The sequence below is a fragment of the Podarcis liolepis genome, assembly GCF_965112155.1.
Source record: "Podarcis liolepis genome assembly, chromosome: 3".
Lineage (NCBI taxonomy): Eukaryota > Metazoa > Chordata > Lepidosauria > Squamata > Lacertidae > Podarcis > Podarcis liolepis.
Window position 1 is genome coordinate 34,219,224 of NC_139557.1, and position 62,461 is coordinate 34,281,684.

The window sequence follows — 62,461 nt, forward strand, 5'->3', positions numbered from 1 at the left end:
TTTTTAATATTTAATGCTGTATTGTTTTTAACACTCGATTGGAAGTCGCCCAGAGTGGCTGGGGTAACTCAGCCAGATGGGCGGGGTATAAATAAAAATTATTATTATTATTATTATTATTATTATTATTATTATTATTATTATTATTATGCTCCTGTGCGACATGGATGATGGAGAATGTGTGACCCTCTGCTCTGGGCAATAATTGTTGCTTGCACAGGTGAGGGAATTAATTAAACTGGTTCAGCCATCTAAAGAACTTAAAGAAGCTCTACTCCACTACCATTTTGTAAAAGCTCAATTAAATGGAATCTAATTAATACCTCACATGCTGGACCATGTCCAGAGCTCTATGGTGACTTTTGTTGTGGATTTCCATGCCAGCAGAGTTCCCCAATCAGTTCAATGGAAGGAACAGTGCCAAAGGATGCCTACAGAGAGATGTTACTTCCTTTGTGCATTGAGGAACTCAGAGCTGTATCCAATTCTTCTGGCAGTTCCCTCACTGAGAGAAGTGAGGTTACAGGGAATTAGGCAGATGGCCTTCTTGGTGGTGGCACCCGCCCTGTGGAACGCCCTCCCATCAGATGTCAAGGAAAGAAACAGCTATCTGAATTTTAGAAGACATCTGAAAGCAGCCCTGTTTAGGGAAGTTTTTAATGTTTGATGTTTTATCATGTTTTTAAAATTCTGTTGGGAGCCACCCAGAGTGCCTGGGGAAACCCAGCCAGATGGGTGGGGTATGTATGTATGTATGTATGTATGTATGATGTATGTATGTATGTATATGTATAATAAAGTTCCATTCAGAGTAGATTCATTGAAACTACTGGATATGAACAACTTAGATCCATTAATTTTAATAGGTCTTTCTTGAGCTGAACTCAGTTGGCTACCACCCTTGACATGCAGAAAGGGGCTGCTGGATCAGGTCGGTTTTCTTGTCTGCTATGGAAATTTAATAGTGATATTGAATATCACTTACTTTATGAATCATTTTCTATTATGCTTCAGGTGTCTGTTGTGGTCTAAACCACTGAGCCTCTTCAGCTTGCTGATTGAAAGGTCGGCGGTTCGAGTCCCCGCAACGGAGTGAGCTCCCATTGCTCTGTCGCAGCTCCTGCCAACCTAGCAGTTTGAAAGCACACCAGTGCAAGTAGATAAATAGGTATTGCTGCAACAGGAAGGTAAACAGGATTTCCATGTGCTCTGATTTCCGTCACGGTGTCCCGTTGTGCCAGAAGCGGTTTAGTCATGCTGGCCACATGACCCAGAAAGCTGTCTGTGGACAAACACCACCTCCCTCAGCCTGAAAGCGAGATGAACGCCGCAACCCCATAGTCGCCTTTGACTGGACTTAACCGTCCAGGGGTCCTTTACCTTTACCTTTTTACCTGAGAAGCTGCCACATGTGGCCAGAATGAAACAGAAACATTACATTGTATACAGTGGGGTTTTAAGGCCATTGTTTATGATACGTTTTCAGCATGACACTTGCTACCTACAGTTGTCACCCAAATAAAACCATATGCTTTGATGTTAAGATGATACTGTTGCACAACTTAATTAACTAAAACATCTTGTACTGTGCCAACAGGCTGCCAGCTAGCATCCGGTAATGATGATTCATTATTTTATTAGCTGCTTACTCATATCTGAAAACTCAGAAACCAAACGACAATATGGCATTCCTCCCCTCTCTGCCCGGCACTGATGCAAATTTTAACTGCGTATTTTACAAGCACGCTTTTGGTGATGAGTTGTTGACAAGCTAACAAGAGCCTGACAGCCAACTACATGAGCCTGGGAAATGCTCTGCCCCAATATTGCCTATACCGTACGGATTTTAAAATGGCTTCGGTTCAGTTCACTTTGCAGTCCAAGTGAAGAGGTTGCAGGAGACCTGTGGGGAGGGGGGGAGTAACCTAAGGTGTTAAAATGGGAGGTGATGTCACAAATCATATGCATAACATACAGCTTTGGGCAACTCAAGCCAATCAATACGACCCCAATAATAATAATAATAATAATAATAATAATAATAATAATAATAATAGAAATAATCAAGTCGTTGAAGTCTGGATCTAATAAACCTAGCTAATGAATGAATATCATCACCTGTTTCCACAAGAGAAAACCTCATCAGAGTGGGGAACTATGTGAATGTAAGCGACTGGATGCAGCACAGCCTGGATAGCTCAGTTGGCTAGAGCGTGGTGCTGACAACACCAAGCTTGCAGGTTCGATCCCTGTATGGGACAGCTGCATTGCAGGGGGTTGGACTAGATGATCCTCAGGGTCCCAACTCTACAATTATATGATTCTATGGATAAATCTGACAAATTGCCACTGTCTAAAGACCGTAATTCACAAAACTGTGAAACCCAGGTCTACTGAGCAGGCTCCCTTACACAGCGGAATGACTTTCAATGGCATCTCAAAATATGCAAATAGGCCAAGGAAAAGCCCTTGCTGCAAAAAAAAAAATCCTTGAGCAACGATGCCTGTTTTTCTGTGTGGTGCTCCTGTGGCAAGGAGGATCCTGTGTTTCTGTCTCTCTTCAACTGTGTCCTGCAGCCACAATGGACTGGTTCACAGCACCAGCTAAGGCAAAGCGTGGCATGGTGAGACTTGCAGATGCCTGGCTTCTCTATGGTCCTTTCTGCAGCTGTGAAGAACAGTTGCAGCTTAGCGTGTTGTTTGGCTAAGCTCTCTCCTCACTAACCAGAAGGTGGGGCTTAGCAAGAGGAAAGAGCTTAAGAAGAAGTCCAGGTTCAGATGACACACTAAGCCAGACTCTGGGGAAAGCAAAGTAACTGCAAACTCCTTTCTGGGAGTCATAGAATCACAGAATTGTAGAGATGGAATGGACCACAAGTGTCATCTAGTCCAACGCCTTGCAATGCAGGAAACGTTTGCCCAACCTGGGGCTTGAACCCATGAGCCTGAGATTAAGAGTCTTCTGCTCTACCGACTGAGCTATTCCCCTGTCTGTGTAATCTCACTAAGTGAAGGTCTGTCTGTAGGAATGATAGCATGGCAAAGCACTTCCTTTTCAAAAGAAGCTGTAGCACAGGCCCACATGACAAGAGTTTGCAAAAAATACTCTCATGGGCCGATCGATGGCTGTGGGCATGAATGCATACTGTATTTGACTTTAATGGTTCTCACATGGCAGGAAACTGACATTGTGAATAATCACCTTATCCACTCTGGGCTTTCCTGTGATTCTGAGTCTGTTTTGAGTCAAGGGTCTTTGGGCATTGTTCAAGCAGAATCTCTCCCACGTGACCCCGCAACCCATACCGGTTCTGTCATTTCTTATGGCATACTGCATTTCGATGCCTTTCCCTGCAAAATCAGTGTCCATCTGAACTGAGCAACCTAGCTGGTGCATAAGCTACCTAAATAACAAAATAAAGGAGCAGCTGGGGTCTGCAGAGCAGGTTTAGACTCAGTTCCAGTTGTGTTCTTCTTCTGAGTACATTCCTTTTGCATGAATGGAAGTCTGGAGCTCATCCCTTTTGGGGGGCGGTGGCGGTGAGGAGAGTAAAAATGTGTGTTTGAGGTCACCATTGTGAGAAGCACAAAGTATGCCATCCTTGACAGTGGGTGACCTGCACCCCGCTTGACACACCTTTGTCGTAATACCGTATTTTGCGCTCTATAAGATGCACCAGACCACAAGAGGCGCCTAGTTTTTGGAGAAGGAAAACAAGAAATCTCAGAAGCCAGAACAGCAAGAGGGATCGCTGCGCAGTGAAAGCAGCAATCCCTCTTGCTGTTCTGGCTTCTGGGATAGCTGCGCAGCCTACATTCGCTCCATAAGACGCACACACATTTCCCCTTACTTTTTAGGAGGGAAAAAGTGAGTCTTATAGAGCAAAAAATACAGTAATTAGCCTTTTGGATGCTTTGATTCAATGCTGGGAGGAATTCTGATTTTATTCACCTTGGTAGCATTTTGTTTTCTGTCAACGCAGGGGTACAAAGGCATTCATTTAGCCATTAGAAAAGGGAATGTTTTCTGCTGAACATTTAGAAATTTAATGTTTTTAATCACTGTTAAAGCTGAGAGATCCTGCTGCTGCTGTTGCCTCCACTCCTTCTTTCCAGCGCAGTTCAAGTTGTGTTCATCGCAACTTGAGAGCAGAGCCTGAGGGGGTCAAAGCCAGTGAGAAAATGCTTATGGATTGGTCCAATCCTGTGGAAGCCAATCAGAGTTCTCATGTGTTCCTGTGGCTTAATTGGTTCATCCTCTTTAACAGAGGATCCATTCAGGGCCTGGCATTGTAAGGCTGTTTTTCAGCTCCAGTTGAACAGCCTTGTTATTGACTGCATGCAAATTCATCTGAAACAAAAAGCCGCTCATACAGAAGATGTATTCCAGCTCTTTTGGAGCACATTCATTCTTTTAAAGTGTGCTGGATGGCTGTTCCTGTGAGACCCATAACAATTAATGGAGGAAACTGATCCAGCAGGCACAGATAATGTCCTTAAAATAATAGGTTTAATTGGTCCTTTTAGGGCTGTTACTGGGAAGCCCAGACGCATCTTAGCAGGTCTTTGCAGATCACATTAGATCAGATCTCCCCATTCCCACCTTGGTTTTATAACAACAACAAGAAGAGAGAGAGAGAGCAAGGAAATGATGTCTCAGCAGTCTGTTAACAGTCATTTAGTGAGGCTAAGGTCATCCGAGAAAGAAAGAAAGAAAGAAAGAAAGAAAGAAAGAAAGAAAGAAAGAAAGAAAGAAAGAAAGAAAGAAAGAGGAGCTAGAGAGAGTGCTATACCCAAAAAATTGTCCTCCAATTTCTTAAAAGTGTTCTTCCCTTCCAAAAGAAGCATCTCTCTTCTTTGCTCATCTGCTCCAACACCAGTCCACAGAAACAGAATAACAGAAAGCTAACTAGATATGGTACAGTGAGGCTCAAAGCAGGTGTGTTGTGAGGCCTCCGCAACTGGAATACCCTTGTTTTCTAAATTACGTAATTAGAAGCAGCAATGCCCGCCTCCAAATTTCAATCACAGTCCTGCTGTGGGTCTAACTCCTTGCCCCCATGCTATAGACCTCCCAATCCAAGTCCCACCCCGCAATAGCTACAGAAGGCTCCAGCCCAAATCTCTGCTGAAGCTATCGTGATTAGTAGTGGAGGGGGAAATGCCTCTCAATGACTAACTGCTTGGGGAGGGATAGGATTTGGATCAGGGCTGCGACACAGAGGAATTAGGTTAGAATCTCCCTCCTCTTTTGGCATTTTGGAACAGAAAAATGGTATTGGGAATTCCCGTCACAGAATGATGTTTCTGTCTCGTTTGTCCCTGCATGCCTGAAATCTGATAACCACAAAGGTTTACAAGGGAAAATAGTCGATCCCAGACAAATTTGGGACATGCCTCAAAACTCACTGGGAAAGTGTGTCCACTCACCTAAACAATGCATCTCTGAAACGCAGGGAACTAGAGATCTATTGTCAAGGCAGTCAGTTGCCTTTTGACTACAAGAAGCAGCCAAAAATTCCACTTTACCAGCTCCTTAGATCCCAGCCACCATCTTTTTTCCCGTACCTAAAACTCCTTCGTCTGAATCATCATATTCTTCAACATGTATCCAAGCTCTGAGAAATAAGGTCAGAGAAATTAAGATAATACTGATGAGCTTTGGCACATTGAACCGAAGAAAGTCTTTATCTCTCCGCTGAAAAGCACAGTAGATGCCATTTTGTTCCAGAGTACAGTGAGTGCTTTCAAAGAAGACAAAGAAAAGCAGAGGAATGCAACATTGTTCTTAGAAACACAAAGGTTTCAAACTGCAATTTATTTATTTATTTATTTAAAAAGCCAATCTCCCAAGCATAATGTCATGAATTGTTTTCTTGTTGTCGTTGAAGTCATTTGCATCTTATAAATGGCCGTAATCTCTCCCCACAGTAGGGTAAGTTATCGGTAGCACCCAGGAAAAAGGAAATCTCATTCCCAACTCCTTGTTTTATCATCTGTATTTTTTCTGACCTTGTCCAAGATACAGTGTGCTGGAAACCGAATGCCTGCAGCATCAACTCTTTCTCACGCATTGAATAAAATCATTTTCCCTACCAAGGAGACAAGGAGAAAAATGTGTCTTCTGTCCTTGTAATGTTTGTTGAGCTCATTGGGGTTTGGGCACAATTCAGCAAAAGCTCAGATCCAGTTCTTCTTTGCCTCATTTTTTGGGAGCAAGCCCATGGAGTAAACATGCACATGTTTAGACTGAAACCTTCAAGTCCCCTGGAAAGGCATGCAACGGCACATCCTAAGTTTTCTTGGTTGTCCTTCTGTTTTACATGGTAGCCTGTGGTACAGAGGTGTAGCTGTTGAATTCACTTCAAAGCCTATGTCTAGACCCTGACTGACGATAGGTCAAAAAAAGACTCAGAACCTTAATAATTTGTAAGGCGAACCAGATACTTTATATCCCTGCCCAATCGCTGAGATTTTCAGGGAAGTCAGTGTTAGGGGTCCTCTGTGGATCAGATGCATTGCATCTGTACCCACTAGGAGCCATGTACTCAGTACTGCGGGTCCAACTCTGTAGCTGTTCCTCCTGGTTCAGAACAGACAGATCCCTTTCTTTTTGAACTTCCAGTGTCTAGTGAATGAATACCTTTTTATTTCAATAGGCATTTTAAGTGAGTCCCCCCCCCCCCAATCAGATTTTGAAGGAATGATCGCTGGGCGTGGAGCACACTTCCACCTGCAGGCAAAGCCACAGCTGTCTGAACATCATGCCCTCTATCTAACCTTTGCTCTCTTAGTGGTCTGTCATGACCTTTGTCTCCTTCGTCATACATTGTTCAAGGGGAAAATGATGTGGTGGAAACAGGTGCCCAAATAACTTTGTACCACCCCACAATCTCGGGATTGGAAGATGCGTAAAGGTCACAGTCCAAAGTGTATCTGACTGGTTTTGCATATTGTGCTAATAAAAAGAGCTTCGGCAGAGCTAGCTGGCAGCTTGCTTGCTTGCTTGCCTGTGCACAGCTCACCTGCATTCAACCTCCCGCCGTCCTCCGTTATTCCTACAGCTTTTTCATAAAACAAGAAAATACACTAATCAAAATAAAAAGAGAAAGAGAAAAGAAAAGGCAGAGTCCTCTCTCAAATCTAGCTCCAAAGCCTTGTCTCCCACAGAAAGAGGTGAACCCTCTCAGCTCCATTTCGGATATTTCCTTTCTTCTCCCAGCCTCTCAACCTCAGAGATATTCCCATTCCTGTCTCTCGTTCAGGGTCTTTCACCAACTATGCATCACCTTCAAGTGTGTGTAACCCTTGGACCCCAATAATCACCCAGAGCAGAGCACACCAAGGAAAACAAAGGAGGTAGGGGGGAGGAAATAAGAAGAAGGAGGAGGAGGAGGAGGAGGAGGAGGAGGAGGAAATGAGAGATAAAAAGGACTTCTGATTTTCTATCCGTCAGTTACATAAAAGGAATGATTGAAAACATTTACTCTAGGATGACGCCCAACTGTTCTACTTTCTGTTGAGATTTTTAAAATGGTTACTAATAACTGATTTCATGATATATGCTACCGTATTTTTTGCTCTATAAGACTCACTAAAAAGTAAGGGGAAATGTGTGTGCGTCTTATGGAGCGAATGCAGGCTGCACAGCTATCCCAGAAGCCAGAACAGCAAGAGGGATTTCTGCTTTCACTGCGCAGCAATCCCTCTTGCTGTTCTGGCTTCTGAGATTCAGAATATGTTTTTTCTTGTTTTCCTCCTCCAAAACTGTGGTCTGGTGTGTCTTATAGAGCGAAAAATACGGTATATCTCTGCTGTATACTGCTTGGAAACAATATTAGTTTATTGCATCAAAGTATACAATAGTATAATAAAATGAGATAGATAAAGTGCACCACAGTCTGCCTTTAGAATAAAAGTGCAAAAGACATCCGTCATGCAGAGCGAATGATACCCAAATATAGGGGGTAATATACAAGCCCTTGAAGCAAAAGCAAAAATAAGCACCAGAACAGCCCAAATAACTTATCTTTGCACAAATTGTCATAAACTTGCTGTTGTTATAAACATGCCAGCTTATCATATCAACTTCCAGTTACATGCAAATGGTACACAAACATTTAGCAGCAAATCTTAACCCAATAGCAATTAAGATATTTGTTGAGGTCACTCACATATTAGCAACTTGATATACACCAGTAAGTCTATGTGATATCAATGATCAAAGAATCACATAAATGTTAGGAATAGCAAATCCCTGAGTCAACAGGATGAAACACACACACACACACACACACACACACACACACACCTGTTGCATGTGCATTTTAGGAGTGTTGGGTTCATTTCTTCTTGCCTTCCCCAAACAGGTGATCTGAGCTACACAAGGCAAACCACATGCAGTCCCATATCTGGCTTCAGCCTTTTGCAGTAATGAGAAATATGGATTTCACACCAATTTGAATGCATGGATCAGAGCTAATCTCTCAAAAGTTGCTGTCTCTGTCTTTGAAGCATTTACTTTTTTTTTATTTGACAAGTTACAACAGGACATTATCAGGCATCACACTAGGGGCTGTATAGTTTGAACGGTTCATGCCTCACTTACTTTAAAAGAATCCTCTTAGGGATTAACTTCTCCTCAACCCATAATACTGGAGGCTGGTGGTTTTTGAAACATTCCTAACTGAACTTTTCTTCTTCTTCCTAATTCCACCACTGCTATCTTTCTAAGACACTAAATAATAGAGAAAAGGAATGGATGGATATTCCCATGTAGATTCTGTCAGTTTCTCATTTTTCCAATCTTAAATTCAGTTCTCCACAGTTCTGCAGCAATTTGCTAATTGTTTTATTTTAAAAATCTCACAAAATTGCTCAGCATTTCAGTACAATTTTCTCCTAATATATTCATTTTTGTCTGCAGTTTTGACTAATGTACACATGCCCATTCACCATCCATATAGTCTCGCAGAACTATCTCCCTCTCACATAGCCAGACTGGGAATGTTTCCTGTCCAACACCCTAGAGTGCTGCAGCCAGTCAGTAATGGTCCATAGGGTCATGAAGAGTCAGATATGACTAAATGACTGAACAACAACAAGTAGTAGCCAATGTGGTGGCATCTATACATTGTGTACTGCATGGTGTACACAGTTGATAAGTAATTTTCCTAAGTTTAGTTTTGCATAAGTATTAAGGTAAAAAAAAGTAAAGGACCCCTGGACAGTTAAGTCCAGTCAAAGGCGACTATGAGGTTACGGCGCTCATCTCGCTTTGCAGGCCAAGGGAACTGGTGTTTGTCCATAGACATCTTTATCGGGTCATGTGGCCAGCATGACTAAACCACTTCTGGTGCAACAGAACACTGTGACGGAAATCAGGGCGCATGGAAACGCCGTTTACCCTCCCTCCGCAGCAGTACCGATTTATCTAATTGCACTCTTATGCTTTCGAACTGCTAAGTTGGCAGGAGCCAGGACAGAGCGACGGGAGCTCACCCCATCGCAGGGATTCAAACCACTGAACTTCTGATCAGCAAGCCCAAGAGGCTCAGTGGTTTAGACCACATATTTTGCCCCCATATTGTGTGCAGTTGTGTGCCAAAACATGTGCCAAAACAATCATTTCCCCACTTAACGACCAATGGATATGAATTCAAATAGGGAAACTTAAATTACGTGCACAATGTTAAGCCAATACTTGCCCTAACATGTTTCACTGTAATAGAGGGCCCACCCCATTAATCTTTTCCATTCATAGCTAAGTTCTGTGTACGCTTAGAAAACAAGACACTTTCTAAGCACGGTTGAAATAAGGAACAGTTGCGCTGCTTTTGGCTGACACCTCAAGGGCGTGAAATTCTGAAGGCTTGTGTTCATAGTTTTAAAGTCTGTGGTGTAGGGGTTGTCCCCTTCCCCCACTCCAAAAAACCCCAAGAAACTCTTGGTTGGCTGCTTTTCACACAGAAGAAGTACAGTGGTACCTCGGGTTACAGACACTTCAGGTTACAGACTCTGCTAACCCAGAAATAGTACCTCGGGTTAAGAACTTTGCTTCAGGATGAGAACAGAAATTGTGAAGCGGCGGTGGGAGGCCCCATTAGCTAGAGTGGTGCTTCAGGTTAAGAACAGTTTCAGGTTAAGAATGGACCTCCAGAACAAATTAAGTTCTCAACACAAGGTACCACTGTACAAACATTTCTGCACTTGGTTTCACAGCTCCCTAAAGTATTGAAGCTGAGGCTCCAATACTTTGGCCACCTCATGAGAAGAGAAGACTCCTTGGAAAAGACCCTGATGCTGGGAAAGATGGAGGGCACAAGGAGAAGGGGACAACAGAGGACTAGATGGTTGGACAGTGTTCTCAAAGCTACCAGCATGAGTTTGACCAAACTGCGGGAGGCAGTGGAAGACAGGACTGCCTGGCGTGCTTTGGGGCATGGGTTCACGAAGAGTCGGAAACGACTAAACAACAACAAAGTATTGGACAATCAGAAAGGAGAAGCAAAACACTACAAGGCCTTAGTCCATTCTAGTTCCAATTGTGATACAATGCAAGGCTCTCGTGTGGCAATCTTAAATACATTTCAGCCAAGCGCTTAGTTTCTAAAATGAGGTGCTTGGGAGTTCCTGCCTTCATGGGAAGTCCTTGATGGTGGGTCATCACCACCTCGTTTGGGTGTTCAACCCTTTGATCCCACATGTGTGAAGGGAAGAGGAGGGTTGTGCTTGCTGACCCTGCCAAACTGTGGGGGCCCCGTGCAGTGTGGGAGGGGTGAGGCGTAAAAGCCGGAAGCACGACAAGTCTCCTGCGCATTTTGGAATCCTTTGAGTTTAGGATTCTAAATTGCATGGCTCTTTAGAAGTGCAGCCTTGCTCTTTCCTCCATGCATTTGGAACAGTGTGAGGATCAAATGCTTGCACAGGGCTTTGAGCTTGCTGCTTTTCTTTATTTATCAGGTTTTATAGACCATTTAATCACCAAGCCTCAATAAATTATAATTTGCTGATAAAACCAGATGTTTTAAACAAGTTAAAAGTTTTGCAAAGCTCAGAAAAGGCAGCACCTACTCAGTAAAAGCTCCCTTTACACATTGTCCAATGACCAAACATTCATTTGATACATTCTAAAGAATGGAGGCTGACCTGGCAGACGTCCCCACCAGAGCACAAAAATATGTCCTGAGGCTACATACACACACACACTATAACTTTCTGAGTACATTTCAGCCCCCCTCCTCAAAGAATCCTGGGAACTGTAGTTTGTTAAGGGTAGCTAGGAATAGTAACTCTGTGACGGATAAATTACAGTGCCCATAATTCCTTGAGGGGAAGCTTTACACTTTAAAGGTACCGTAGAATCTGGCATATTAGGCGACTGGACGTATAAGATGACCCCCAACTTTTGCTATTCAATTTTAGAGTTTTAGAGTTATAGAGTTTGAGTGCTGCCAGGGGCAGAGCCCTCCGCTGCCTCTGTTGTCGCAGCAGCAGCAGCAGCCCGAGGCGAGGTGTTTGGTGGGCGGGCAGGTGAGCACTGCGGTTGGAACGACTTTCCGCGTTCCCTTCTGTGGGGAGGGAGGAGGAGCGACGGCAGAAGGGGCGCCTCTGCTCACCGGCTCCCTCTCCTCCTTCCCAACGCGTATACCCAGCGTATAAGACGACCCCCAACTTTTGGGGTGATTTTCCAGGGATAAAAAGTCATTTTGTACGCCAGAACATACGGTATATTTTATGTTCCTTCGCTCTGGAATCACCAGATTTTAGGCTTTTAGAGCAAAAGCCTCATGATTTTGGGTGGTGTAATAAAACTTCAGGCTTTAATTTTAAAACGTTTCTCATCTGAAAGTTTGGGGGGAAATGAACTCACTGTGAAAATTAAGAGACAATGGCAGGTGAGAATAATTTCCACAGGAACCTTCGCACACAAAATTACAACTGTTGCCCTTGGTCATCATTTTGAAAAAAAGGTTTTGCATTGGCCCATCACCTTCACAGGATAGAGGGTATCCCACTACATTATGTTAAGAAAAGCACTGCTGCCACCAGCTGGATATTCCAGGTATCATAAGGCCTAGCTGTGAATTTGGGGGGGGGGGTGAGCAGCAGCAGCAGCAAGCCCAAATAAAATAATAAAGAGAATTTGATACTCAGTCATTGACATAATTGATTTCAAGAGTTTGTCCCATTAAGTGCCCTTTGGGTTTAATCTCATGGCTCATCGCAATGGCATATAGTGTTCAAGGAATTCTGTGCCAGCATATGCCCAACAACAAATAGTACTGTAGCTGCTCTACCCAGTTGGCTCAAGCCATTATACAGCAGGGGTGGAGAACCCCTTTTGGGGGACCTCTGCATCCAGGCCAGGGGACTCTGTCCAGGCCACAGGCCACATCTCTCACCAGCCCAGCTTTGCATCCTTCCCGAGGACTTTTACTTGGTTGGATTGTGTCTCTGAACTGCGATGATGCCCCTTGCTTGGCTGGATGGAAAGATGTGCGAGGCCTTGTGCGCATAGAAATCTCTTGACTTCAGCATGGCCGGAATGTAGCCCACTGAACAAAAGGGAAGGGTCAGACTCCCCCTGGTAGCTTGTCATCATTTCTTCTGGCTCATCGTATCTGCACAGGAAATTGAACTATTTTCATTCCTAGCGCAGTATTTCAGCTGACCGCTACACACTGCGTAGATCAGCTGAAGATTGACAACACGTTCCGCTGCGAGAAGCACAAAAGGCAGATAGTGGTAAGGGTTGCGAGAAGAGCATGAGGGGTGGCCAATTCCTCCTTTGCAGATACGAGGCACTGCAGGGATTAGAGGGATGTAGGCGACTCCTTGCGGGGAAATGAAACGATCCTGATGTAAAAGGTAAAGGACCCCAGGGTGTAGGGAGGAGTAGGAGCAGTACAGTTGCCTACGTGCTGAAGGAACTCTCTTGCTTTGAAACAGTGTTTCCCAAACGTGGGTCTCCAGCTGTTTTTGGACTACAAGTCCCATCATTCCTAGCTGGCAGGAATGATGGGAATTGTAGTCCAAAAACAGCTGGCGACTCAACGTTTGGGAAAGACTGGTTTACAGAATTGGATTTCAGCTGGTGGGTTGGGACCCACTACCAGGTCATGGCCTGATCCAAGATGGTAATGGCTACTGTTGCAAACCCACCTTATTAACCTTATTTTTTTACCGTTAAGAAGTGGGTCTTCACATGCATATGTGGTTAAAAGTCCCAGGTCCATAAAATTTGAAGACTACTGCCTGAAAGAAATCAGAAAAGTCCATTCCACTTTTAACACTGAGAGACTACCTGCTGCTTCCACGGGGTGGCAATTATTTGCTACCAGTAGAATTAACCATATATTACTATTTCTCTATCACCATTCCCTCTTTTAGCGAGACATGTACCTTCTGAACCTTCTCTGCTAGTTGAGAGCCTCAGCAAGCCACACCTAGATGCCAGCCGATTTGATGCACCTCAAGGCAGTTGCTATCTGCTAAAATCTTCAGTGTGTGTGTGTGTTTAAATCAACCAGTCTTGCCCTTCCCCTTCAGGCAATCAAACAAGTAGCCATGCTGATGTCAAGTGCCTCAACATTTGTACTAGGGCAAGTTTAGGAATGTTTGAAACATGCCATGCTGTTATACCCTGAGCTCTTCACAATTCAGGTGAAAGGTATGTTGGAATCATGACAAAACATGGATGTCGAAACATTTCACAGCGCTTGCCCTTTCTCTCACATCAAATGCAACGCGGAACAGCTCTCCTCTGGATTCTCTTATTATATATCCTCCCCTGACCCAGCTCTCTAGCTCACAATTGCCATGCCGCTTCAACTCTTTGCCCAAGTAATTTCTCCCACAGCCATTCACCCTACTACAGTACTGCTTCCTCATTCCTGCCATATATATATTCATTTCATTTCTATACTGCCTTTATCTTCCAAAGATCTCAAGGTGCTCTGGGTTGTCCTCCTTCTCCCCATTACATCCTCACAACAACCCTGTCAGCTAAGTTAGGTGCCCAGAGATGGCGACTGGCCCAAAGTCACTCATGTGAGCTTCGTGGCTGTATGGGGATTCGAACCCTGCCCTCCCAGGTCCTAGTCCAACACTGTAACTGTTATGCCACAGTGCAATCCTCCTATCCCTAGAGTATGACTGGGAGTGGTCGCCAAAACCACATGACACTGGTCCTGAAAGACCTACATTGGATCCCAGTACGTTTCTGAGCACAATTCAAAGTGTTGATGCTGACCTTTAAAGCTCAGTCCAGTATACCTGAAGGAGTGTCTCCATCGCCATCATTCTGCACAGGTCTGAGGTCCAGGGCCAAGGGCTTTCTGGTGGTTCCCTTCCTGCGAGGAATGAGGTTGCAGGGAAGCAAGCAGAGGGCTTTCTTGGTAGTGGCACCCACCCTGTGAAACGCCCTCCCGTCAGATAACTATCTGACTTTTAGAAGACATCTGAACTGTTTAGGGAAGTTTTTAATGTTTGATGTTTTATCGTGTTAATATTCTGTTGGGAGACACCCAGCGTGGCTGGGGAAACCCAGCCAGATGGGCAGGGTAGAAACAAACAAAACAAACATAATAGTAGTAATAAATAATAATAATATTAATAATAATAATAATAATAATAATAATGACATTTCAAGTTTCCCTTCCACATGGATGCTCAAAGAAGCTGAACTGTAACTTCGTATAGGAGCAGCTCACTTTTCCTCAGCAGTGGTGGCAGCGCAGCTGCTAAGCCAACAGCAGAAGGGTACGCGAAGGAAACAGGCAACACGATTGAGGTTCTTTTAAAAAAACTTTATTTGCTTTCAACTTCTGTGGAAAATATGTCTATGAATTAGATTTACACTCAGACATCCACCATATATTGAAAATTTCTGTTCATTCCACAGGTGAGTGAGCCTTTGCCCCCTCAGCTGCAACCTGATACAAGCACTTCCTAATGCACACTTATGAACACCAAATGAGTTCTAATCTCTCAGCAGGCATATGGTTATCAACGCAGTTTTACTGCAGTTTTTCCCCACGGGCTCTTTGTAAGTCACTACACCTTAGGATATTTATATACGCTTGTCATTAAGTATTTCATAACCTATCATACAGTAAAAGTGACTTACTGTAGTCTTACTTTAAGCAGCTAATATTAAAGCCTCTTCTTTCCCTCTAAATCTCAGGTTATTCTTATGTACAAATCACAGCCATTGTCTTTAGTTTTAAATTCTATACAATTCCTTTATGTTTCAGAGGTTCCTGACTCACAGATATATTAGTGCATTTCATGATTCTTCTTGAAATCATTAGTTATATACTAAAGAGGATGCAGGTTATAAGAAATGTCGGGCACGTTTAACTGCGTCACAAAGAGAGAGAAAACCTTATCTTGCAATCTGTTTGCTGCAATTTAATATCCTCTTATTTTTTTTGCCGCATCCAAGTCTAGACTTTAAGACAGAACTGAAGCTCTTGTTTTCCTTTCAAGCTTTTAAGAGAGCGAATAAATGTGTGATTGGGGTCTCTCCAGGTATGCAGTGAGCTGCTTGCAAGTATAGTGGAGCTGAAGAATGGGGTAAGGTACTTGCCTGATTCTCCATCATGGCTCCAGATCTTATGCCCTGGGAAGATACATGAGGTGGAAAGACTGCAGCAGCAAAATGGAGGTGCACAACTGTTGATTCCCTCCCCCTTTGCCCTGTAGCGCCCCATCCCCCAGAATCTGCTGAAGGGACCTTCTGGAACAATGGGGTGGGGGGTGGGGAGAGAGAAATCACCAAAAATTGCTTCTTTCCCCAGTCTGCTGATTGAGTCTGACCATCAGGTTAAAAGCCACCACTGCATGAACTGAGCCAGAAAATAGCGAAGTAAGAACATATTGGAGTTATGGTAACTTCCGTTATCCTAACTAGGGTCATGTTACCTTCAACCACAGAGGCTCGTGCCAATTACTAATTACTCCTCTGCAACAAGTGATTTTGAAGGAACTTAAAAGATTCTCTATTAGGAAGCAACACATCAGTGACACGTTCCCATTTAACTGAAGGTGTCAAGAGTTTTGCAAAAAGGGCAAAAGTACTCTTAGTATAGGAACATATCGATTTATACCCAAACTGAATAAAGGAGGGAGAATTTTAGATTCGCCATATTCCATTTACAATAGTAGGACGAATATCTACTGATTCCACCTTCCGTGGCAGAAGGATCGGCACTGCTATTATCTCTTCTCTTGGCAGAACGGGAAGATATATCTATGTGAATCGGATTCTGATTTCTTTTCTTTAAAGTACAGTAGATTCAGTGCATCCCAGGTAACAAAAGTCAGAGTAAACAATCAAGGTCTGGAATGCTGATAATATACAAGTACCCATACAGTACCTTTGCAAAGCTGTTTGAGAACATGAACTTTTTCTTTTTCTTCCAGAATAAGCATATAAAAAGTTACAAGCTGGTTCACAATGACTTTCAGTATAATGTTATTAAAATACATTGATGTTAAATCAAAAAAATATTTTACTATTTACATGTACACAGTATAAACCTTAAATATAAGAATACACCTATCGTAGGAAGTTTTAAGAGAATATTAGGCAGATTGGCCCATCTTAATAGTGCAGTAGAACCATTTTTGGTCTTTACACTATGAAACTGCAGGTATTCACACCAGTAAATATAGCTAGTGCTTTAGCAGAGAATGCCCCCCCCCCAATGGATTAAAACCTTTCATCAAAAAGTGCTGGTTTTATTTCCGCTGTATTTTACTTTGTTACCAAGCAGTTCAGGGCATTCAACTTGCTCTTCGGCGATTTGGTAGCATTTCCAAATCAGGCTGTAATTAATCTCTTCGGTAATCACACTGTCGTGTTTGTATGCTGGGTGGTTCGCAACGAACTCTCGCATCCATCGAGCAGCTGTCATTAATTCTCCTGGGGGAGAAGGAAACATCGCACAAATTCACATTTTCTTATCTACTGTGAGAATATATACCCATCCCTTTGCTTTCTGTTTTAAGAGGTAACTTACTTTGCAAGGCCATTTTATAACTGAATACAAGCTCCAAGGTGCTGTCTCAAACCATCTGCATATCCAACGCAAGGAATACAGGTAAAGCACTCTTTGGGTTTCAATAGTAAAACACCACTTTCAGATACAGTCGCACCTCGGAAGTCGAACGGAATCCATTCCGGAAGTCCATTCGACTTCCAAAACATTCAGAAACCAAGGCGCAGCTTCTGATTGACTGCAGGAAGCTCCTGCAGCCAATCAGAAGCTACAGAACCCGTGCCAGACGTTCAGGTTCCAAAGAACGTTCGCAAACCGGAACACTCACATCCGGGTTTGTGGCGCTCGAGAGCCAAAACGTTCGACTCACAAGGCGTTTGACTTCCAATATACGACTGTACATCACAAACAACTTGTAAAACAAGTTCCACCAAGTTTCCCTATCATCATTCCCTATCACCATCCACAAAAACATTTTTTTGCATTCCTGTTTTTCTACAGAGTTTTTAAATTTCTGAAGGTTTTACTTCTATGGGGGGGGGGACTATTTAGCAAAAACAATTGGATAAAATGGAAAGGTGATTTGCAGTCAGAGTTGTAGTTAACTTTTAGGCCGCTGCAAATAAATAGACATGCATGTGATAAAAGGAGTTGGCAAAAGAGAAGGTCATATAAAGTAAATTTAAATTAAAACCAAAGCAGGCTGCATCATGTACTATTCTACTTAGGACATTAAAAGCTTTCCGATTCAAATCCTTCCAAAAACCTGTATCACTGGTGATGCCAAGAGCGTTGCCTTACCTGATGCTCTCTTTTTAATGAGTTTCAGGTAGTTTAGAATGCTGCACCTTGTATCTACGTCCACTTCCATATTTTCAAGGTAAGAGTTCAAAATTGGAATTAATCCAGGAAATACTCCTTCCTGCAAGAGGCAGATCATAATTGAAATAAAAAGTTTTCCCCTTTAGTCGAATACTTAAAATCCACAGTTTCCTCTTCCAAGGGACTCTCAACCTGTCTTAACAGTCTAAGAAAATTTTGTTCGAGACCCCATAAACTTGACCTGTCGTGGCCTTCCAGCTCCCTTCTGTCCCAGCAGACATGGCCAATGGAATAATGGGAGTTGTAGTCCAATGACATCTTAGAGGGCAAGAGGCCAAGACAAAACGAAAGACAGGCAACTCAGCCAATTAAGATCTGGGTGACCTTGGGCCAGTCACTGTCTCAACCTAACCTGCCTCTCAGGGTTGTTTCTAGTGATAAAATGGGGAGTTCCCATGTATGCCACCATGAGATTCTCAGCAGAAAGGTGGGATATAAATTTCAAAACGAATTAACAAAACTACACTGCCATATCCCGAAGGTATTTGGTTGGTCGCTGTGTAAACAGAATGCTGAACTAGATGGGGCTTTGCCCAATCTTCATATGTCTGTTAAGCAGCATCCTTAGTCTTCTATCCTCAGGAGTCCCAAATCCGAGACGCCTGCCTGAATGCTTTAGGCCCACAACATTACTGAAGCCTACCCCTGCCCAATCCAGAGACAGTTAAGGCCCTAAATCCCATCCCTGTTCATACACCAAGATTGAAAACACCCTGAGGGTGGGTACTGGGCTGACTGGAAGTTGCTGGACCAAGGAGCAGAGCATCAAAGGTATACACTAGGAGAGACAAGAGAAAGCTTCTACACTTCCCTGCAGTCTGTTTATGGATCTTAATATGAAGCTTCCGCCATGTTTAAAATCTAGAAGCCGTCCTCACCTTTCCATTGATTATTGTATCTATGCTCATTAAGGTATACTCTTCAGAATCTGTCTCTGTACCATTTTGAGCTGGCCCACATCCGTCCACTACAGCATTGCCACCTTTTCAGAGGAAGACACGTTTTGGGGGGGGGGGAGGAAAGAGAACACAGAACAGCTAGAGAAAACTGTTAGATTCATGGTCATTGTATATACTTCATTTTTCCCCCAAATTTTTTTTATTGATTTCCAAAAATTTTAAACAAACAAACATACCTCTTAATTGTACTTAATCCAATCTTAGTAACATTGTTAAGTGACTTCCTCAAATCCCCCTGGCTGAATTTCAGTGTAACAGTTTTCCAAAACTAATTTTCTCATAGAATTAACTTAATCACTGGTCATCGTATATACTTCAGGTGTCTAGTAAAGCCGACCAGCAAACAAACAAACAAACAAACAAACAGACAGACAGAGTCAGACAGACAGGAGCCTACCTTTAGAAATGTCTTTTCTGAAATAAAACATGCCTTGCCGAACAGCATCCCGTTTCTGAGCTACTTTCATGTTCTCATCCACCTAGTGAAAGGAGACATGGGGTGGGGGGAAAGGTTATATACTAGATTGTGGTAGCAAGGGAAATGTTCAGTCTAGGTCTGAGAGTCTTGGAAATTGCATTTCATAGGGTTGGCTTACACATCTGGCTTCCTAAACACGATCATTTGCACAAGTGGCACTTGGGAAAACTTCAGGGTGAATCAGCAAGCCATCTACTTGGTCACAACTGCAGTTCCTCCGACAGCAACTACGATGAAAAATGGTTGCCACCTCACAAGCTATTCTGGGCACACATTTGTTTATTCATGTACACAACCATAGGGAGGAATTTAGCAATTTGAGACGACTTTGAGCTGTTCACTTACTAGTTTAAATATATAGAAAGCAACTAGACATCACACACAGAGAGACATTTCCCCCCTTTCACAGCTTAACATTCACATTCACACAGAACCAGAGTGCTCAGTTTGAAAGTCTGATTTCTTGCGGGAAGTTCAATGCAAAATGGGTTGGCATGCTTTGTTAGCACCAGGTTCAGTTCGCAGCATCTCCTGTTAAAAGGATAAAGACTTCTGCTTGGGATCTTGCCAGTGAGTGCAGACAATACTGGACTAGATAGAGAAACGTTCCACCTGGTCGTAACGTGGCTTCCTACGTTCCCAGTGCTCACCCTGTCAAGCGAGGTTTGCAAAACTATTACAGGAAACTACAGATTCCGGGAAGTATTAGGCATCTTTCCAGGCCAAGTGCACATCCTACAACACAGCCTAGAATTTTCTGCAAGACATGGGGGTTTTTTTAGCAAAGAAGTTGATTTGAGCAAGGGTCTCCGAAAACCACAAAATCAGAATATTAGGAAAGCTAACAGAACTATACTTTGGAGTGGAACCCTACTTCTGCAACTGTAGTCGCAGAACTGGAGAGAGGACCACTGTGCCAACAGAGTGCCTCCACACACATTTAGGCAATTCCCTATTCTCAAGGGATCCCTCTTCAAGCACAGCCTATGCCATTTGCAAGGCACCATTTGCAAGGCACACTCCAGAGAAGCCTTTTGAGAATGGAGAAAATTCAGTTGTGTGAGCTGCCTTCCGTTCACGTAACCTTGGATTCCAAACCATGAACAGAATTTTTTAAAAACTAACAAAAGCAATTTTTTTAAAAAAATTACAGAAAGTTGTAATACATACAAAAGGGAGCATGTGTATTTTAAGTCAATTCTCACCTTAGGTGAGAATAGGAAATGTTTTCACGGTTTGAATACATTAGACCGAGGAAGAAAATGCTCCTCTTACCTTGGACAAAGGAATGAGAAAATCCAGTTTGTAGGAGAGAATGACTCGAGTCAGCAACACTACAAACACAACGTAGGCAGAATTTTCAAAGTCTGTTAACTGGACCTAGGGATTGAGAAATCACCGAATATAAGATGGACAAGTGTGCCAGAAGAACCACTAACATGGTTGAGCAATCTGAAATCATTTTTGCTCTGTTGCTCTGAAACTCACACAACAGTGAGGAGACTGGGAATGGCCTTTGGGCTTGTGCCCTCTTCCACAATGGAGCAGAAACAGTAGACACCCCATACTTTCTCGGGCACAGAATATCCCTGAGCCTGCAAGGATTCAACCCATTAGATTAAGTGGATTCTACCTTGCAGGGTGGGGGGGGGGGAATCTTGCATTCAAGCAAACGTGGGGCCTCTGCCCCAGAGTGAAGGAAATTCCAGTTAGAAGCTGGAAAGTGATGTATAGATCAGAGCTTCCCCTCACCACACAATTTCTTTCCAGGACTGCTAACAGTCTCCATTACTGTAGCGTTAGCAAAGTAGTGACACACGCACTCACTTTTATTTTCTATACCCAGAAGCTAACATTTGTGGATTATATTCGGGGGGGGGGGGGGAATTAAAATAAAAGCAGTTGTCCTTCGTGATTTTAAGATGTCCATACCTATTACTTGTGTTTGGACAGAGACTGGGTGCAACACACCAGGCAGTGAAATCAAGTGGCAAGAATCACCACTGATCTGAGTGAAGCTGAACTGCACACCTTATCAAAACCGTTGATGTTTCTTTAAAAAGACATACATGACAGATGTGAATAGACAGCTACAACCCCTTCAACTCTATGCTTTGGACTGTAAAGTTTTCATTTGCAGGGACCTGTGATTGTTAGGTCCAGTCGTGGACGACTCTGGGGTTGCGGCGCTCATCTCACTTTACTGGCCGAGGGAACCAGTGTTTGTCCGCAGAAAGTTTTTCCGGATCATGTGGCCAGCATGACTAAGCTGCTTCTGGCGAACCAGAGCAGTGCACGGAAACGCCGTTTACCTTCCCATCGGAAGGTTTATCTACCTGTACTTCGTGCTTTCGAACTGCTAGGTTGGCAGGAGCAGGGACCGAGCAACAGGAACTCACCCCGTCGCGGGCATTCGAACCGCCGACCTTCTGATCGGCAAGCCCTAGGCTTTGTGGTTTAACAGTAAAGTGGTGCCCCGCAAGCCGAATGCCTCGCAAGACGGAAAACCCGCTAGACGAAAGGGTTTTCCGTTTTGGAGGTGCTTCGCAAAACGAATTTCCTATGGGCTTGCTTCGCAAGACGACAATGCCTTGCGAGTTCCTGCGGGTTTTTCCCCCTCCCCCCCTTTTTCTAAGCCGCTAAGATGCTTATCAGCTGATCTGATCAGCAGATAAGCCGCTAAGTGCTAATAGCGCTAATCCGTCAATGGGCTTGCTTCGCAAGACGAAAAAACCACTAGACGAAGAGAATCACAGAACAGATTCTTTTCGTCTTGCGAGGCACCACTGTACTATCTATGAAACATGCTTCTTACTTACCTCCATTGGTCTGAACTCAACCCTCCATCCAATGTCTGAATTCGGAGGTGGTGGTTTGAATCTCATTGTCTGCCAGTTTGTTGACTGAATATTCTGCAAGAGACAATAAATACACATTAAGGCTATGACCTCTAACAGCTTCAAGAGTGGTAAACTATTATTAAACTGTTTTTGCCACACAGTGGGTGTCATGATTTGAACGCAGGCCTCCCCGGTTCTAGTCTAAAATTCTAACTAGCACACCATGCTGGCTTTTATTCTACCCCAATAAAAGAGCAATGATTTGAGGCTAAGATTGCAGGCACATTTCTGTCGTTTTAAACTATTGATTCTTCACTAGAGTTTGATGCAGCTCTTCAGACAGGATGCTGGTTCCAGTGAGAGCACACTTTGTCTGTCCTTTCACTTGCTTTTTGCCCTGTGCCAGATGAGTTATAGGAGTATCTCCAAGTCAATACTGACTTTTGCTCTGAATGCATACCCGTACGTTTAGATATTTTTGGTTCACTCTGCACTTCTGCTGATATCTGATTATTTAAATTTAGACAATGGGCAATGAAGTCTCCAACATTGGGAACACTTGTAATTTAAGAAATGCTGATGGACCGCAGACTACTGCAAAGGATCACTTGGCTTATCTGAATGCAGTTGCATGTTGCATGCTCTACAGCAGTCCATAGTACACTAAGCAGAAAAATACAGCTTTTACTATTAGGACACTAGTGTAAGATACAACCTCAAAGTGGTCAGATTCATTTGCATCATCCAGATGTATTTTCTCTTCAAACAGAGTCAAAGGATCACGGATAAATAAATGAGCAATGTGTTGGGCCAACAGATGGTCAATGCCTATAAAAATCAAGAAATTGGGACACTTTTCAATATTAAGAAGAAAACTGGCCTGTCAAATATGATAACTAGGTGAATTCATATTTGCCTGCAGTTGCTTCACTAAGAATTATTTGAGAAGTGGAATAATCACCATAAACCTATGAGCTTTTGCGAGCATAAAGGGAATCATGGTTTGTGGCTTGTAGTGTTGCTATTTGTTGCTAATCCATTGTTTCCTATTACTTAAGAACAAAATCTTTTTTCTAGATGAGGTGTGCTCTTCAGAAAATTACTTAATAAATATCCTACTTTATGCGCCATGGTATTTCAAGCACAGCTACTGCAAAATTAATCACAAGAAGCCCTTCTTAAAGATTACGTATTGTTAAGACAGAAATCAACAGAAACGTCACTATCACGCCGTTTCAAATAAACTTACCTTCCTTTACTAACTGCTCGTAGATTTCTTTATCTACCGTCAAATCAATGTCATTGTATTTTTCACCACATTCAGAGAGATAACTGTCTATAGAATCATATCTGGATTTATTGATTCTGTAGCGGTTGTTCTTCAACGGCTGTGTAATTTAAGAAGAAGGGGGGGAATCTAGTGAAAGTAACCATATCTAGTAATTATAAACGTTACCTGGCAATAGATACCAAAAGCAGACCCAGTTCATGCCACACTAAACAGCAAACAATGATTTCCCCTGAACAAGCACTGAGTTGGTGTATGCCATTTAAAAATCCCCCCTCTTCCCTGCTGCACCACAAAGAGGAAACAGCCCCCAGTCTGGCATGTTCTGTTGTCTGAACCAATGCTCATGGTGTTTCTACCAAGCAACCCACAAGCCATAAGCCAAGAACAAACCTTGGTTACTGCTTGTGATCTGGACCTTTGTCAATTGATGATTTTTATCAAGACAACAGGAGCGCAACCCTGTTAATTCTGCTTGATCTCTCATCGGCTCTTGATACCATCAACAACAGCATTATCCTGAACCGTGGTTTGGTTTCAAGGGGGTGGTTTCAGAGCGTAGAAAATGGCTGCACTACTTTGTTACAAACCCTATTTAGTATCTATGGAAAATTGTTGGGAGCAGTCATCAGCCAGCGTCGTAACAGGTCAGGGATGATGGGAGTTGTAGTCCAACAGGGTCTGCAGGTCCACAAGCTCCCCATTCCTGTGCCAAAATAGCTTTTTAACCCCCCCAAAAAAATACCACGTGAAACCTTTGTTAACTAGCCAACGCTGTATTAAATTTAAAACTTGATTTTAAAAGGATTTTTAAAAACAACAACTTTGTAACTAAGGCTAAATACTAGGAGTGCGCACTGACCATGCCATTTGGGTTGAATCCCAATTTGGTGCTTCATAAAGCAGCTAAATTGACTTGGAAGACTCAGTTCAAGGGGTCCAAGTCCGCTTCATTCCCTCCCCTTCACTAACAGAAAGCTAAAAAATGGCAATAGAGTGTTTTTTCTTGTTATGGGTTTTTTGCTAAAAGGGATTATATATGTATACACACACACATACAGTGGTACCTCAGGTTAAGAACTTAATTCGTTCTGGAGGTCTGTTTTTAACCTGAAACTATTCTTAACCTGAAGCACCACTTCAACTAATGGGGTCTCCCGCTGCACAATTTCTGTTCTCATCCTGAAGCAAAGTTCTTAACCCGAGGTACTATTTCTGGGTTAGCAGAGTCTGTAACCTGAAGCATCTGTAACTCAAGGAGCGTCTGGTGTACAGTGGTACCTCAGGTTACAGACACTTCAGGTTACAGACTCTGCTAACCCAGAAATAGTGCTTCAGGTTAAGAACTTTGCTTCAGGATGAGAACAGAAATCGTGCTCTGGTGGCGCGGTGGCAGCAGGAGGCCCCATTAGCTAAAGTGGTGCTTCAGGTTAAGAACAGTTTCAGGTTAAGTACGGACCTCCAGAACGAATTAAGTACTTAACTCGAGGTACCACTGTATACCCCAATCCAGAGTGGATTATGGTCATTTTTCCTGAGTGCCTGTAGTCCTTTTTTTAAAGTGTCTGGACAGCTAAGGCACCACAAAACACTTCAGAAGTCCCTGCTTTGACTCTTGCTCCTTTACAGAGATCTCCAGCAAGCCAAAAAAACTTCTCAGGCATCACGTTTTGCCCTGGCCTTTCTCCCAAGGTGACGCAAACTCTTAATACATACTGCAGAAGCATTTGCTACACAGGCTGTTGTTATGATTATCGCTCAGGTCCTTGTTTGCACTTACTTCCAATCCCCTCTCCTCCCTCGTTCTGTCGTCTACGGAGGCAGATATCACTCCCCAACGGCAATCGATATCTGTCACGTAGCCTCTGTAGAATGGAGCTGCCGCACTTAATGCCATCTAAAAGAAAAGCGTCAAGAAGTACAGAAAGCTGCTAATGTAGCGCCATTTAAATCTAAAGATGTTTAGTTCCGAAACACAAGGCACGTCCCCCCCCCCACAACTTGCCTTCAACAACAGCACATTTGGGCTAATAAAACACATACAATTTGGAGCTTCGGTTACCTTTCTCTAATATTGTCTCCCTCTTCCTAATCTAGCATGCACTCTCTCATTCAGTGTACTACAGCTGCAAATTTATGTTCCAGGAAGAAGCATCTACAGAGGGAGTTCTCCGAGGAATATCTCATTCCATTTTTAAAAAAATGACAACTGGGTTTCGTTCTGTGTTGCCCATCAGTTGGCAAAAAGACTCTTCACCTAGCAGTACAGGGCTTTTTATCCACAGGTAAGCAAGTTGTGCAATCATACCCAGTTCCAAAGTGAGCATTTTATTGTCATAATGTAACACATTGTGCACAGATTGCTTGCAAATCTCATTCAAGCATGATTGGACCACTTCTCTGAATCCCTGTGTGCTGAACCCCTCCTCCATCAGTTCTTGCAAAGTGACCCCAAGTTGGTAGTATTCAGAAAACCTGTGCAGAGCCCTGTGCATTTTAACACTGTAAGGTTAGGGTTGGATCTGATGGGGTACATAGGTATTTGCAACAAATATTCCGTTGCCCTGCCTCCCTCTCTGATTTTTTCCCTTCAATTTTTTTTTAATAAAATATACGAAATGCATTATAATACTTAGCACAGAACGTAAGATAAAGCATGATATACTAAAATAATAATTAATACATAATTTTGTTATTGACTACTGCCACTCACCACCAGTCTTCCCTTAAAGGTAAAGGGAACCCTGACCATTAGGTCCAGTCGTGGCCGACTCTGGGGTTGCGGCGCTCATCTCACTTTATTGGCCGAGGGAGCCAGCGTACAGCTTCCGGGTCATGTGGCCAGCATGACTAAGCCACTTCTGGAGAACCAGAGCAGCGCACGGAAACACCGTTTACCTTCCCGCCGGAGCGGTACCAATTTATCTACTTGCACTTTGACGTGCTTTCAAACTGCTAGGTTGGCAGGAGCAGGGACCGAGAAACAGGAGCTCACTCCGTCGCAGGGATTCGAACTGCCGACCTTCTGATCGGCAAGTTCTAGGCTCTGTGGTTTAACTCACAGCGCCACCAGCGTCCCTTAGTCTTCCCTTACCCCTTCCTAAAACAGCGCCACTTTCCTTATATCGTTCTGTTTCCACAGTGAGGAGGCACCAGAGAGTTCAACTTTAAGTGCCTGTTTCACAAAAGTTGTGAAAGTAAACTAGGATTTTTCAAACTCTTATTTTACCTGAACTTCTTTGGTAAGCGCAGCAGTGACACCACTTACACACTAGGTGGATGCCATTAACTTTTTGTAATATCTTGTTTGAAAACAAAAGTTATCCTTACTTATGACAAAAATCTAATTAAGAGATATGACTGTTAAGGCCAATGTAACCTGAAGCCCAAAGGTTGTTCTACTCAATAGAATGCGGGCACACACACACACATTTACACACGTTCAATATGTGTGTGACCGTGTATATGCGCATCGCGCCAAACCCTGAATTGACCCCACAAAGATATCACTGAAATGTCACTAAAAGGGCATTTGCAAGATTTTTCAATGGGTTTCAATTATACACAATTTCACTTGACCTGCACACACACACACTTGACCTGCTTTATGTTGATTTTCTTTATGAATTATATAATGTTTGGTGGAATAAAGTCTACCAATCACTCACCACGATGGGACAGATGGTCGCTAGTTGATCATAAAGGTATCTTGCTTCAGAGATGCTGCAAGCCTGGAATGTTACCTGTAGGATGATATCAAGCCAACCGCTATTAAACCAAAAGAAATAAAATATGCACGGTCACTTTAGTAAGCTGTAGAACCAACTTCCTCCTGACACCAAAGCTGCAAAAGCCCAGGCTCACTTGCACTATTTTAACCAACTGCACACCCCTTCATGCAGATATAAAGACGCAATTGTAATGGGAAATCCCAGTATGGTCTCCCAAGCAGTTCCTTGCTCATTTTCCTCCTAGGGATGGCTAGCCAGTAGGCTATACAATCACTTTACGTAAGCAGAAGCTGCAGACTTTAATATGGAAGTTAATATTGCTTAAAAGCACCAGTAAAAATATATATAAATGCTAAAGCATTTGTTTCTGCGAGTTTACCTGAAGGCAGCAGTTGCCCATTCCAAACCCCATGGCATCCATGTAGACGTGGTCAGGCTTGACTGCTCTTGCGCCTTCACCATCATCATTAGGGAATGTTTCTATGAACGGCGACGGAGTATTCTTGTCTTTAAATACTGCATTAGACAGGGTGACAAAAAGTTAAACCCGTCGCTAATGGTCCTACTTCCCTTTTCGAAAAGCAAATTATTTGCTCACTTACTTGGTACGTTTATCACTACTTTTTCTCCTCTTCTGTGTCGAATGTTTCTTGTTAAAGTACTAAAATGGAAAAGGAACCTGCTGAAATGCCATCTCAACAAAAAACAGCCTCACCCTTTTTAGTGATTAGCAGAATATTATTTTATTTTTTAAACTTAGGTGTAAACTTTTAATTTTTTTCTGGATTTTCCTTTATCTTCCTACTCAGCTAGGTTTGTATCAGAACAGCTCTGCTGCTTCAGAGGACTCCCTGGATGAAGAATCCTCTGAAGGAGAAATGTTATATTCTGCTACTATATATAGCTCGCTTTTATTTTCAGAAAGGTAACAAATTTATACCAGCCGCTCTTCAAATTTTTCAAGCTAAAGTGGCGTCCCAGCAACTTTTTGGGCTTCCAATACAGATACAAGCATATAATAGTGATTTAGATAAGATACGCTCAAGTTTCTTGAGACACATCCTGGGGCTCCTCAGTTCAATCAAGTATGAGACGATGTGTGCAGAACTAGGTACACACACAATGGAATATTGGGTGTGGGCTAGCACTATAAAATACTGGTTGCATTGCCATTTCCATTTCCAGCCTTCGAGTCTGATTTCTGACTTATTTGAGGACTCTTATAAATCCAGATGGTTCCAACACTTACACAGAAAAATCAGATCTATTGGTATTGACTTGGAACTCTTATATAATTCAAGTGAGCAATACAATTATCGTAATATTAAAATCAGATTAAGGGACATTGAAAAACAAAATATTGAGTTAGCTGTAAATACAATTTGCTCCCCCAAGTTTTATGGTTTAAATACAACAGATAACAGGGTCACTTACATTTCAAAATTAGCCCGACTGAACGCTTTCCCCTCAGCTTTTGTCAAGGGCAGATATTTAAACATCCCCAGAAACTATAGATATTGTGGATGTTTTTTTGAATGTGCCAGACACGTAGAACATATTCTTTTCTACTGTCCATGGTACAACCAGCTACACAAACACGTCCTTTCCCCTTTTTTTGGGTAGTCTAACATCACGGCACAATGAAAATATCAGATTCTATCTGTCTGACATTAACCTGGAAGTAACTGCAAATTTTTATCAACAGTATCTCTCAGAGTGATGAATGCCACTATTTAGCGGGAAGAAACTCCCATGAAAATCCTCATTATGACATATTTTTACATGGCTGTTTATTTGTATATATTTTACAATTTTAGATATGGATGTTTCATGATGGCCTGTATTTGTAATGCCTAATAAAGGTTTGGCAAAGTAGCAAGTAGTCATTGTTATTCTGCTACAACTACGACAGAAAGCTGTAAGAGAAAGCCAGGGGAGCAGAATTTATTTATCTTCAACTATAATCTAATGTTCTGCTGCTGCAGCAGTTGCCAGGAGGCAGCAAGCCGTCAGGGTCTTCGCACGCACGCACCCCCCTCCCCTGCACAGCCTCAACCAGTTTATAAATAGAGAAATTCCTCTGAGGAGAAAGGGGTGTGCAAGTCTCAACTACCTGCTCCTAATGTAAGGAACGTTCATCAGATGTCAATAAAACTGTACCAGAAGCTGGCCACAGTCAACATATACATATTCTACATATACTACTGAGCAAAGAAATTTAAACCTGAAGGAGTTTATAAGTATCAATGAGTGTACACTTTATTCACGTGGTATTCAGAAAAAAGCAATTACATTTGGGAAGGACGTCTGGCTGCTCAATGGTGCTGCCTCGCACGCACCTTTCCCTGCACTGCCACCCTCAAATCTGCTTCAGAACAGTTTTAGGGGGCACACAGGGAAAAGAAGTTCTGGTGTGCACCCAGAAGGAGGGCAGTACAGAGCTTGTTTTCAAAAGCACTACATCCTCCGGTTAAGTTTTGCTTTCCACCCAAAAGGGAAATACTATTCTACAATTTGCCCATCCAGAGAGAAAGGACAACTCTCTTCATTCTGAAATATACTCACCTAAACCTGGGGTGTTTGTTAATGGCTTCGTCCGGGAAGAAGAGAGACTTGGAGGCTCCTGTCTCAACAGGGGTAGGCACACACTCCGGTATCGTAAATCCTGGACAGCCCAGTCTACACATTTCAAAGCAAACCGTGAAAGGCTTTTAAAAATAATCAAAAACATATAAAAGCTGAAAATTACTACAAACACGTCAGAACAAAACGAAAAGGAAAGTAACGTAGAGACAAAATACTTCGGGGTTGGGCACAACTTTCTCACATGGGCAGAAGTGGAAATAGTTACGGGTGCTCTGTATAAATACACTAATCTCCAGATTAGGAAGCAGATAGAGGGCTTGACGAAAGCCCTGTTAGATAAGTCACCAGCTGTAAGACACCCTCCTTCTGTGCAAAGAGTTGGGAGGACGAGGCAATGGCTTTCTAGGCTTGCAAGAAACCCCGGAGGAGGACAGAGAAAGCAGGGGGAATGCCTGCTATTCCTGGGCTTCTCAAAGTGACAGCGTGTCTCACCAGGTGGCAAGGCACACTCAGCCCTGGTGGGAAGCATGCTTAACGCTGTTTCGGCCCATATTAGAAGGATGGAGACAAACCTTGGAAATGATGTCACAGTGCAAACAGCTTCGTTTTGTTTCAGCACAGAAGCAGCCTCCAGGCGTCGCTTTCTCATGTTGTCTTGCACAGTGTTAAATTCAGACATTGTCCCTCCATAGGGTTGCCCAGGGGTCCCCTCAATCATATAGCTTCCATATTCTGGCCTCCACAGAGTTGGATGGCTGTGAAGGAAGCAATGGTGCATTTGAAATCTTTTTGACCGACAGCAAGGACAGCATACAACTGTGACTGTAAGTCAGTGGTGGCGAAACTTGGCCCTCCAGCTGTTTTGGGGCTACAATTCCCATCATCCATGACCACTGGTCCTGTTAGCTAGGAAAGATGGGAGCTGTAGTCCCAAAACAGATGGAGGACCAAGTTTCGCCACCACTGCTGTAAGTCTATCATCATCAACATAATCTCTATACCACTTTATATTTTTAAGATAATAACTCAAAGCCATTTACAGCACATTTGAATCATCAAATAAAACAATCCAAAATAAAAACCATACTGAAGAAAATCAAATATAAAGCATACAGTCAAAGCCAACATAAATTAACAGGCAACTTAAATATTATCTTAAAAGATTTCAAAATAAAACATTACAAAGGAGGTCAACTACAGAACACATATTTAACACAAGCAAAGTTAACAAAACAAAAAAATCTTTAAACATTTTGAAAGAAAACATTGCTAAATGAAGTCAAATATAAAGGACGAATATAAGAATGAATGCTTAGCTTGGAATCATGTGTTTTCTGCCATAGGCTTATGAACCTGCTCAGCTGGATCAGTTTGCCCAGAGTGGACTAAGTCTACTTTAGGTTTATAAGACCATCATCTTTATGAGAAAGAGAATTTTGGCCACCTCCCCATGAAGCAGATATCTAAGCTGGGCACCAAATGGCTCCTTAAACCAGGGTTATGGTCGCCAAAACGGAATGCCTAGTTGCCATTTGGGACCAGATGGCTCGAAAGTCATATTTTTCAATACAACTTTTTGGTTCCTGAAATCCATTCAGACTGTGCAGATAAAATATCATGGACAGAATTCTACAGGATGTGTTGTTAATGTGTGAAAACAGTGAAGATACAAGGATCCCCAGGCATGCACCTCGAGATGGTGAAGACGTCAGGTGCCACGTCCGGGTCGCAAGTGGCCGATAGCCAGGTGCAAAGTGTGCCTGGCGAATTTTGAATGCTGCCGTGAAGGTTCTTTCTACATGGGCTGAGATGTCTCTAATATTCTGGGTTTAACTCCTGCTACCCAGACCCAGGGAGGGACCCGGGTGGTGCTGTGGGTTAAACCACAGAGCCTAGGACTTGCCGATCAGAAGGTTGGCGGTTCGAATCCCCGCGACAGAGTGAGCTCCCGTTGCTCGGTCCCTGCTCCTGCCAACCTAGCAGTTCGAAAGCACGTCAAAGTGCAAGTAGATAAATAGGTACTGCTTCGGCGGGAAGGTAAACGGCGTTTCCGTGCGCTGCTCTGGTTCGCCAGAAGCGGCTTAGTCATGCTGGCCATATGACCCAGAAGCTGTACGCCGGCTCCCTCGGCCAATAAAGTGAGATGAGCACCACAACCCCAGAGTTGGTCACAACTGGACCTAATGGTCAGGGGTCCCTTTACCTTTACCCAGACCCAGAAGCATGTGACAAACATTTGGAGGGCCACATTGCTGTGTGTCACATGTCCCCTGTCTTCCTGGCTGACAGGCGGTGAAACCAGCCTATTGGAAGTCCCAATCATCCGAACTGAGAAATACTGCTCAGAGACATCAGCATCAACAGTATTCTGGCATGCAAAATGACAACCTGTATCAAAGCTGACCACTTTGATAAACGCTAGTTGTCACATGGCAAATAACATACAAATCACATTCTGCTTACTGCTTGGATACTGCCTTAGAAAATCACCTGAACTTCAGGAAATAAGTGAACCAATTCTAAGGACAGTTGCTACTTACTTTGGGTTTACTCTTTCTCCTTTTTCTTGCAAAGTATGAAGAACGTCTCCTCCAGTTAGGGACAACTGCGCTCTCTTGTTTTTATGGTCAAAGACTACCAGCATGTATTCCACCTGATGTGCAAAAACACGAACACACAACATTTAGCACACAAGATGAATACGGCAGGCTAGCCATCATTTGTAAACACATTGACGGTTTCATGGCAATGCTCTGTAGGTAGGAATCTCAGGTGTTTTATTGAAATTTCATTATCACAAATAAGATTACAAACCTGCAAATCCCTAAAGCCACAAGTGACAATACTCAGCAGCTGTCACTGTAGTTTTTCAGCATCCTCAAGATGTTTTCAATCGGGGTGGGGGGTGGGGAATCCACCCATGACAATTTCCCTTCCAGGGGAACTAATCTGCTGTCTTCCATTCCCCTATTTGTGAAAATACAATTTGGCACGAATGCTATTCCTTTCAGATTATTGTTTCTTTCAAAAACACACCAGAAAAAGCCTAAGAGTTGCTTCCTCATAGATGCACTAGCCTGTTACATAATCACTCATTTCAATCCCTGATGTGCTTTTACTGGTGTGAGACACACAACTGTAAATATACATACACGCGCACACGCACACACACACATATATATAGCATGGGAGTACAGTGGTACCTTGGGTTAAGAACTAGAGGTCCGTTCTTAACCTGAAACCGTTCTTAACCTGAGGCATGCTTTTGCTAATGGGGCCTCCTGCTGCCACCACGCTGCTGGTGCACGATTTCCGTTCTTATCCTGGGGCAAAGTTCTCAACCTGGAGCAAATAATTCCTGGTGAGTGGAGTTTGTAACCCGAAGCGCCTGTAACCCAAAGTGTTTGTAACCCAAGGTACCACTGTACAAGTGATTCTGTATGTGCCACAGGTATTTCTGTTGGCCATTCCCCCTCTATTTGTACCAGAGCAATGTGCCCTAATCTGTGTCATGTGGTCTAACATAACTAAAGGATGTGCAACACATACCACAAACCAGGAAGCGGGGTTTAGATTTACTATAGAGAACTAAACCTAGAGATTACAGTATTTTGTACACAACTAAAGGGAAAAAATGTGATAGATTATAGAGAACAAAGTGTGCTTTTCTTTGAACAGTGTACCGCAAAGCAGGGCAATACTATAAAAACAGACAATTTTTTAAAAAGTGATGTTTATTATGGTTGAACCCATAATACACAAAAGGGATTCTTAACTGGACTGTTTATGTGTGCTTTTGTAGAATTCTATTATGCTTCAATTTGTTTTCCCTTGTGAATTCACGAAGGGGGGGGAGGCCTCTTTCTACTTCACTTTTCAAACATGTGATTCAATTTACAAATATGTGATTCAATTTACTAACATTGAAGTCCTAAACTGAGGTTTTAATTTGAAACAAATTCTCAGCCAAATGGGATTTAGTCACTATCCATGAGCTACAGATTGCAGACACAAATATACACAATGCAGAAAGGAGAAATACTGGGGAAATAACTTAAAACGTCTAATTCAAGGAATTTGCATTTTAGAAAAATTCTGACAAGTGAGGAATCTCAGGCGTTATGTGACCCAAGCAAGCTGTGATAGAGGCATCTGTTAAAGAATGACTGCACCAGTACAGAATACATTTGTGTCTTCCCAGTCACAGCGAGTAGATGCAATCCTACAGTGAGTTTCAGTGACAGATCACAGGCATAGAAACTCACCAAGCCATGGCACTTGATTGTCCAGTCTGTTTCTATGTGTCACAGCAGGGATGGGAAAACACCTGCTAGTGGTATCAGTGGCATCCCTGTGGCAAATTCAGTACGAAGTACTGCTTTGTCTAACTGAAAACACAATACACCTTTCCAAAATAGGAATCCTTGATAACTAACTGTACACTAAGCTTTCCAAACTTCCTGCATCTTCATCTCCACCTCTAAGCATGGCAACTGTGGTAGAAAGAACTCCTAAATACTGTTTGGCTATATTTTTGTGTTTGTTGAGTCTGCTGGTAAGGCTACCAGCAAATTCTCAGATTCTGCCAAAGCTGTGTTTAGGGAAGAAACTTAGTGACTTTTATTTTGGGAGGAGTGGGTGGGTGGGTAGGGGAATAATATTAGAGACGTGTGGAAATCGGTTGCATGCATTATTTTTCCAGTCATCTGCATATATGTATTTGTTCCGTCCAGAACAATATTAGACACACAACTGCAGGTATAAAATAAATCCCGGCACCTAAAGCTTGTTACTCCAACCAACTAACAGAAAGCAAAGGGTGCAAAATCCTGTACGCAATCAGGTTATTAAATCCTTGGTCTAAGGCTGTGATCCTAGAGACTTTGCACAGATTTCAGTGCTACTTGTTTCTGAGTCAAGAGTCATAAGATTGAGCTTCAAATGTGTGAATGCTGTAGGATACCAACTGAGAACAGCATGATGCTTTGGAAGTTCTTGCATTATGTTAGCTTTGTCACAATGAGTTTTGAAAGAAGCAACAGGGAAGGCTTTGAGAAATATGGAAATAAAGATGTGAATGTAATAGTCCACCAGGATTTCCATAGCACACTGTGATCAGGGTTAGAAACCGAGATACAGTGGACGCTCAGGTTGTGAACATGATCCATGCCGGATGCACGTACGCAACCCACAGCGGCGCGTCTGCACACGTGCGGGTTGCGATTCGGTGCTTCTGTGCATTCGCGACCGCTGAACCTGTTCCGGTACTTCTGGGTTTCGGCAGGTCCGTAACCCGAAAAAACACAACCTGAAGCGTCTGTAACCCGAGGTATGACTGTATAAAACTTAGGAGCCAAATGGCATGTGCCGCTATTTTTCAAATGTAAAAAAAAAAAATTCTGTGTATAAGACTAGGTTATTTTCTTAAAATATTGTGCTAAAAACTTGGGGTTGTTTTATACACGGATAGTGGAGAGGTGGGATAGGCGATTGGTGGCTGCTGCGAGAAGGATATTGTCCGTGGCGTATTTGCAGGTGATTGGTGGGTGCCGAAAGGTCTACTGGCTATTGCGGCAATTAAGTGGGCGATTGGTGCTTGTGTTTGGTGAGCGTGCAGACGATTGGTGTCTTCGCCGATGTGTTGCGTTCCTGCAGGTGAGCGATTTTCGGCAACCCCCCCAAAAAAGGTCAACAACTCTGGGCAATCTCCCCCCATTTTCTCTATTTGGAATCCCAAAAATGTCTTATACATGGGGGCATCTTATACACTGAAAAGTACGACCATCTTTTCTGAAGTTTTAGGAGGTCTGTTCGTAATACAGTTTGGGTGTGATCAAAAGGGAGAAACACAGAGAGGTTTCCTGCTCTCTTCTGTGAAGAGAAAGTACATCATGGGCTTCTCACCGCCTGTTGAGAGCATTTCCCCCTTGCTCAGAGGAAGCACCTAAACACACACAGATACGCATGAACATCAAAGCCTGCAGATTTGTGTCTCTTGGGCTCAATCCCACCAAACACCCATGCCGCACAACTCCTATTTAACGGGGACTCATTAGGGCTCTTCCATAGGCTGGCAAATAACCATGACAAGAACAAAAGCTTCTTTGTGGAGAAATACAGTCATGTTTCTCCCTTCCCTTGGCCAAAGGAGTGGGCAATGAAGTATGTTTACCACACAACCGAAGGCTGTGCGCACGTTACTGTATTAGAACAGCAAAGGTTGTTTACTGCTGTTTCATATCACATCTGCACATCGCTGTACACACCAGAACGGTTTCATGTGTGTTCTACGTCTCCTGCTGCCTGTCCACACCAGTGGGCAAGAGAGGAGATGTCCGCATATGGCTTATGTTTCGAAATCAAATCAAAACTGGTTTTGGGGGAAATGAAGCCAAATGCGGCATTACTCAAGAAACTATGGGATAAATCTGAATTGTGCCGAATATCGTGCCTACATGGCTTCACAAATTAGTGGCAGGAGATCACTGGATGCAGACTAAAGGGGAACCTCAGTTTGCAGACTGGAAGGATGCTCCCAGGCAGGGTGTCATGAGGAGGAGCTGAAACCCCTTTCTTTGCACCAAGGTAGAATAATATGAAAGAACTTCTCCAAGGCAGAAGACCAAATGTCTCATTATCCTCTTCTTTCAGTTGTCTACTGAGGTCCTTTCCTTCGGTAAACAAACACCTCTGACAAAAGTAAAAGTGGTACAGGAGAAGTAAATGTTTGCATGCAGACCAAGGGAGCAGAGGAATATAATTAGTTGTTTTTCAACAGCAATAGAAAATTTAAGTATGTAAAAAAAAATCAAAAAATCAAATCAGCATTTGTAAAATTATACTTTCTTTTCTAAGCCTGACATAAGATTTCAAGAAAATGTTTCTAAAATTGGAAAAGGAAAATGTAAGGCATAGACAACATTACGGAAAGATGTTGTCCGCATGTCTTTACTTGGAGAACAGAACATTAATTGCTGTCCTTAACTTTTCATAAAACTTGTATTTTAATACTGTCAGGGGAAGTTTACTGTTATAAGTCACTTAATTTGAAATTATTTATTCACCTGCTTCCATAAAACAGGGATGCACATTTTTCTAATTATTAGTTTAAAGATTTGTATATGTGTACTGCATTTTGGTATTATTTTCATGATGTATGCACTCCTAATTTGGGACCACTTGGTGACGGGCAGGTTACAAAACACCATGCATCATGTTTAAAAGCAAACACTTCTTTAAGTAAATGCATATAACATAAAGCTTCAAGTTAGCTGCCTTTTTTCAGAATCAGAAGAAAGTGTAAGAACCTTTAAATTAATTTTAAAAGGCTGTGACTCATTTGAAGTGCCGCTCCAGAACCAAATTAGCCCAGAGGCAAAAACTCTTACTGAAGTCAGTAGGATTTGACATGCTCAACTATGGCAGAGATGTGTGTTTGTTTCTTTTTCAGATTTACGGTTCTACAAATTAAAGTTGGCCTTAGGGTACTTGTTATTTTTAAAAGAATGGATCTTACTTCTGAGTAAAAATTGTGTAAGACTGGAAAGAACAGAGCCTAGTGCAGAACGCTAAAAGGGATTGAACTTGATGGCGCTAGTGGACCCCTCTAACTTCACAAATCTCTGATTCAACTTTTAACACACAATTTAGTGTGTGCTGGACACAGTATTAATATGTAGTGCACAACACGCACACACCCTATGCTAAATTAAACGATACTGTTCTACAATTGTAAATGTTAACAAAATACAGAGTTTACAAACCACCAAGAGAAAACAAGAGCAACAAATATGGTTTGTTGTCAAGCAGATTCGCAGATTTAACCAAACGAAGATCTGTTTCTTCTGGTTGGTTAATTTTTATACCATAAAACCTGACAAGATTAAACTTTTACTTTGATAGTATCGAATAGCTGTCTTTCCCCTGATGAAACAAGTTAAGAGTGTACATAACATATACATACATACATACATTGTGTGCAGTGTAGATAACAATATGATATGTAACTTTTCAACTTTTATTAGGGATTCGGCTCATTAGTATATAAGATAAGCTTCAAGAAACCATGCAATTCTGTGGTCTTGGGTATTAGATTTTGGGTGACGGCCAAAGCTCAGTTGTAGAGCAAATGCTTTGCATTAATAGGTTGAATCTCTGCATTTTCAGGTAGGACTGGGGGGGGGGGGAACCCTTCAGTCTAAAAACCTTGTGAGCTGCTGTCAAATGTAATACTGGGCTGGATGAACCAATGGTCTCACTCAGTATAAGATGTTCCTAATCTTCATGAAGGTTAAGCCTCTAAGAATGAAGCAAACCTAGGATATTCTTATAAAGGTCTTTTACACAAGCATCAAGTGAAGATGGGAGAGGCCAAAAGTAGCTCCTAAATAACAATTCCATCTTCCCTTCTGGTGAGTTATATTACTTGTAAATATCTCATCCTCCACTTAGGAACATGCTACATTAGCTTGATTTTTTTTCAATATATAAAAAACAATTAACGAAAGAGTCTTGAATGTTTTTCAACATAACAGCTTTCCACGGGCAATCATCTTCAATTTTTATAAGATACCATGGCCCTAGGCAGCGCAAGTCTGGAGATGCTTTATGAAATCCACAATGTGTGGAGCAATTATCGCAGGCATGCCTGTTATAAAGTTGCATGGCAATGCCTCCCATTAATTTAAATTCTTTAGCACGCTTAGAAGAACTGCAAGGTGATGCCTTTCATAAACAACATCCATCAGCCAAAGTGCCCAATACAAAGTCGGCTGCGAAGATTAAAACTTGTCTCACATTGCACATTTTCCTCTACCTTCCTCAGATACAAATACTCACATTGGCTTGTAAATGAAAAAGGAAAAAAAAAACAGGTTGGAACCTCTAAGGATGAAAAGTGCCATAATGTTCTCAACCAGGCCAACCTACCAGATGCAGCAGAAAAGAAGCACAATGAATATTATTTTTGGGGTGGGGGGCACCTCTTAGGCACAATCAACTTGTGTCTTTGGTGTTCAAATTCTTGCAAATTATTTTGCAACCGAGTTGGGAGACCAAAGACTCAAGTCCGTTGTGTCTAAGAGCTCCTGACAAATTCATATTAGAAATGTGCTGGGCTCAATGAAGCACACTTTTGTGCACCTCAAGGTTCTCCCCCAAATGCAAATCCTTGCTCAGTTGTCTGCTAAATCACCCTGGCCTACGGTAACCTTTGCAAGTTAGGCATTTCACACTTCTGTATCTCAAGTATAACGCTTTTCCACCCTTCACTTTCACTTCAAGGCTATTTAAGGATTTATAATATAGAAAACCTGCCACTCATTATTAGGTCATGCTATCATTGTATTTATTTCTCTTACACAATTTACGTGCCATCATTCAACATTGTTTCAAGGACAATTTTCAAGAACTACTGCTGCTGATATAGTCCAGCATCCTCTGCGCCAGCAACTAAGAAGCTGTACTTGGGGCAACCACATTGAAGCATCCCAAAGATGGAAGTGAAATCCATGCCCAGTCCAGCCCAGTGTGTATAAAGGTTTGGTTTACATATGACATTCATCTACATTCTGAACATTACGTATGTATACGGTGGTGCTTCAATGTACAGTAGAACTATCTTAAGGCAGATCCAAAGAATAAACTAGTAATGCTGTGCAACTCCTCCTGACATAACTTTCGTTTCTGCTGCCTGAACTTCCAGCATTACTCAAAGAGTGCCAAAACACAAGAGCACAGAAAACTTCAGCTTTGACATCATACATTTTGGAAGAGGTATATCGGTTACACTCACTCAATTTCTAGAAAAGGTTAATGAACAAAATTCTGGAAATCATAATATTGAAAACTCTACTGCCGCCCCAAACCATTTTTGTTTGCATTTTGATAACAGAAACATGAAATCACCCAAGATAGTGAAAAGTGTAGGGAAACCTGTCTTTATCTCTTTCCCCACCTCACCTCATTCATAACACTGGTGGTATTAACTGCTGTAGCAAATATAGGCACACACTACTTCAATCATTTTAACTCGGGATAATAGGAGAGCATGGTGGCACTGGTGTAAATGAACGGATTCACACTTACAACCACCTATTGGCCCTTCTGATAGGACTAGCATATACAAACCCATTAATTAGTAAACAAGCACCATGCCTACTGAATAGTCACAATGTGGGAAGACCCAGGCACAATCTGTTACATGCATGAGGGAAGCTAAAGGGCATTTTCATAAGGGATGCTATACAAGCCTTTTAAACCACTTCTGAAACCGACTGAGAGAGACACAAGCTTTAAATCGGAAGCACTTGTGGCTTTCCAAGGTGACACAGGTTTCACACTGCTAAAAATGGTCTCGGCTGAGTGTAAACGAGCAGAATTGGGGGTGCAAGGGAACCCACGTGTGTGTGTGTGTGTCTTATTGGCTTGCTTTTCTTTTTACAGTGGTACCTCGGGTTCCATACGCTTCAGGTCACATACACTTCAGGTTACAGACTCCGCTAACCCAGAAATAGTACCTCGGGTTAAGAACTTTGCTTCGGGATGAGAACAGAAATCGTACTCCAGTGGCGCGGCAGCAGCGGGAGGCCCCATTAGCTAAAGTGGTGCTTCAGGTTAAGAACAGTTTCAGGTTAAGTATGGACCTCCGGAACAAATTAAGTACTTAACCCGAGGTACCACTGTATTATGTACCGGTATGTTGTGCTTTTCCATGTCCTGAACTGATCCAAGGGCAACAACCAAACAACCCCAAACATTCCTCTTCAGGAGCAAACCCCGTCGACGTCCAGGAAACTCGCTCCCCATGCAACATGTGCACTGTGCAGGGTGCTGGGCGAGGGCAGGGCGGCCAGCGGCCTACCTGCCAAGGCTGTTGTGTTGAAGTTGAAGCAGCAGCAGCAGCAGCAAAAGCGCGCCATGGTGGGTGGGTGGAAGAAAGAAAAGAAAAAAAGAAGGAAGGAAGGAAGGAGAGGAGAGGAAGGAGAGCAGCTTCTTGGATCCGGCCTCCAGCTCCCTCTGCCCGGCCCCCACTCACCTCGTCGCCCCACTTGAGCACGTCCTTGTGCCTCTCGCCCACCGCCCGGTAGATGTGCAGGAACTGCAGGATGCCGTGTTTGCGCACGTGCTCCGCGTGGCGCTGCGTCTTCTCCCAGCTCAGAGGGGAGCCCTGCGACAGGAGCCCCATGGCGCCTCCCCGGGAGGGGGGGGGAGCGGCGCAAGGGCGCGCGGCGGGGAAAGGGAGAGCCGGCCGGGGCAGCGCCAAGGAGAAAAGCTACCTCCAGGCGGCGGCGGCGGCGGCGGCGGCAGGAAGGAGAAGGATCCCCCGCCGGTGGCGAAACAGGAGATCGGCGTCTGCTACTTCTCTCTTCCTCCCCGCCGCGCCTCTTTCCGCGCGAGGCTCCTGGAGGGGAAGCGCCTGTGCCGGCTGCGGACGGAGCGAGAGAGGCCAGCTGCGCGGCTCTGTGTGTGTGTGTGTGTTGTGTGTGTGTAGATGCAGGGAGGGGGTGGTGCTGGTGACCGTCCCGGCAGCAGTGGGGCACGTGATCAGGGGGGAAGGGGAAGGAGGTTGCTCTCTGTGTGCGCGCGCGCCTGGGCGTTTGCGTGCGTGCAATGTGCGCGCGCGCCCTCTGTCCCCGGCGCGGCGGGCGCAGGGAGGGAGGCGAGGCGGGCGCCCGCTTGTGTGGCGAGGAGAAGGGAAGCATACGCAGCAGGAGACCGTCGGCGCGCCGGTGGCGGTGACTCAGCACTTTCTCCGCCGCCTCGGCTCGGTCCGCGCGCCTCCATAAAAGAAAAAAGGGAAATCGAAATTGCATAGCTGTTTCTCTTCTCCCACCCACCTCCTCTAGTCCCCTGCAAAGAAGGCAGGGTTAGCGTAGGTTGCTTTATTGATCTAATAATAATTATTATTATTATTATTATTATTATTATTATTATTATTATTATTATTAATGGTACCCACTCTGCGCAGCTTCCAGCATTTGCAAAAACATAGGTAAAGGTAAAGGGACCCCTGACAATTAGGTCCAGACTCGGGGGTTGCGGCGCTCATCTTGCTTTATTGGCCAAGGGATCCGGCGTACAGCTTCCAGGTCATGTGGCCAGCATGACTAAGCAGCTTCTGGTGAACCAGAGCAGTGCACGGAAACGCCGTTTACCTTCCCGCCGGAGTGGTACCTATTTATCTACTTGCACTTTTGACGGGCTTTCAAACTGCTAGGTTGGCAGGAGCAGGGACCAAGCAACGGGAGCTCACCTCATTGCGCCGACCTTCTGATCGGCAAGTCCTAGGCTCTGTGGTTTAACCCACAGCGCCACCCTCGTCCCTGGAAAAACATAGCAAAACATTTAACCTTAAAAAACCTTCAGATGTCTCTTGAAAGATATATAACGGCTCATCTCCTTGACATCTGATGGGAGGGCATTCCACAAGGTGGGCGCCACTACACATACTGGATATTATAACTAAAAACCTGTGGGTCGTTGTTGTTGTTGTCATTGACAGGATCCCCAGAGCTCTTTGTGAAGAGGGATCCCTTGCTAGCCCACTCTGCGAATTGTAGCTCTGTCAGTGCAACTCTAAGGATCGTTAACGTGCTCCCAGAATTCTTTGGAAGAAGCCCTGACTGTTTAAAGTGATGCCATAAAATGTATACACCCCAAAGAGCTATAGTTGAGGCAGCATAAAATATCAGCAGTGTATGGTGTGCATGTGGCAGAGACAGAGCTATGGAGTGGGGTGAGGGGCCAGCCGGGGTTTGGGGGGGGGCTCCAGAGGGATGCTATTAAGTGTGTGCCAAATTGGGTCTTTAACTGGGGTGAAATAAAGCCTAGTTTCTCCCTAGGTATGTGGCCTAGGTAAGATGACTGGAAGTGAGCACACTTAGCCTTCCTGAGACAGAGGTTCAGATATCACCCAGGAAAAGATTATTTTGACAAGTAGCCAAGGGAGAAGTGCTAGGACAAAATAATAATAATAAATCAGATAGACTGGTAGCAACAGCCTCCAGTGGTTCACTCCTGAGGGCACTGAAGTGAATAAACTGGGGGGGTGGGTTGAGCCCCCACCAGAGGAATGGGAGTGGGGGAAAAGATTCTTATCCTTTGTACGAACTTTTAAAAGAACAGTCATTATTAGGAGTAAAAGGAGAGGTCCTTTGGGGATTCAAACCCACAAGGCAAACAAACACCACAGAACAGTTCCCTAACCATTGAGCTGCAGCAGCAGACAGCAAACAGACGCATCATGGGGCATTTGTCTCCCTGCTGCCCCAACATCTGGTCTCAGGTGCCAGGAGCAGAGAAACTCCAGGAGGAGGTCTAGCTGAGTGGAATAGCTCATGCTTTACACACTGCAGTTCCCAGAATCAAATCTAGCGTACAACCCCACACTTAGCAAAGAGGGGAAAGTATCTCCTCTCATTCCCATTACGAGGAACACCGCTGGCAGATCTTCAGTATAGGATTATGCATTATCTATCTACCTTTATAAGGATTTTTTTAAAAAAAATTGATATGAGAATTTCCTCATACAAATGAAATTACGACAGTGCAGTGATAGGAGATCAGTTACGAAAGGGCAGCAATGATAAGCTGCTGGCTATTGGAGAAAGGATGTCAGGGAAAGGGACAAGGCAGAAAGTTACAGAGCAAATTGTATATCCAGGCAACTGAAACATCAGAACAACAACTACAATGTTAATGTCAGAAACTAATAAGACTTGAAAAAGTTAGGCCTACAGGGATCTGGCTGCATGGTAGTTGTGCATATACGCATATGCCAAAGGCCGCTTGCTGGGTGGGGTAAAAACATGTACTTTGTACCTTTGCATAAATGGAAACACGTGTTATTTTGTTTTTACATGTGCATGTTGAAGATAATGTTGCAGAGCTGGGGCGTGAAGGGCAGGCACATTAAGATACAGTGAACTAAAAACGTGTGCCTACCCCTTTGGGAAAATGAGGTGAAAGCAAGTTAAGGATTGCAGTCGAAATATCTCTGACTTCCACACCTTTTTTTTCAGGAAGAGAGAACTGCGACAAAGCAAGCCTGCACTTGACCCTCTGTACACAAAGGTGATTATGTGGCAGTTACGCAACTCCTAGTATCTTGGGACACACAAAAAAGGGCTGTGTCATTCTGACTGAAGAAATGTCATGATTGCTCAGCTATAGGGTGAAACAACTATCTGATGATTTGGCACTTTCCCAGCTATTGTGACAGAACTCAGGACCATTTTTCTTGTATCAGGATTCCTGAGCTAAGGGCTTAATTGTAGAAGATATTAGAACATAATTAAGGGCCAGCGCTAGCAGTAGGTAAAGCAAGACAGGCTGCCTCAGGTAGTAGATTTTGGGATACTGTTGAACAGCAGCGAATGGACAGAGGAAAAGGGCTGTCTTTCTTTCTTTCCTTCTTTCTTCCTTTTGAATACATTTTATTAGAATTTATATAGAGAAATACAAAGCTTAATACCATTTTTTTGTCCAAACATTGATCTTAATAAAATAAAAAAGAGAAAAAGAAAAGCAGGAAATATATATATATATAGAGAGAGAGAAAAGAAATAGATGAGATTAAAAAGAGAGAGAAAAATAAAGTTCAGAAATTAAACAACTTCCAATTCTTAATCTGACTGCCGAATATAAACAATATTCACTTCAAACACTCCAGTACAATTGCCTTCAAAACCACTTTCTATAAAGCATCCTCAAATCCAAGTGTCATTATTTCTTTTTCTTTTTCATACAAAAAGTCAGAGGTTTCCAATCTTCCATAAATGCTAACAATGACTCTTCTCCAAATAAACATGTCATTTTCGCCATCTCAGAGCTAAGTCCGTTAATTTTAACACCCATTCTTCCATTGTTGGTAGTGATTAGCTCTTCCATCTTTGTGCATCTCCAGGCCATCTTTCATAAAATTTTGCTTTCCTTCACTTCCCTATGCAAGGTAAGGTTGCATCCAGATATGGTGGACAGGAGATAAGTTGGGATCTCCTGGTAAGATCTCTGGGTGTTTTTTTCAGGAGTCCAGCAAAGCTTCCTGCTTCCCAGTGCCTTAGCGATAGGCACAACAGCAAAACAACCTTCCCTCCTAAATTAGACTACTGAACTTAAGAAAGCTAAAGAGGAGTGTGTACTTTAAGTTCTGGTACTGAAAACAAATTCCTAGGCTTATGATATGCTTAGAAGCATTCAGGTTGTTGTTTTTTAAATCATTCTAACAGAATGATTCTTGTATCTGGCTCCGGTTGGTGGATATTAAAGGTAAAGGGACCCCTGACCTTTAGGTCCAGTCGTGGACGACTCTGGGGTTGCAGCACTCATCTCGCTTTACTGGCCAAGGGAGCCGGCGTACAGCTTCCGGGTCATGTGGCCAGCATGACTAAGCTGCTTCTGGCACAACGTAACACCAAAACTAGAGCAGCGCACGAAAACGCTGTTTACCTTCCCGCCGGAGCGGTACCTATTTATCTACTTGCAATTGGACATGCTTTTGAACTGCTAGGTTGGCAGGAGCTGGGACCGAGCAATGGGAGCTCGTAAAATACAAAGTAGATCCAGCCATAATTCTCAGGTACCCAGCTTTCATTAAAAAAAAGAAAATTGTAAGTTTCTAATGTTTGTAGATATGAGACAAAATGTACAGACACCATTCTTCTTCATTTTTCAGTGAGAATTTAGCTGTTTCCCTCCTTTCAGTGTTTTTAGTTTGCTCCTTTGCCTTGGAAAAAAAAACTCCTCTCCTGGAAAAATTCCTGTGGATGCCTCAATGCATGTTGATTCTGTGTTTGTTGAAAAGTGACTCCAATGATTTCAGCCTATTTCTAGTTGAAAGAGGCCATCTTCATGGGGGTATGTGTGGATAAAATGTATTATATTAATTTGGGGTGTGCTTTCCTTTACACTTTTTCAGCAGGGGGCCAGTCCACTGTCCCTCAGACCTTGTGGGGGGCCGGACTATATTTTTGAAAAAAAATTATGAACGAATTCCTATGCCCCACAAATAACGCAGAGATGCATTTTAAATAAAAGGACACATTCTACTCCTGTAAAAACACTCTGATTCCTGGACCATCCGTGAGCTGGATTTAGAAGGCGATTGGGCCAAATCCAGCCCCCAGGCCTTACTTTGCCTACCCATGCTTTACACTAATCAGGATGCGTGATTTATTAATTATTATTATTATTATTATTATTATTAAACCCACCCCCCCAAGGACCAAAAGGATTTTGACTGTGATTGACAGCTCTTCTGGAAGGCTGTCATCATGACTTATTGGAGGATTCCATTCGGTTTTCAGTCAGTTCATTGTTTCTCCTTCCTTACCCAAAGGGAGAAGCATTTTTCTACCAGACTCATCGGCACACAATATACCTCCCTAAGAGCATATTGCTTGCAATAATTGCACCACTAAAATGTTTGGGCAATGGAAGAAGTCATGTAAATGTTGTGACTCCTCCCCCGCCCCCACCAACAACATGGCAGATGTCACTTCTGGTATGGATCTCATTTGTCAGGGAATTAATTCTTTTTCACATTACAAGTTGCATACAACTTTCACTCAGCGTTTCAGAAAATAATATTACATACATAGCTGTGCTACGGAAAGGGTATTCTGAGGACATGAAATGCCCATGTCTGTTGCACTCAGATGGGTGTTTTATTGTGAAATTGGTGCTCTTATGTGCAAGGTTTTTGGCGGCATCAAAACAACATAATTGGCATGAAAATAGCAGCCCGTATTTCCCTTCCCCCAGATTTAATTTAGATTTACTGCTTTCCTTTCCATGGAAAATCCATTTTTAAAAAGTTGTCAACCATCCTTTTGGGATATCTGACCCATTTGCAATGCTACACCCCATACTGGAAGCACCATTAATCATACAAAGCAGTATGAGAAGAATTGAGGGTGTACAGACCCAATTGGAAATGAATTTGTTCTGGATGCAGAGCCTCTCTCTCACAGCTGATTCATCACAGGTGACTCAGTTCTGATCTGACTGCAATTTAATATCCGGGCTAGTTAACATCCTGCTTCACTATCATAAAGCCATCTTTTTTATATATGCGGCCTAAATACTAATGGCGAACCTTTTCATATGTGGCCAAAACAGAAGACACGCAGGTAATATTCTACCCAATCAAAGCCTGACACAGCCTAGGGAGTTTAAACTGATCTGGGAGAGACACGATTTGGAATCATGAGTCTCAGAAATAAATGGCAAGAGCATAGATAGAGTGCATCTGCTTCCCCAATGAGAAATCACTGCTTGTGTTTACACAATAGTAATTTCAGTCCAAAATATAAACTCATTGGGTTGAATCCAGTGCTAATCCTGCTCAGAGCAGACCCACTGACATTAATGAATGTGACTAACTTAGGTTCATTCATTTTCTAAAGTAGAAACCTTCATTGTCAGCCAGCTACACGGAACACAGAATGACTGCTACTCCTTTACCACAATGCCCCCCCCCCCGAATCTAATGGCTTTAGCACCACCATATAGTAATCAGTGTCATGTTAAGGAAATCAAGCCAGTATTTTATGTGTTCCATTTCACCAGAGCCTATAGCATTTCAGCTGAAGTTTTAACACACACGAACAAAGTTGCAGGGTCAAAAAGAAAATACGTGTCCCAGCATGTCTTTGAAGAAAGAAAGAAAAGAAAGACTGCCTTTCTTATTTTCTCTCCCTTCCCTCTCCTCTTAGCATAGTCATGCTGTCTTCATAATTCCATCAGCTTTTAAACTGCTCCAGGAAACGCGTCAGAAAAACGTTTTTTTAACAGCTCGTCACCCCGTCTATTAAAATAAACACGTGTAAATAAATAAATAAGTATAAAACCACAACCCATTTATTTTACAAACAAGAGACTCACAGTGTGTCCACGGAAACTCACTCACATCAATAGTGAAAAGAAGTATAGTGGTACCTCGGGTTACATACGCTTCAGGTTACATACGCCTCAGGTTACAGACTCTGCTAACCCAGAAATATTACCTCGGGTTAAGAACATTGCTTCAGGATGAGAACAGAAATCGTGCAGCGGCAGCAGGAGGCCCCATTAGCTAAAGTGGTGCTTCAGGTTAAGAACAGTTTCAGGTTAAGAACAGACCTCCAGAACGAATTAAATACTTAACCCGAGGTACCACTGTAATAAAGAATCAGACAACAAGACTGGCCGGGGAAGCTGTGCCCAAGAGCTTTGCTACTGTGTAAGTGTGGCCTTCAAGGAAACATCTCTGGGCATGCTCAGAACAGATGCACTGATTCCTGGGTCTACTAGAGAAGTTAACTTGGCTGGATAGCCATCATGACAACATGGAGGGAGGGGGAGAACCAGGGCTAAGAGCCAGTAGCTCCATTAACATACAAATTTACTTTCACATTGTTTTTCTGCCTGGAGAGGGGGTGGGACTGGGACTTCCTCACCATAGCAATACTTTTGGACTGAGATTGGCTGACTGGTGCATAAAACAGATTGGCCAGAGAATGGGAGGGAGGGAAGGAGAAATGTTCCCCGTGCTTTTCTAAGGATGTGTGGTACAGGAAAGAGCATGGCTTTGAGATCTGGGGAAACTTTATATATATATATTGCTTGACATTTCACTAGTTGCCCGAATGGACTAGCCACTACACAAGTAGGAGAAACAAAATGTGGAAACAACACGACAAACCTAAATAGTGGAATTCAGCAGTGTCACATTTTAAAGGTATCTTTTCAGTTAACAATATGTACTAATAACATGGCAGCATCTCAGCTGCATGGGGCCCTGATTCTGTGCAGACTGCACAAATCTGCCTCCGGGAAATGGATTCGATTTTTCTTGTTATGTTCCTTTTTGTCATGTGAGGTGCGCTCAAGTGCTGGAATGCTATTGAGAACAGTTACGTAGTGTGGCTGGGTGGGGGGTGGGTATCCTTTCACTATGCTTGCTGAAGTATCCCCAGGAATAGGATATTTTAAAAAAAATATTCTTGAGCATATGATTGAAAAAGGAGCTTATTAGGAAAACCACATTGTTGAACACGAGATTGAAAAAGAATTTATTAGAGGGCGAAAGGGAAGGGATCCGTCAAATAAACAGGAGACAGCATATACCAGAGAGTACAATTGCACAGCGCAGGAGAGCAAAACTTCTTCCTCAATGGCTGGGCATTCAGACACTGGATTTTAAGCAGGGAACAGTGAAGGAATGTAGCATGAGCAGAGGTGGAGTTGCACATCACCAGTGGCAACAGAACAAAACATGCATGGGGAGATGCCAAAGCAATTTTGGGTCTCCTTGCAGTACGTCCCTCTTCCAACATTTTTAATTTAATGCTTTATTTACAGTATTAAAACCATATGTTTATTTTACAGAGAAATATCCCTCTAACTTGGAACCCTTAGGCTATGTGCATGACGGTGTCTTAACATGCTACATGGGCAAGATTGCCTTAAGAGGAAACCACAAGGATTTTTGTTTTAAAAGAAGGGCGATTGAAGGGTGCTTTCTAACTATCTAAGCCTGAGAAACAGTTTGGCTCAAGCTTATGCTAAATCAACACCCAGCCAGCTATGAAGATCACTGGGTGGCCTTGGTGTGGTGACTCTCACAGCCTAACTTAATGCAGAAAATTTTTGCAAGGATAAAATAGGGGGAGAGAACCACATACATAGTAGCAGGATATCAGTGAAACAAACAAGCAAATTGTGCTCTCTTTGTTGGAATGACCGCTCCCCGCTTAAAACGGGGGGCGCCCTTTGCGTGGACACGCGCAACCCCTAGATCTGGAGCGGCCCCATCAGCATAGGCTTGGCTTTGCCTTCCCTCAGGTGGGATACCTGGAGGTACCCGCCTACCTCAGTCAGTTGTCCAATCCCACCTGGGGGAAGCGTTGCCAAGGAGACCAGGCCAGGTAGAGGAGGGATTACCTGCCCACACAATAGAGGGAGGCTCTTACCTGGGAATCCTCACTTGGCTCCAGAGCCTCTCCCACCCTACCCACCCTCAGTTAATGTCTTATTTTCTTTTGCAGGTTAACTTTTCTTCACAGGTTTTGCAGGTTAACTTTTCTTCACAGGTATGCGGGCGCTGCTACGTTAAGGTCGCTGTTAAAGGGCCGGAAAGGAATTTCCCTGCATTGGCACGTTTTGCCTTTCCCATAGCAAAACATCACAACTTTGGCAGTATCAGGGCAGAATCAATTAGTCCATCTTCCTCTTTGCGGCGGCGATACCAGGGTTCCCCGTTAAAGGGGTTTCTGAAGGGAGGCTTTGACCGTACGCCAAAAGGTAATCATTGCTCTCCCCTGTGGCGGCTGGCGTAACGGGGGCGGCTATCTCTGCTTGAACATATGTTCTCCAGAGCCGGCCCATCCCCCCCCCCCCACACTGGATAACCCTGAAGCTCCCTAGGTCCCCGGCTGGAGACTGGGGAGGGAGAACGCCCAATGCCTGAGCCAAGGTCTACCCACATTTGAAATTTAATAAAGTTGTGGCCAATTTAATCCCATAGCACGTTGTCTTGAGTCGTTATTCCACATGACGGGGGGGGGGGAACCGCTCGGGATCTGGGGACTCTGCCTGTCCACGCAATAGTCACATTTGAGAGCAGCTTAATTCATCTGAAAGGATAGCTAGCTTTTGAGCTCATCATTCTACTGCAGACTATTGCTTTGCATCGACCCATTTGCAAGTGTGTAAATATTAGTAAAGCCATATATAATAAAACCATATACTGTACTGCCTTTTGCCAGTTCAACAGCGGCTTTTGACCCTACGGACAATGGAAAACTAGGGGAGTTTTTGGAGTGCTTTGTCACGCCGCTGGGTTTGCATGAAGTCAGGGTGTGGTTGGGAAGCAAAAGAAAAGTTAGGTTTGCACAAAAACAATGTCCGTGTGAAAAGAGAGAGAGACGGAGGGAAAAGACAGTTGTTTGGAACAATGGGACAGATCTGACTGGGAACGGAGAAACCTAGATGGGTCATTTGAGGGGGGAGGTTTTAACAAAGAGAAATAATGGATATAGCTACAACACAGAAGTCAACACCAGAAAGCGAACACGACAAAGCCTTTCTGAACTCCCTTCTCGCTGTACAGTGCTCAGATCTCGTTTTAAGAAGCTTGGTCTTAAAGGTTTAGTTATTTTAAAGTTACGGAGTAGCAACTATTTGTTTTTGCATGTTATGAATTGTTGGAAAATGTTTCTTGATACTCGCACAGTTGTCTGTAAATTTCATTGATATCCATACTGGTCTTGGTTTATATTTTATTGCTATTATGTATGATGTGTTTGCTTCTGCTTCTTATGGATTAAGCAAATGTATGATTCAAAGAAAGGCATAAAAGATCTGTCAGGTAGCAGCAGCAGCAGCATGCATTGTATTGCCAGGTGTGTTGTCGAGAATGAGTTGCTTCTGTCATTTGCTGGCACCCATTCTAGGGGCGGGGACCAAACTCTGTATTTTCTTCTTGGTTCCCCCACCCAGTCCCACCCATGTTTTTGTTGTAAATTGATACAGTGCAGCAGTGCTTTTTCCCCTAGAAAAATAGGTGCCGGTACTCGCCATGAAGTTGTTACAGTAAGTGCCAGAAACTCCAGCGGGTGCAGAATGCTGCGGCGAGACTCCTTACAGGGTCCTCGCTGCGGGATCACATTCACCCGGTGCTATACCAGCTGCACTGGCTCTCGGTGGAGTACAGGATCAGGTTTAAGGTGCTGGTTTTAACCTTTAAAGCTCTATATGGCCTAGGACCCTCGTACCTACGAGACCGCCTCTCCTGGTATGTCCCACAGAGGAAGGACCTTACAGTCTTCAAATAAAAACATCTTGGAGGTCCCAGGCCACAGAGAGGTTAGGCTGGCCTCAACCAAAGCCAGGGCTTTTTTGGCTGTGGCTCCGATCTGGTGGAACGCTCTGTCACAAGAGACTAGGTCCCTGTGGGACTTGACATCTTTCCGCAGGGCCTGCAAGACAGAGCTGTTCCTCCAGGCCTTTGGCCAGGGCATAGCCTGACCCCCTCCTTTGGCAATCTTCACAGAACTCTAGCCCAATAGTTGCCATTAATCTGATTTGAATTGATTCTATAATGAAATGATTTTAGTATATTGTATCATTTTACTGTTGTTAGCCGCTCTGAGCCTGGCTTCGGCTGGGGAGGGTGGGATATAAATAAAAAAATTATATTATTATTATTATTATTATTATTATTATTATTATTATTATTATATTTTAACAACAAAAAAGAGGTGCCGGTACCGTGTACCCTTGCATACCCCCTGAAAAGAAGCACTGCAATGCAGACTTTCACTATATCCTTGCTCTGAACAGTGACACCATCAATGTTGCTCGAGGTGGGCAGCTTACCGTATTTTTCTGTGTATAGCACACCCCCATGTATAAGACGACCCCTATTATTTTAGACCACAAAAAAAAAAAACTTGGGGGGACATTGCCCAGGCCTGGCCGCAGCAACCAATCACACGCTGCCAAGCTCCTGTGGCTGCTGCCACCAATCGCACATCCCCCCTCTGCTATCTGTATATAAGATGATCCCTAATCTTTGCCTTTTATTTCTAAGGAAATAATGTTGTCTTATACACTGAATTATACAGTAATTCCTGGCCCACACCTGCCCAAGGAGCAGTTGGCCCGGTCACACTGTACAACAACAGAGCCCAAGACAGAGAACCCGACTTAAAGAGCACCCCTCGCCCACTTACTTGCAGGCGGTGCTTTTTTCTTTTAAAAAAATGCTTAGGGATACTCTCATTCTCTCTGAGACTCAGGAAACACCGTGAAAGGAAATTAGGCTGCCATCAGGGGTAGCAACGGAACTGACAATTCACCGTGCTAGAGAATAAACTTAAAAATTTAAATGTTTGCTTTCTTCTCCCGTTAGATTCACAAAATGTTTAGGGGTTTGCGTACCCCTCTGTGTACCCCTAGGAAAAAAAACTGCCTGCAGACATGGTCTGTCTCCATCAGCTACAAATTGCCTCCTGTCAACCCAACAGGGGTACTTTACAAACCTGCTTCTGTGCTTCTTTTTAAGCAGCAGTCTAGTTATTTTTTTCACTGTGAGTGGCTTAGTTCGTTTTCTGATTTTTTAAGGCTGGAATGAGTGGAGGTGCTCTTAGCTGAGATTCCCAAAGAAAGGCTGTTCAGTGGGCTAACAACCAACCCTTGATGTCTCTTCCCACTCTCTCATACACCCCATAAAGGAAAAAGAAAAATATATCCAGCCTCTGCTCAACAATTTCCATTATTCTCTGATTTCCCCTATACTGATCTGTTACTAACAAACTTGAAACCCTCATGATCACTTGCCAGATCAAAGAGAGTCGGCTAATTACCTGGGCGGTCTGGCAGATGACATCATCACTCATGCTCTGAAAAAGTTCTAGAGCTGTTGTCCCTCTCCACTACACCATTGCTTTTGAGACCACTGTTAGGAGCTCCATAACATTCTCTTCCATTCCAAATCTGAAAGGCATTTCTTTAATAGTGGCCTTGCAGATGGGTGTTTATTGTGGGACAGTAATAATTGGACGCAGGTGGCACTGTGGGTTAAACCACAGAGCCTAGGACTTGCTGATCAGAAGGTCGGCGGTTCGAATCCCCGCGACAGGGTGAGCTCCCTTTGCTTGGTCCCTGCTCCTGCCAACCTAGCACTCCGAAAGCATGTCAAAGTGCAAGTAGATAAATAGGTATCGCTCCGGCGGGAAGGTAAATGGCATTTCTGTGCGCTGCTCTGGTTCGCCAGAAGCGGCTTAGTCATGCTGGCCACATGACCTGGAAGCTGTATGCCGGCTCCCTCGGCCAATAAAGTGAGATGAGCGCCACAACCCCAGAGTCGGTCATGACTGGACCTAATGGTCAGGGTTCCCTTTACCTTTAAATAATAATAATAATAATAATAATAATAATAATAATAATAATAGATTATTTATACTCCGTCCTTCTGGCTGGGTTTCTCCAGCCACTCTGGGTGGCTTCCAACAAAATATTAAAAATACAATAAAACATCAGACATTAAAAACTTCCCTAAACAGGGCTGCCTTTAGATGTGTTCTAAATGTCAGATAGTTGTTTATTTCCTTGACATCTGATGGGAGGGCGTTCCACAGGGTGGGCGCCACGACTGAGAAAGCCCTCTGTCTGGTGCTCCTCATAAATGCAGGGGTTTTTTTTTTTTGCAGAGGGCACATGACGTTGTTGGCATCCAAATGCCAGCCCATAATCGCTGCCCTATTTAATCCATATTTCCCTTCTCCGGGAAAATGCCTGTAAGTGTAAAAGGAAAATCAGTTTATCAGCGACCCATTTTCACTGATAAGCTCCCATTTGGAAACACCCATAAAAACCATAAACCACTTTAACAGAACCCAGAGCTGTTGACTTCTCTGGATGCAACTTCCCTGAGTGTGGCCAGGAGTGGGGGGGTGGGGACGGGACGACTTTCCTCTCGCCTCACTGGGGTTGCTGTAGCACCCAGGGCACACGGCCTACAAATAATCTATTTGCAGGACAAAAGGAAATGGGTCCAACATATTTCCTCTGTCATCTGATATCTCAGAGACAGATTGAAGGCTGGGATTTGCAGTGGTTTTCCCTTTGTTTTCCCGTTGAATTCATTATATAAGAGGCTTTTGTTTGACGTGGGCCCAGCCTTCTCTCCCCATTTAGCAATCCCTCTGTGGTTTGGATTTGTAGAATAGGACCCACTGGGGACTGTTAATGCTGATAAGCTCCCTTGTATTTCAGCTGGTGGTTCGGTAACATGACTGCTCACATGGTGGTGAGAATAATGGCACACAGTCCTAAATGAGGCTCCATTTTGGGGTAGCTGTCATCTTAGGAACAGCCTCTGCATCACTCTCTTGCACTCCCAGGAACGCATGCATGTGTTCCACGCATGAGATCTGTGTCAGATGAGAGAAAGTGACTGATGGGCACTCTGAAAACCGGTGTCTGCTTTTCTTTTAGCATTCTTCCCCTTGATATTATAGCATTCATTTCAATGAATCCTGGAGCACATGTAATAAAAGCGATCCTCAAACGTTTGGGAAGGATCATCGCTCAGCGGCAGAGTATATACCCTTGTGTGCAGCAGGTCCCGAGTTCAGCCTGGAACCGTCACTTAAATGGGAAAAAGAACTCAGAAAATTGCCGCCAATCAAAGTTTGGATTTGATATCCCGCTTTATCACTACCCGAAGGAGTCTCAAAGCGGCTAACATTCTCCTTTCCCTTCCTCCCCCACAACAAACACTCTGTGAGGTGAGTGGGGCTGAGAGACTTCAGAGAAGTGTGACTAGCCCAAGGTCACCCAGCAGCTGCATGTGAAGGAGCGGGGAAGCGAACCTGGTTCACCAGATTACGAGACTACTGCTCTTAACCACTACACCACACTGGTTGATATTGGGCTAACTGGACAAACCTCCTTCTAAGTCAGTCGGTTGCTACAATGATTTGTGAAATTCAGCACAGCCTCTCCCTGAATTTGAAATCAGTTTGAACTTACAGAAGCATGCTTCACCTGGCTGATTAACTCTTGCAGCCAAAAGGTGTGCTGCATTACTTGCACGAACAGAGCTCACGCGGCTAATCCCACAAATGAAGTTTTAGGTCAGATCAAAGCTAATGACAGATTGAATGTACAAGGAAGATGAGTGATACACCTCCCTCGCTTCTCATCTGGGGTGAAAAACAGTTAAACTTTTGAGAACCAAGACCCAGTGAAAAAGGACTCCCCGCCCCCACTGCCAATACTCCTTCTGCTGGTTGTTACTGCAACCTAAGGACCCTCCACATGTCCCTATCTTCCAGGGACAGTTCTGGATTTACAGAAGCTGTCCTGGTTTCTGATTTGATCCTGGAATGTCCTGCTTTTCCGTTGGATGTCCCTATTTCCATCGGGGGAAATGTTGGAGCGTATGGTAGGACATCCCTATTTTAATCAGATAAATATTGGAGTTATGCGACTCCTGAGCTAAGGAGATGAGTAACTATACAACCTTTAGAAGACATTTGAAGGCAGTCCTGTATAGGGGAGTTTTTTTTTAATGCTTAATGTTTTATTATGTTTTTATATATGTTGGAAGCCACTCAGAGTGGTTGGGGCATAAATAATGAAATCATCACCATCATCTTCATTGGAGAAATGTTGGAGGGTACGGTAACTAACAGTACTTGAGCCAGCCTAAATTTTTCAAATGAGATCAGTCCAGGAGAATCATACCCAATGTTTCCTCAGGGCCTCAATCCCATCTGGTTGCAGGGCAAGGAGTTGAGAATATTGGCTTGCTATCCAAGTAGATTGTAGAGGAGGGATAAGCCAGGAGGATCATAGGATCTCTCGTAGTTGCCTCCCTCGACTTCTGCATCATTCATAGGAGGTTGTTCTGAAACCAGGCCTATTTAACCTGCCAAATTTGCAAAGGCATGGCCAACTCAGTTTCCCCCCTAAGGCTTAAATTCCACCATAGGATCTAGCCTGCCATGCTAGCAGAGCAGTTAGTTCCAACCCTTCGTGTGCGTGTTTTGTTTTGTTTCTTTGTGGAGCTGATGCTTCCTGTCCCGCCCACTGTCCTTGCTTCCTGCTCACTAATTGCGGCCCCAGTGCCTTAACTCCAGGGAATTGCTCAAATGGAATTTCCCATTCCCACCCCTAGCATCAAACTAGCCTGCACTCTGTACCTCTGGCAACCATTAAATTAATTTGAACGGGAACCAGCAAACCCTAGCAGCATAAATCTTCCATGACTGGTTTTCACATGCCCTGCCTCTGTAATATTAGTTGGGTAGCAGAGGACATAGTGGGTCTTCTTTTGCTGACAAATAAGACCCTTAGGGTCATGTCTGATCTAGCTAGTTTTCTAGCTGCTGTTTTGTCTGTAAAAAAGGAATGGGTTGATTCCCATATGACTGCCTGCCAGCACCATTTAGAATAATGGGGGAGGATAAAGAATGCCAGACTGTGGGCCCTAGATTACTCTCCTTGGGGCTGCCTTCAGAGGTGGACTTTGCCTCTGATTATTCCTGGGCCACAGCAAGCATGAGTGGAGGACTTTTCTAGGAAGCTGAAACTCCAGTAGGTGTTAAAGCTCTGCAGAGTCTGATTCCAATCTCTAGCTGGAACAGAACCCACAAGGATCTGTGAATCGGATATACAGGGAAGCAGTTGAGGGCAGCTGAGAACAGAAATCGGGGGTATTTGAGTTCAACTGTAGTAAGAGTTGTGGCATTCCGTTGGGCTCTCTCTGTTTCGTTCTTCAACTTCCCACGGCATCCATTCACAAAGCTTGCAGCCACAAATATGACACAGCATCAGAAGAGAATCTGGAAACAAAACAATAAAGCAAAAAACCAAAACCACCACACCAACCATATGTCAGGAATGCTCTGATGGTGTTTCCTGCTTGGCAGGGGGTTGGACTCGATGGCCCTTGTGGTCTCTTCCAACTCTATGATTCTATGATTCTATAACCACCACCAAAGACAAACAAACCACAAAACGCCAGCTGAATTCTAGAGAAGGCATAGGCAAACTCGGCCCTCCAGATGTTTTGGGACTACAACTCCCATCATCCCTGATCTAGGGGTGATGGGAGTTGTAGTCCCAAGACATCTGGAGGGCCGAGTTTGCCTATGCCTAGTTCTAGAGAGAACTAAAATAAAGCCATCATTTGTGTTTCATTCACTACAAGGAGAGCAGGTAAGCATAAGACTTCAGTCAGCACTGTTTTTTAATGAAGCTGGGAAAGAAGCAAGAGAGATGTTTGATGACAATGTAAATAAGGAGTGGATTTTGAATTATTAAAAAATATATATGTTTCAGCAAACTGTTCATGAGAGGACCCTGTAGCCTCCTAGATGTTGTTTGGCTCCCCAGCATAGACAGTGTTCAGAGATTATGGGAGTTGGAGTCCAACAATACTTGTAGTGTCACAGATTTCCCAAAGGAGGATTTCTTGGCACAATTTGGTGATTTATACTGTACCTTTTGCTTGCTGCTGCCACACCTCGAGTCCAACTCATTACATCTGATTAAGAGGCTGGGATGACAAGAATTGATCCTCTGGCACTGGGAGAGCTTTTTAAAAAACCTTTCCATGCTTGGCTTAAAACACTACCATAGAATCATCTTTCAGCACTTATGCCTCATAGCGTCACGAAACCATTCATCAGTTAATTATTGCCCTGAGGATCAATGTTTATAATCCTTTCCTTGAAAGAGCTCGCTTGTGTGTTTCAGATCACTAAAACAGATGTCTCAGTCATGACATGCTGCTTGCATAGCAGCTAAGTAGGTCTCATTAGACAACTTATAGGGCAAGTGAATAGAAGCCTTCCTATAGAAACAATGCCAATTCTTTTGCTGCAGACATGTTGCCCATAGTTCTCCTGGCTTTTCATTAGGCCCTTTGCCTGTGGTAGCTGCCTTCCACAGGCATATTTAGCAGGTGAAACATATCCAGCCATGGAGACAAAGTGCACAACTTTCGTGTTTCAGGAGCATGCATGTGCTGCAATCCTAGGCTTGGCCACAGCTAGCAGCATTGATGCAAAGCTTGTTTATTTAGATTTAAAGTATCACCTCTCTCTCTCTCTCAAAATCTTAGTACGTGCTGGCAATGGCTGCTTTGCAATATGAAGTGTAAAGGTAAAGATACCCCTGACCATTAGGTCCAGTCGCAGACGACTCTGCGGTTGCGCCCTCATCTCGTTCTATAACCCAAGGGAGCAGGCGTTTGTCCGCAGACAGCTTCCGGGTCATGTGGCCAGCATGACTAAGCCGCTTCTGGCGAACCAGAGCAGCGCACAGAAATACCGTTTACCTTCCCACCGGAGTGGTACCTATTTATCTACTTGCACTTTGATGTGCTTTTGAACTGCTAGGTTGGCAGGAGCAGGGACCGAGCAACGGGAGCTCACCCCATCAGGGGATTCAAACCGCCGACCTTCTGATCGGCAAGCCCTAGGCTCTGTGGTTTAGACCACAGTGCCACCCGCGTCCCTAATATGAAGTGTAGCTACCTACATTTCCACCTCTGCATTTCTCAAGGAGTCGTAGTCTGATCATCGATGAAAGGCAGGGCTCAGACAGGCTCCAGACTAGGCTCAGGTTGAAGAAACAGCATCGGTTGTGGGGAGGTCTTGGAGAAAGGAGAAACGGGGTAGGACTTCTAGGTCAGCAAGATTACAGCTTCTCTACTTTTGCAGTGTGGTTGGGAGGACCTGACAGACTTGCATTGAATTCCTCCAGGAAAATCAGTGTCTGCTGGGCTAAGCCCTGTGAACTGCCCTGAGACCTGTGGGTATAAGGTATACAAATTTAATAAATAAATAATTAAAGTAAGCTGGGAAACTAAGTGATGCACAAGCTGCTCACACTGCAGAAACAAAGAAGCAGCCACACCCTACCAGCCTGGGTTTAAAGTGGGAGACTTATCTGGTCTCTGAAGGGAGGTGACACGAAGCCTTGATTTCTTGGCCAGTGGCTTCATAGCAGCAAAGGATGCAATTAACAACCATACTTGTATCAGAGCAATTCCTGTTGAATTTCGTGGCACTTAGCTTCCAAGTAAATAGGAATCAATTTTGGGGTGTCAGGATGTGCATAAATTTCAATAATGACCTACTTAGGAAGTTTACTTTCTTTGATCAGTGTTTATTCAGAGCCCGGTGTCCTATGAGTGAGATTAGTGGTATCTGGAGAAGTTAACCCATAAATAGTTTTCTCTTCTGACTAGTAGTTTGGCCTTTTAGGCAGTGCCAAGGGAGAAATCATTCCAGTACAGCTTTGTGTAGTTAGTGAGAATGCCTTCCTGAAAAGAAAGTCCAAAGGGTGAGTTCTGGAATGCAGGCTGAAGGTAATGTGAGTTAGCTCTCATATTTGGCTAATGGATATCTGAAAAGGACAATCAGCTTATTTAAATTTGGCAGAGATGAATTCATGGATAGAGTACTTGGGCTCTTACCTTTTGATCAAACCTGCAACATTTCTATCCATGGGGAAACCACGAAAACAGCTTTCACAAAATGCTGGCAGGTTGTTCAGTGAGAAGGAATGCATTTTTGTTCAATGTGGTAGGTTGATGGGTAGCTACAAAGACACACAGCCTTGTGTCAATGCTCAGCTGGGACTGCACATCTATACCTGCAGCCAGGTATGCACAATAGTGCTGATCTGACCAGCCATTCTGTATCCCTTTAGGATGTCAGGCTGCAATGCTGCTCTAACAAGGGAAGCCTCAGTTGGCAGCCTTTCCCTGCCAGGATCGAGACCTAGCAATCCTGTGTTTCTTTGGCTTCCTGGTCCACAAACCACAGCTTTCCAAGCTCCCAGGCTCACCCGCCACAGCTCTTCCTGTCTCTAAGGCTTATGGTCAGTTTTGCCCCCCCAGTTCTATGTTCTTCTGATATTCTACTCCTTCAACTCAAAGTTGCCACCGCAGTTTATTTCCTAAGGTTCTTGTGTTTCAGATAACTCTGCCCCTCTTCTGTTACTCATACTGTTGTTCCTTGGCCAGTTTCTCTAGTACTCAATGTGGCCATACCATACAGTTCCTCCTGATCTTAAGCACAATGAAGTTTGTTCAGAGTCCCTTCTCAGATTACACACTTCTTGCCTCAATGGAACATTATTTGATATTTGACGTTTAATTTCCCCTTTCCTCAAGTCTCGTTCATCCAACCATCTTTTCTCGCACTCTCAATCCACCGCCCACCCTCAGCGCTTCAGTTCCTCTGGCCTAATTGTTTGCTAGCTTCTTTATGTCCCAGGAACCTCTTTGCCAATCCTCAGTCCGTCTCGTAAGGTTTTACTTTCAGCCATTCTGACCGCTTTCCCTTCCCTCACAGAAGATGGACTTTGAACTGTTTGGTTCCCTGAACATGCCATGCCTGCGTGGCCCGAGCCAATGCATTTCAAAGGCTTCTCTGCCACAAGTAGAAATCGCTGGAATCCCATTGCTGCCCTCTAGTGCCGATTTCAGCAGAGACTTGGCAGCACATTTCTGTGGGAAGGAGGGCCATGCATATTCATAGCACAAAGGGTTATTTGAGGTTAATAATCTAAAGGTCAGGCTCCATGGTAGAGGAGGTGCTGCTGACAATATGCTCTCGAACACGTGAAAGCTGTAGCTGGCTTATCTTCATTATACATTTTGCAGCAAACTTTTTTCCCTAGTGAAGGACAGACAGCAGCTGTCTAAGATGGCAGTCATCAAAGAGGAGAGCCATACCATTACACTGCAACACAAACAGAAATTTGTTATGGTGAACGAAGGAAAGACTGCATTCAGTGATTGTCTCTCTTAATTGATGTTTTCCATAATAAGCATTTCATGAATGGACCACGCTGGATAGCTCAGTTGGTTAGAGCATGGTGCTGACAATGCCAGGTTTGCGGGTTCAATCCAGCTGCATATTCCCGCATTGTAGAGGATTGGACTAGTTGACCCTCAGGGTCCCTTCCAGCTCCACAATCCAATGATTCGACTTTTCACTCTATCTCGAACAAGGTTGGGGAAGCTCTGGTCAGAGCCGTCTTTCCCATAGGGCTTAGTGGTGCATTGCGCCAGGGCGCCAGCCTCTCAGGGGCGCCCCAGTGAGTGGGGGAGCTGCGTGGCTTTGCCGGTGGCCTCCCCTTTCCCTGCACGCCCGCCAGCTGCACCCCACCAACCATAAGGCTGGTGGGTGTGCAGTTTCCCTCCCAAGCCTCCTCAGGAGGAGAGTGATCCCCGCAGAGGCTTGCTCTCCCGCAGCGGCATGGGGGAGAGTTGTGCCCCCCTGGATGGCTGGCAGTGCGCAGCTACAGCCACCCCAACACTATCAGTGGTAATTCGGGGGCGCTGGGCAGATATTTGCACCCCGCCGCCACATCTGCTAAAGACGGCCCTGGCTCTGGCCTTCTCATAGTGGCTCAGACTGTTAGTCCATCCAGCCCAATATTTTCTGCACTGGCTGGCAGAGGCTCTTCAGACACGGGGATCTCCCAGCCCGAGTTGGAGATGCTTGGGATTGAACCATGTGCTCTACCACCGAGCTATGTCCCACTTATTCTAAGAGTCCCAGATCAGAGGGATAATATTCTCTGCAAAATAAACATGTGGCTTTAATATTTTGAAACAAAACATTGATTTTGGGTCAGAGAAGAAAATAGTTTCACACTTCACCCGTGCAGAAATGTTTGCATTTGTACTGCAAGGAAATCCAAAGTTCTTACAGCATCATGCGGCCCCAGGCATGTTTTGTTCTGTTGCCATTGGTGATGTGCAACTCCACCTCTGCTTAGGCAACATTCCTTCACTGCTCCCTGCTTAAAACCTGTTGTATGAATGCCCAGCCATTGGGGAAGAGGTTATGTGCTCCTGTTGCTATTCATTCATACTCTCATGGACATGTACTCTCCTGTTTATGTGCTGAATCTACCCCCTCAATAATTCCCTCCCCCATTTGTGCATCATCACTCATGCATTCAAGCACTCCCCCCCCCCAGGGACGCTTCCCCAAAACACTATCCAGATGTTGTTGTGACTCCCCAGCAAGGCCAATTGTCAGAGATTATGGGTGCTGCAGTCCAACTGCATCTGGAAGTCCATAGATTCCCGACTCCTGTTTTACAGAATGTTTTGGACACAGCCTGTTGAGGCAGGTGGCCCTATTCTAGTCAGGAAGAATTGGAACGAAA

The 62,461-nt window shown here is 43.8% G+C and overlaps 1 protein-coding gene across 1 annotated transcript; it reads right to left on the reverse strand.

The window, feature by feature from the left end:
• Positions 1–14,795: 14,795 nt before the first annotated feature.
• GCLC (glutamate-cysteine ligase catalytic subunit) lies at positions 14,796–41,316 on the reverse strand. Its single transcript, XM_083495606.1, has 16 exons — positions 40,806–41,316; positions 32,311–32,423; positions 30,343–30,525; positions 29,750–29,863; positions 27,787–27,845; positions 27,564–27,700; positions 27,122–27,196; positions 25,234–25,350; positions 23,415–23,553; positions 22,881–22,993; positions 22,145–22,237; positions 20,601–20,705; positions 19,245–19,326; positions 18,767–18,870; positions 17,808–17,928; positions 14,796–16,930 (listed from the first exon to the last, which is right to left on the reverse strand). The coding sequence occupies exons 1-16, from the start codon at positions 40,953–40,955 to the stop codon at positions 16,731–16,733; spliced, it is 1,905 nt and encodes a 634-aa protein (XP_083351732.1). The 5' UTR covers positions 40,956–41,316; the 3' UTR covers positions 14,796–16,730.
• Positions 41,317–62,461: the final 21,145 nt, after the last annotated feature.

Bases quoted from the DNA above. Each gene is read 5' to 3' on its own strand.
- GCLC (XM_083495606.1), bottom strand. From the start codon at position 40,955: ATGGGGCTCCTGTCGCAGGGCTCCCCTCTGAGCTGGGAGAAGACGCAG. The intron at 27,197-27,563 runs GTAAACTCGCAG...ATCATCCTACAG, and splicing joins TGGGCAACTGCTGCCTTCAG to GTAACATTCCAGGCTTGCAG. The intron at 23,554-25,233 runs GTAAGTGCAAAC...TAAATTACACAG, and splicing joins GGGAGGAGAGGGGATTGGAA to CCGTTGAAGAACAACCGCTA.